This window comes from Nannospalax galili, unplaced genomic scaffold (genome assembly GCF_000622305.1).
Source record: "Nannospalax galili isolate Female #2095 unplaced genomic scaffold, S.galili_v1.0 scaffold1723, whole genome shotgun sequence".
Taxonomy (NCBI): Eukaryota; Metazoa; Chordata; class Mammalia; order Rodentia; family Spalacidae; genus Nannospalax; species Nannospalax galili.
Window position 1 is genome coordinate 765449 of NW_008349072.1, and position 70013 is coordinate 835461.

The window sequence follows — 70013 nt, forward strand, 5'->3', positions numbered from 1 at the left end:
TATCCTCTGTCCAGTCTGTCCTGCAGCTGCCTCTCTGTAAAACAAGCAAATCCAGCCTCAGAGTGATGGAGCCCATCAGCAGCCCCAGGTACTGCCCTGGGCTCACCTGGCAGGCTCATCCCCACATGCAAACAGCCCCAGCCAGGTGAGGCTGCTGTGCTGGGCAGACGAGCTGGGAGGGCACAGAACCAGACACTCAGGAGGGAGTGGAGGTGTATAGAGTCCTACAGAAAGAGACAAATCATTTATAAATCCAAGGACCTCGGAGAGACCCTCAAAAGCCTCCATGAACCTAATTCTTTTTTTTTAATTTTATTTATTTTATGTGTATGCATGTATTGCCTGCATACAGGTAAGTGCACCCATGTCGTGCAATGCCACCGAAGGACAGAAGAGGCTAGAACCGGAGTTACGGACAGTTGTTAGCTGCCATGTGGGTGCTGGGATTTGAACCTGGGTCTTCTGCAAGAACAGTCAGTGTTCTTAACCACTGAGCCATTTCTCCAGTGCCCATGAACCAAATTCTAACACCTCCTTGAATGTTCAGTCCTAAGCCACTAGAAGCATTCATGCAAGCATAGAGCTACACCCATGTCCACCTCCTGTGAGCATTCAGCAGCACTGACCTGTGACTCTTTTCAACTAAGAATACAGTATCAAGGGGCTGGAGAGATGGACCAGGGGCTAAGAGTGTACACTTCTCTTGCAGAGGATGAGAGTTTGATTCCCAACACCCATGTCAGGTGGCTTATAACCTCCTCTAACTCTAGCTCCAGGGGATCCAATGCCCTCTTCTGGCCTCTGTGGGCACCTGCACTCACATGCATACAAACACACACACACACACATACTTAAAACTACTTTTTGGTTGTTAGCTTTAAGCCTTTAACGGCTACGCTATCCCTCCAGCCAGGCGTGGTGGTGCACACCTTTAATCCCAGCACTTGGGAGGCAGAAGCAAGAGAATCTTTGTGAGTTTGAGGCCAGCCTGGTCTACATAGTGAGTTCCAGGACAGCTGGGGCTACAGGGGAGACCCTGTCTCAAAAAGACAAAAAAAATTAATAATAATAATTCTTTGATCCTTTTTCCCACTCACGTCTGAGCATCCACCAGCTATGTAGTACCCAGTGTGTGCTTTATGTATGTACATGTGTGTGCACACAGGGGCGGGTGTACAAGTGATCCACAAGTCCTATAGTGCCAATTCTTGTGTTCCCCGAACTCAGCTCCTCTAGGGGTTTGGCTGCCCCACTCACCTTTTTTGGACACCTGTGAAGGAAGTAGTTCAGCCTCTGTCCCCTTCTGATTGGCATGTGCTCCTGTCTCAGCAGGCAACAAGACCAGGGACAGGGCTATCCCTGCCTGACGCCCTGCAGTCCCCCCGACACCTGTGAGTGAAGACTAGAAACCAAGGACATCCACGTGTTCTGACTCCTACTCTCCCTTCCCAGCAGCCTTCACACCCTGACCAGCCTGTGTACCAAGGCTGTAGCCTTGTGTCAGTGTAGCCAGCCAGGCAATTAGGGACAGCTGGCCCAACTATCCTGTCAGGTATCAGCCATGCCTGGATACAGATCACTGACATTGTGCAGACGCCACACCCTTCCTCCCTTCCCAAAGCTGGGGCAAGGAGGGCATCAGTGGGCATGGCAGGCCATGTGGCGGGGTGGGGGTGGGGTGGCTCTGCTCTGCCATGTCCCCATACAGTGTGCCTAAAACGCTGGTCTCCCTGTACCAGACACACTCCTGGGTCCTTCTTCCTCCTGGGTAAAATCACCAGTAGCATCGACATGGCCTGCCAGATCAGATCATCTGCTATGGCTCCTAGACGTGTGTCATCAGCGCTGGTGGGAGGTTCCTCTCTGGCCTCCTGTATCCCAGGAGCTAGCCACCCCCTGTCCTGACTCAGTCCTCTACAACCTGTGCCTGTGGCCCCAATGTTACCGGTCTATCAGCATAAGGCCCAAACTACCCAGACTGGAAACCGGCCTGCCTTCCCTCAAGCTGTACCCACCCCACCTTTCCCCTGCACGGCTGCCTTGACAAGCATGTACCTACTGCTCCTGTCTTTACTGTCTTCTCCATCTCTGGTTCACACATCTGGGCACAGAACCCACAGGGGCGGGAACCCACACCTGGGCACAGATTGGTCTTCACTGCCCACCCCAACTCTCTAGCCTCTACCATAAGTCACATGGAGATGTCCCCCGAGTACCCTGCAAAGCTCTGCACTATATTGTACATCCCCCACCCAAGAGGCCGGTCCATGTGTGGCCCCTCTGGTCTGCGCTACCACAGGTGGAGAGGTGGCTTTGACACCCCATCTGCCCCTCACCCCAACTGTTCAGCAAGGGCTGGAGAACTTGTTGTAGGGTTTGGTTTTGTTTACTTTTTAGTTTTGTTTTGTTTTTTAATAGTCTTGCTAGGGAACTTTCACTGGGTTAGAACGTAATATCCAGACCAGGCTAGCCTCAAACTTACACCAATTCTCCTGCCTCAGCCTCCCAAGTGCTGCAATCACATGTGTACACCATCATGCCTAGCCTTTGGACTAAAATTCTAAACCAGAGTCACAAGGGACTCCCTGCCCTCTGGGTAAACAGGCTGGCGGCTCCACCCTCAGAAGCAGGTTTGGCCAGGTGACAGAGAAATGCTCCTGGCCCCAGGGAGGCGGGGGTGGGGGTGGGGGGGTGTTTTTGCTAGTATACAGATGCTCTGTGCCCTGTGTCCTCAAACTCAGGCCAAAACCCGCAGGTGGCTGATGTGGTCAGAAGCCCCCGGCTGCCAGGGGGATGTGCAAAAACCTATCTACCACAGCAGCAGTGGAAAACCATCCGTGCGCCATGGGCTGGGATTGTGGTATCTGGTGTCAGCACAGAGCCAGAGTCATTTCTCAGAAGTGGGCGTGGAGGCCTGGGCTCTCTCCACTGCCCCAAAAGCCTGTGCAAATCCCAACTGGCCTGAAGCTCCACAAAGCTCCTTCATGGGACCTGCACAGGTGCCCGTAGCTCCTGGGCCCTGCATGGGAACCTTGGGAAGAAGTGTCCTTCTTAGGTCAGGGCAGCTGCCAGAGAGGGACTTCCCAGGAGGTCTGTGGTGGAGCACTAAGCCCCTTATGTTAATCCGCTCTGGAACACCATGAGGCAGAACAAGAGCCTGAGCTGAAACCCGCCAATCTCACGTGTCAGGCCTGGCGAGCATCCGTCTCCAAGCTAGCAAACCCACCATCCCTACCTGGAGGCACAGGGCCCAGCCTTCACCCACTGCTGGCTGCACTTGGGTCACTCTTTCTGTGTATGCTGGTATGTTCATGTGCACATGTGCAGTGACACCTTGGGTGCAGTTCCTAGGGAATAATGCCCTTTGGTTTTTGAGATAGGGTCTCTCACTGGTCAGAGGTTCACTAATAGGCTAGACTGGCTGACCAGTGCCCTCCAGAGATCTCCCTGTGTCCAATTCTCCAACTCTGGGACTGCAAGTACCACCATGCCCAGCTCTTTACATGGGTGCTGGGCAAAGAACTCAGGTCCTCACACTCACAAGGCAAGCACCTTACTACTGAGCCATCTCCCCAGCCCCTCTGGGGTCATTTCTTTTTTATCACAGTTAGCTAAAATCACCCCTCCCCTCAGGGCCAGGCTCTGGCTAGCAACGGAATCCACGTTCCCAAAGTACAGGAATTCTTCTAAACATGCTTAGCCACCACCCATCTATGCTAGGGCTTCCCCCAAGCTGCTCCCCGAAAGTAAGTTGTAAGCTTCTCAAAGACATAGATCTTGCTTAATTCTCTCAGTCAAATCATGAGCATTGTACAGGCTGCAGCTCATGTAAGGTTGGCAAGGCAGTCTCGTTTTTTTAAAAAAATGTATTAGTGCCACTGGTCATGGTGGCACATGCCTTTAGTCCCAGTACTTGGGAGGCAGAAGTAGGTGGATCTTTGTGAGTTCAAGGCCAGCCTGGTCTACATAGTGAGTTCCAGGACAGCTGGGGCTACAGGGAGACCCTGTCTCAAAAAAGATAAAAAAAAAATTATTAGTGTGTATGTGCATGATGGCCACTCGTTGAACTTAATTTGTGGAGTCAGTTCTCTCTTTCCACCCACAGGTGAGATGCAGGAATCGAACTCAGGTCACCAGGCTTGCATGGCAAGCCCTTTATCCACTGAGCCAAATTGCCTGCCCAAGACTTGTCTACATTTGAATAGTGTGACTGAAGAACTGGCTCTGGGCTTTGTGGCTGAGATGTGCCCATCAAGTTCCCTTTCTCCACAGCCCATCCCTCTGCACCAAAACCCTTTCACCTCCCCTCCCCATCGAGGAGTTCTGGCACTGGCCACACCACCATGCTGCCACCCTGCAAAAGACTTCCCTTCTAGGGTCCAGGTCTCTTAGCATCCCTACCCTCATTGAAGGCCCGCAAGACTGCAGAGTTGAGACAGGCAGCCAGCTGGGAAAGGAGGGGAAAGGTCAGGAGAGGTCCAGTAGACTGTCAGAAATTGAATATGCCAGGGAAAATGGCAATTCGCAAACCACACCCTTCATATAAATCAAACAGTCAGACTCTGGGAGGAATGACCGGCTTACCAGAAAACAGTCTTTAAAGCAACTGAATTATGTAAATAAATTCTGCACTAGAGGAAGTGTTTCAACACAGCCCAGCAGTCACAGATGGGGAGATGGAGAAGAAGTGACAGGAAAACAAGCTGGTAGATGATTGACACACACAGGTACAGATGGCAGACAGGTTCATATTCCATTTAGGTACACAGTGAACAGTGCAGTCCTGTGTGCGCTCATGTTTGTGTGTGCGCAGGCACATGGATGCAGGTCCACAGTGGCATCAGGTGTCTTTATCAATCACCACTTAATTTTTTTTTTTTTTTTGGTCTTTTTGAGACAGGGTCTTCCTGTAGCCCAGCTGTCCAACTCACAGAGATCTGCCTGCCTCTCCCTCCAGAGTGCTGAGATTAAAGGCGTGCGCCACCACACCCGGCCCAATTATCATTATTTTTTTTAAAGAAGGTCTCGGGGCTTGGAGAGATGGCTCAGCGGTTAAGAACACTGAATTCTTGCAGAAGACCCAGGTTCGAATCCCAGCACCCAGCTAACAACTGTCTGTAACTCCAGTTCCAGGGGATCTGACAGCCTCTTCTGTCCGCTATGGGCATTGCATGACATGGGTGCACTGACCTACACTCAGGCAATACACGCATACACGTAAAGTAAAAATAATAAAATATTCAAAAACTAAAAAACTAAAAACTAAAAATAAAAGAGGTTCTCTCAGTGAACCTGGAGCTCACCAATTCTCCTAGCCCCAGGGATCCACCTGTCTTACCCTCCATAGCGCTGGGAATCACAGGTGCACACAGCTGTGCCTGGTTTGTTCCATGCTATGGATCCAACTCCGCACAGCAAGCCTTTTGCTGTTCTTCCTGCTTTAAGGTATTTGACCTGCAGCCATTTATACAGTTCCCACTACTACTCGAAGGGCTGCTGCTGATGTCAGGTGCTTGCTCAAGGTCACAGTCCAACAGCAGAGGGGGAAGTGGGCCCAGCTCCAACGGGAATGTCCTTGCCTACTAAGGCTAGTAAAGGCAAGAGGCCTTAAGATTCCTGCCATTGCAACACAGGTGCCTGAGGTCCTTGCTGTTATCAAAACAATGTGATCCGCAGCCAGCGGGAAAAGGCCGCTTTTTCTGCAAACATGGACTAGTGCTAACTCTAGGATTATTAGTGCTCCCCCGGCTTCTCACCAGAATTGCCTAATTCACCAGCAGGCACAGGCGAGCTCTGCCTGCAGCTCTAAATCCATCCCAAGCAAGCAGTAAACAACTGTGCTGGCAATCCTAGGAGAAAAGGTTAGCCACAGGAAGTAGCAGCTTAGCAGAGTACCAGGCAGGGTATTCAGGAACACAGCAGCTGGCATCCTTTACCAGGGAGACAGCACCAGGCTGATGAGCCCTGGGCCCCAGCCTGGAGAGACTCCCGAGATGCTGCTGGTGGGGCTCTCCTATCACCTGTGACCCGTTCTTCTAGGCTCAGTGACTAAGTCCTATGAGTGCTCTGTTCCTCTGCTAAACAGAGATGGCTCTAGGCTCCAGCCCAGGTTGCAACTTGGGGAGGCCAATGGGTGACTTTCAAAGGGGCATTCCAGGCTGCTCTAATTGCTGCTATTCGAAGGCCTTCAAGGAAAATCCCAGGAAGGTTCTGGAAGAAAAGTACCAGTCCAGTGGTTTCCCTAGAACCAGCAGGAATGGAGCAAGGATCCCAGCCCTTCCACCCACCCCCAGGACAAAATCCTCAGCAGTGGGGAGGGGAACCAAGAAGCAGCCCCTCCCCGAGGCAGGTGAGCGGCAGCAGGCTGCTGCTCCCAGTGTTCAGCAGTGGGTGCGATGCTCTGTGGCCGGGCTTTGTGCTTTTTCCACACTTGAGCACACATGCAAACCTAAATACGATTGGGGCTGGGGAGACGGCTCGGGAGGTCAAGCGCCTGCCATGAGTGAAGCCCTGAGTTTAATCTCCCAGAACTGGCGTTTAAAAAAAGGCAACCAGGCGTGGTGGCCCAGGCCTTTAGTCCCAGCGAGGCAGAGGCTGGTGGTGCTCTGTGAGATCCAGGACAGCCTGGTCTACATAGTGAGTGCCAGGCCAGCTGGGGCCAAAGGGAAACCCTGTTTCAAAAAGGCAAATCAATCAATCAATCTCGATCAATCAATCAATCAACCAATCACACACCAAAAATAAAAATAAATTTCATAAAACATAAATGATTGCCACACACTGATAGAGGTGACTTAGAAACTAGAACGAGATGAGGAACAAGGCACTTGGCAACTCACCCTGTACTTCTGGGTGGGTTCCAGACAAGGACAGTGAAGGACTGTTTGAGCCCATTTTCAGTTGCTAGAACAGAACACCCGAGGGTGGGCCATTTATAAAGAGGTTTGTGTGGCCCACGGTTCCAGAGGCTGAGGAGCTCGCGGTCAGTCCTCCCCCTGGTTGGCGGCCTTTTGCTGCATCTGTAGTCGGCAGAAGGCACTGGGCTGGTGGGAGCTGGGCAAGAGTGGAGACTGGGCACAGGCAGAAGGAGGGCAGGTCTAAAGGAAGTGCGTCTGTGACAATCTGTTCTCTAGGCTCCACAGAAAGTCCTTAACCTTCCATTAAAGACCCTGTTTTAACCCTGTTACACTGGCAACCAAACTTTAATTCGGACTGAGCATTCCCTACATGCATTATACAAATTAGTCACGCCCTGAATTCCCTGCCTTAGGTACGGCATGGTAGGTCATTCACATTGACGGAATGAAGAGGGAGGTCAGGGCAGGTCAGGTTAGAAATTTTCAGGGGGCTAGAGATGGCTCATCGGTTAAGAGCACCAGCTGCTTTTACAGAGGACTCAGGTTCAGTTCCCAGCACCCACATGGCAGCTAACAACTGTCTATAATTCCAGCTCCAGGGAATCTGACACCCTTTTCTGACCCCCACAAACACTGCATGACATTGGTGCACTTACATACATGCAGGCAATACACTCATACACAGAAAAAAAAACTTTTTTTTTTTTTTTTAAAAAACAACTCAAAGGTTTCAGGATGTCTCTAGAAATGACCAGGTTCACTGGCCCCCTCCCTTCCCAAGCAGATATAAGGCATCAGGACTATTTGGACTGGCTTTTGGTGGGGTAGCTCTTTTTGAGACAGGGTCTCTTTTTAAAAAATATTTTTATTATTTTTATTTTATGTGTATGCATGTATTGCCTGCCTGTGTGTAAATGCACCTGTGTCTCGCAATATGCACGGAGGTCAGAAGACAGTGTTGGATTCCCTAGGACTGGAGTAACAGATGGCTGTTAGTGGCCATGTGGGTGCTGGGAATCAAATCTAGGTCCTCTGCAAGAGCAGTTGGTGCTCTTAACTGCTGAGCCATCTCTCCAGCCCCAGCTCTCAGGACTATTGAGAGGCTCCAGACCAGAGCAGCTGCCTGGAAGAGGTCAACACCAGTTGATCGGCCTGTGACAGGTTCAGACTAGTGAGTCCCCTAGAAAGGACACTCTCCAAACTGCAGCTGCCTGCAGGTGGTACAATGCACGCCAGTTTCCAGCTTTCATGACCCATGCTGCGATGGGCACTGGTGAGGCAAATGTCTTTGAGTCATTTCTGCCCCCCTCACCCTGAAAGTAACCCCTACAACTCATGGCTCACCAAGCTGGACTTTGATCTGTTATTTCTGTCTGGGGTGAGTAACATTTATTCACATCTCCCCAGGAATAGTGTCACACAATAGTGGGCACCTGTACACACGTGCACATACCCTCCACCCACACATATAGTGATTAAAAATAATAAAAATAGCCAGGTGTGGCGGCACACTCCTTTAATCCCAGCACTCTGAGGCAGAGGCAGGTGGATCTTTGTGACTTCAAGATCAGCCTGGTCTACATAGTTCTAGGCCAGCTGGGGCTATGGGGAGACCCTATCTCAAAAATACTATAATAATGATGATAATAATAATAGTAATAAAAATCTTTAGGAGCCTGGCATGGTGGCTCTTTCCTTTAATCTCATCACTCATGAAGTGGAGGCAGGCAGATTTCTGAGTTCAAGGCCAGCCTGGGCTACACAGCAAGCTCCAGGCAAGCTGAGGCTACAGGGAGACTGTTTCAAAAACACAAAATAATAAATAATAATAATAATAAAATCTTTAGAGCGGAGACATAACCCAGAGTTTATGAACACTTGCTGCTCTTCCAGAGGACCTCAGTTCAAATCCCAGCACCCACAAAGCATGGCTCACAACCGCCTATAACTCCAGTTCCAGGGGATCTGTCACCCTCTTCTGGCCTTCATGGGTACCCCTGTACACACGGCATACAGACATACATGCATACATAGATTTTAAAAAAACTAATACACATAAAATAAAAATAATAAATAAAATATTTAAAAATTTTTTTGAAAGGCACGGGGTGTGGTAGTGCATGCCTATAATCCCAGGACTCAGGAGGAAGAAGCAGCTGGATCTCTGTGAGTTCAAGGCCAGCCAGGGCTACATAGTAAGACCCTGTCTCAAAATAAATAAATCTTTAAAATATAAAATGGGAGGGGCGCTGGAGAGATGGCTCAGCGATTAAGAGCATTGGCTGCTCTTGAAGAAGACCCAGGTTAGATTCCCAGCACCCACAACCATCTGTAATTCCAGTTCCAGGGGAATCAGACACCCTCATCTCACCTCCACAGGCATTGCTTGACATGGGTGCACTTAGATACATGCAGGGAATACACTTATACACATAAAATAAAAACAACAGATCAACAAATAATATTAAAAAATAAAATGGAGCAAGCCTTTAATCCCATTGCTCATGAGGTGGAAGCAGGCAGATCTCTGTGAGACCAAGGCCAGCCTGCTCTACATAGTGAGATCCTGTCTGGCAAAACACTCATACACATAAAATGAAATACTCATACACATAAAAGTAATAAATATTAAAAAAGAATATATTCTTTTCCTTTGTTTGGGGGGGGGTGAAGTCTAAAGTAGCCCGGGCTAGTCCCAAACTTGGTTATGTAGCCAAGGCTGACCTTGAACTCCTAACTTCCTGCTTCCACTTCCCAAGTGCTGAAATTATAACCATGTGCCACCAAGCCTGGCTTTGAGGTTTTCTTTTGTGTGCGAGTGGTTTGGGGTTTATTTTGTTTTGTTTTCTTTTTTGAAACAAGGTCTTTCCATGCATCCCTAGCTGGTCTGGAACTCATGACAATCCTAGTTTTCTGCATGATAGACAACTTCTTTTCCCTTTGACCTAAAGAGATCTGTGTCTAACGTGTTGATGCTGCTCAGGGTCAAGGTCAGCTGCCACCCTATTCCCCAACCTTCCAAGCAGCAGCTGCCCAGGTGGTGGGGCCCCTTACCTAGCAGGACAACTGCTTTCTTTATTAACTTCTGACAAACATTTCTGATGTCAGAATGGCCACAGGAAAAGGAGGATAGAAGTGGGCATTCCTCAGACCTGGACTGACACATTCGTTACCCAAACAGGGCAAGCTGGCCTCAGCCCAGGGCCTTTGGGAACCCAATGTCCACTCAATATTTGTATGGGGTTCCAGGTGAAGGCTACGAAAGGCAACAGATATGTGAAAACCACAGGCAGACCATATTCTTTGCATTAGGTAAGAGATTAAAAATAAATAAAAGCTTTGCACAGCCTAGATTTGCTTTGATTTGGTTTGAGACAAGGTCTCATGTATCCCAGGCTGACCTTCGACTCACTAAGAAGTAGAGGCTGGACTCGAACCCTGATTCTCCTCTATCTCCCCATGCTAGAATCACAGGCCTGTACCACCACAGAGACCTGAAGAAACTTCCTCGTAGTGGGGTCTGCTCCTGGCTCCAAGCAGGGGGGCCACGGCATGGCGTTCCCATCTGTGTCCCCTTAACTTTGCAGTGTGCTTGGGTTTTTGTCCCCCCTTTGGGATTTACCTGCAGCCCCAGCTGGCCTGGAACTTTGTAGACCTGGCCGGCCTTGATCTCACAGAGATCCCCCAGCCTCTGCCTCCCAAGGCCAGCTGCCTCCTTAAAGGCGAGCTCACCACCACGCCCTACTTTGGTATTGTTTTTTTATTTAACCAAAATGTTTATATTTATTTGGGTAGGTGCACTCCACAGCTCAGGTACAGAAATAGGCGCAGAATTTCTACCATGCCAATCTAGGGCTCGAACTCAGGTCATCGAGTTTAGCAAGTCTGACTTCCAAAACACCAAAAATTCTTGCAAGGAAAGCTCAAGCTTGGGCCAAGTTCAAGTGTGCAGTAATCTTTTTAAAGCCTTGTGTGTGCTAGGCGTGCCTTCAGCTAACTTCTGCCTCTTCCCTTTCTCCTTTCCGTCTCTTTTCCTTGAGCTGGAGGATGGGTCTTGGTACATTCCCAGGCTGGCCAACCCCTGGGCTCAAGCCTTCCTTCCTCCTCGGCCCCTCACCCGATTTAGCTGGACAGGGGGAACTGAGCATCTGCTAAACACACTTGAAAAACGTTCCACCTTGAACCACCATTTTATTGTTTCCGAATTCAACTTCAGGCTCGGACCGACAGGAGTAACAATGCAGGGTGACTAAACATTTTTTTTTTTCCTAACAAAGGGGGAAAAAAAAAAAACCCGCAAAGGGTCAAAGTGCAGAAGCCTTCCCGGTCTCCCACCGCAGCAAGTTCAGTGGTGCAAGGGGGAGAGGGAGAGCGAGTCCCGGGAAGGGCACAGCCAGCAAAGGCGGCTTCCGCGCCCCGCCCCTTCCCCCCACGCTCGGAGGGGTCACGTGACGGCTGAGAAAAAGTAGGGGAAAGGTTACGCGAGCCCCGCCCCCGGCTGGCGCGTCCCGAGCGCGCTCAGATCCTGTTCCACCGGCCGTGCCCACGGAGACCTTCCGGAGCGAGCCGGGCGCAGCGCGCAGTGCGTGGGAAGGCCGGGCCCTGAGGCGCGCTGCCCTGGGGACCGACCTGCCCGCTGGCCCCGGTGACCCCCATCGCCGCCAACAACCCCGCACGGCTCCAAGTCAAAAATTTAAGTATTTTATGAATGGGCCAGAGAGAGCAGAGTTGGGTAAGCGCAGGCCAGTGCCCCAAGACTCCCGGGGGAGCCAGGCGCTGACCACTACTCCCCGCAGTGAGCGCCAGGAGCGGGGCGGATTTCACTCTCGCATCTCATTCAGGTGGCTCTCCTAGTACTAACTGGAAAGGCTGTTTTGGCCTGTGCCTGCCTGAAGCCAATTTGGGCCTCTTTTGTTCTAACCCTGGGCAGTAATTCCAGGAGGGTAAGATGGAGTTCAGAGTCGGGGTGGGGGGTGGGGGTGGGGGGTGTTCACGCCTATAATCACTGCTCCAAGGAGATGGAGGCGAGGGAGGACCAGCCTTAGCTACAGAGCAGGTTGGAGTGACCAGCCTGGGCTACTAGAGACCCTAGTTCAAAAAGAAAAAAGGAACAGTTCCAGAGGAAGGTTAAGTCTAGCCAGGCTTCCTAGGAAAGAAACCAGTAATTTGCATGAGAAAAGCACCCACTGGCTCGTGGTACTGCGCAAACCAGTCCAAGAAACCAACTCTGAATGCGGATGGTGCCCAGACCAACCTGCAGTTGGGCGGCTGCCTGGAGCCAGCTGTGCCCGACGCACCGCGGACCTCACGTTTGCAGGGCTCACTAGCCCAGGGTGACTGGATTGGGAGAGGGTGGGGAGATGCTTGAGGGTTCACCTAAAAGGTATGGTTTTGAGGGCGATTAAACATGCTCAGATATCTGGAAAGACCAGAAACCAGACGCCTGTAAAGAAAATGCTGTAACTAAATACACGGCCCCAAAGGTTTCTGAACTCAACTTTCATTTTATTTAGTAACTTACAAAGTTACCAGTTTCCAACTAAAATCTGTCCTTGGACAAATACTGTAATACACGGAAAAGAAAACAGCCGACAGTCGAGTCGGCCTGGATGGAAAGTACTGTTTGTTCTGTAATTACTTACTTTTTAACTCTTGAAGTTAAAAAAAAAAAAAAAAAAAAAAAGTGAGCGCTCATCTGTATTTCTAGCGGCTTTGAGGAAAGCCAGGCCCCGATTTACAGGAGGATGATGAAGGGACTCCCGGGGGTGGCTGCGCGCTGGGCTCCCCAGGGCCAAGGGGCGGGTGTTGCGCTTGGTTACCTAGGGCCAAGGGGGTGGGGGGTGCTGCGCGCCTCGTTCCCCAGGGCCAGGTTGGCTCAGGACTGGTCACATGACGACGCCCCCCACCTTCCCACCCTCCCGGGGCAGGCGCGACCTTGGGCAGCCCCTGCGCACCCACCTGCCCTTGACCCTCGCGTGGAGCGGGACCATAAGGGGCGCGCATGCCCGAGGTTCCCGCGCCAAGGGCGTGTCGGACGGCTGCAGTACGGGGACTCGTGGGGAGGGGATGAGACGGGCGCCGGCCACCTGCCAAGGCCGAGGCTCAGCATCCCTTCCGTGGACCTACAGGCACAACCCACCCGCGGAGTGGGGAGTCGGATGTGGCAGGGGAAAAGGCTTGGTGTCCCCACTGGCTCCATCCACCCACGGAGTGGAGAAAGGGCCGAGGTGTCCCCCGGTCCCGAGCATCCCTCCTTCTGCAGCGGCAACCCCAGACCCAACCCACACTCAGCGGGAAGGCCCCCGGGTGGACATCCGGAGCCAGCGGCCCCACGCACCCAGGGCGGAGGCGTCCTGCTCAGTCCGGGTCCCGGAGCATCCTTCCTCCCACCCGGGAACCCCAGACCCATCGGGGCCCCGTGGGGACCTGTGCGCCCCTCCCGGGCCGGGCTCGGGGGACACAGTCGGGGTCCCCCCCCGCGCGCTCCCACGGCTGACACGCCCCGGCTCCGCAGGGCTCTCCACGCGAGGCCTTACCGAGTCTGCAGGCGGCGGCGGCGGCGGCGGAATGAGCGAGCGGAGCCGGGGCGGGAGGACCGCGGGCCAGACCGGGTGCGCGGACGCGGAAGGCCGCGGATTGGCTGAGCCGGGCGGGGCTGCGGCGCAGGCGGACCCGGGCGGGGCCTGGACGAGGAGGGGCCACGGGGGCGGGGCTCCCGGGAGAGGTCAACCGAGGAAACTGAGGCTGGCACGCGTGCACGCCATCATAGCCTCTGGCAGGATGGATGCTGGACCACATGCCTCACCTGGCGAGCCTCAGTTTCCTCATCTGCAAAACGGGCCGACTCATTAGGTCATTGTCTATAAAAGCACGTTCGACCGGGCCGGCTTAGGCTCAGTTTATATGCACCTGGGCATAAACTTCCCACCGCACCCCCGAGGGGTTGAAGTTGTTTATAACCCTCCCCACCCTTTTTTTTTTTCTAACCATACCGGAGCTCGGTCGGAAAAAGGATGGCTCAGCTAAGATCACAGAGCTAAGAAGTGAGTCCACACCCCAAGTCTGATCTTATTCCCAAGTGACAGCTGGTTGGGGTAGCGTGGCTATGCGGGCCAAAACACTCAGTGTCCCCTTCATCCATGGGATTAAAAGCATGCTTCGTTTGCAGGGCTTTGAAGAGGTTTATAAAAATAATTAGGGTCGCCAGGCGTGGTAGCATGCCTTTTATTGAAGCACTCGGGAGGCAGAGGCAGGCGGATCTCTGTGAGTTCCAGGCCAGCCTGGTGCTACAGGGAGACAGACCCTGTCTCAAAAAGACCAAAGAAATTAGGGTCTATGGTCAGTGATACAGAGCGTGCTTAGTATGTGTAAAATCCTGGGTTCGAGTCTCAGCAGTAAAAAAAAAAAATAGGCTAGAGTAATTTTGACGTCGAGAGGAGTGCTTGGGGCCTAGGGCAGGGTGGCCTCACTGGAGAGGGGCCCAGTGCTTGGCAGCACCCAGGGATCGAAGGTTGCTGGGTGAGATGGGAGCAGGGTGCAGAGAGGACAGGCCAGACTGGGCAGAATGCCCTTCCTGACAGGTGGAGCTCCCTCCCTTGTCTTTCAGTGCACTGCTTCCTGCATACAGCAGGCTCTCCATACATGCACTTGTGACTGAGCCCTGGCAGCCCAAGGTCAAGCGCTGCTGGCTGTGGGAGAGTGGGGTCTGCCTCCATCTTTCTCTGCCCCCAAGGCAGAAGGGTTCCTAATAGAAAACGAAAGTTCCCCCCTTGATCCCGCCCCCAGCTACAGTTAACTGTTGTTCTGTCGCTCACCCCACCCCCACCCCCTTTGTTTTAAAAGGCCTTGGCGATTTTACTTAGCTGACTCTCAGGGTCTTTCACCAGGCTGTTCGGAATTCCCTTTGACCATCTGTGACTAATTCAACCGGCCCCCCCAAAAGACATTTAGGAACCCCCCTCCCCAACACACACACCACTGGCCGCCTCTGAACACCTGATACTTAGACACGAAGGGCCATGTGGGTGGAACCTGCCGGCATGCCTTCCCGGGAATGCTTCCTAATGTCCACTCCACTCCCGATTGGGTCCCGGCCTGACCTCCTGAAAGGGTAAAGAACCTCTCCTTGATCTGCTTTTCTTTGCTGGTGGTCCAGGCCCCACACAGCTGCCTGTCTCCAGCTGGGTCTGCCCTAACTACTCAAGACGCTCCTCCTGCCTCCCCTATTTAAGGCCTGTCACACTCACCTTAAGTGCCCTTCCTTGCTGTCCCTGGGACCACAGCGCTAACAGGTCTCCAAGGACGTTTCCTGCTTTCGCTGAGCCCTGCCTTGCTTCCTGCTGGGATTGGCTCTGTGCCCAGTCTGTTGGGAAGGGCTCTGCTGCATCCACCCTGCCCTCTCCAAGTGTGCCACCTCCATACCACCTGCAAGCCTGGCTGGGCCAGAGCAGAGCTGGGACCCATCCCTGGGGGTGCCCAGCCACCTTGCTCACCTGTGCCCTGGGGAGGGGCAGTCATGGGCCCTGCCCCTGTGGGGACCTAATTCCCCTCCCTCTGTCCCCTCTGTTCCCAGGGACTGCAGCTCCCTTGGGTGGTTATTAATAAAGAGCCAGAGAACCAGGTCCCTAGGGAGTTCCAGGGCCCTAACCTAAATATCCCAGGAGCTACAATAACTTTTCTCAAGGTCTGTTGGTTATTTTTCAAATTCTTTTTTTTTTTTTTTGGTCTTTTTGAGACAGGGTCTCCCTGTAGCCCCAGCTGCCCTGGAACTCACTATGTAGACCAGGCTGGCCTTGAACTCACAGATATCCGCCTGCCTATGCCTTGTGAGTGCTGGGATTAAAGGCGTGTGCCACCATGCCCAGCTATCAAATTCATTTTTAATTGAGTAGACTGGGCCAGCCACCTACCGTGGGCACTTTTTCTTTGTAAATATTTTATTACTTTTATGTGTATGAGTGTATTGCCTGTATGTATGTAAGTGCACCCGTGTCCTGCAATGCACACGGAAATCAGAAGAAGGCTTCAGATCCCCTGGAACTGGAGTTATAGTTAGTTGTGAGCCACCATGTGGGTGCTGGGAATCAAACCTGAGTCCTCTGAAAGAGCAACCAGCGCTCATAACCCCTGAGCCATCTCTACAGCTCCCCATGGGCACTTTTTCAAAAAGAAGGAAACTTTTATCTTGTATGGTGGCACACACCTTTAATCCCAGCACTCAGAAGGTAGCAGCAGGTGGATCTCTGTGACTCAAGGCAAGCCTGGTCTGCATAGTGAGTTCCAGATCAGCTGGGACTACAGAGAGATCCTGTCTCAAAAAATATATATAAATCAGGGCTGGAGATGTGTCTCAGTGGTTAGAGTGCTTGCCTAGCATGCAGGAAGCCCGGGTCCTGTCCCTATCAATGCATAAATCAAACATGGTGGTACAGTCCTGTATTCCCAGCACAAAATTCAAGATCCTCCTTAGGTACATAGTAAGTTTGAGGACAGCCTGGACTACATGAAACCCTGTCTAAAAAAAAAAAATCTAGCCGGGTGTGGTGGTGCACACTTGTAGTCCCAGCACTTGGGAGGCAGAGGCAGGCAGATCTCTGTGAGTTCAAGGCCTGCCTGGTTTACACAGTGAGTTCCAGGCCAGCTGGGGCTACAGGGAGACCCTGTTTCAAGAAGACAAATATATATATATATATATATAATCTAAAAATAAATTCCAAAAAACCTCAAAACAACAAAAATAAGATAGCTTGGTTAATTGTAGGGCCTGGTGCTAGCTAGGCAGGTGCTCTACCACCGAACTACCACCGCCCTTTATTTATGTATTTTATTTTCTCAGTGCTGGAACTGGAAAGCCAGGGCCTTGCACACAGTAGACTGAGGTACATCCCAACCTTAATTATTCTTTTTGAAATGCCATTGTCCCATCTAATAGAATGTTCTGGGCCCTACTGTTTTGCCAAGAGCACGACGGTCTCCATGGCCTGTCTCCCTGGCCTCCTGTCCCGCCAGCAGGTTCTGATCCAAGTGTTGGAACTCAGTTTTGGACCTAGTTTTGGGGAACAATGTCCCATGGTAAAGACTCTTGAAGTCCCAGAGCCTGGAGGCCTACTGAACTTGAACCTTGAGCTCCTGCACATGTTTAGAGTAAACAGCAGAGGTAATATTTGTTCAGCCAGCATCACCGGGCTCCATGAGGACAGTCAAGGTGTCGCAAGGATAGTGAACCCAAGGCAGCGGGTGGGCAAGCTGGGAAAGGGAACATCTACAACAAACATGTCCTGAATCCAAGAGGCTTGTGCTGTGACCTGGTACTCATCCCAGGGAGTGTGTCTGTGCTGTCCAGGTGCCCTTCCTGGTCCCCTCCAGGGCAGTGACACTGCTCGGCCTCCCAGCATGTACAGCAGGTAACTTTGGCACTGGTTATGTCGCAGAGGTTGTGTGGTGCAGAAGCAGGAGGCAGAGTGGTAGTTCTGGCCTTTCCTTGTCCCTTCTGGGTCTGTTTCATCACTTTAGTAAATGAGGGCAGGGGCTGGAGAAATGACTCGGCAGTTAAGAGCCGTGGCTGCTCATGCAGAGGACCTGGGATTGATTCCCAACACCCACATGGTGACTAATAACCATCCATAACTCCGGTTCCAGGGGACTCAGACACTGGCTTCTGACCTCCACAGGCTCTGCATGACACAGGTGCACTTAGATATATACAGGTATGACACTCATAAAAGTCAAATAAAAATAGTAAATATATTTTTTTAAAACATGAGGGCAGAAGGGCCAGGCCTATGACACTCATAAAAGTCAAATAAAAATAGTAAATATATTTTTTTAAAACATGAGGGCAGAAGGGCCAGGCCTGGTAATATAGGCCTTTAATCCCAGCACTCAGGAGGCAGAGGCAGGAGGCTCTCTGTGCGACTGAGACCAGCCTGGTCTACATAGCAAGTTCCAAATCAGCTGGGGCTACAGAGAGACCCTGTCTCAAAACCAAACAAATGGGGGGTGAAGTGGGGGGGATGGTTCAGTGGTTAAGAGCAGGGGCTACTCTCCCAGAGGACCCTGCAGTACCCACGTGGAGGCTCTCAACTGTCCAACTCCAGTTCCAGGTGATCCAACACCCTCTACTGGCCACCATGGGTTTTGCACAACACAGGGGCACTTATATGCAAGCAAAACACTCAGATGCACAAAAGAAAAATTAAATCATACATACAAACAACACCAATAGAAAGCATTGAGTCCAATTTGTGCTTCCCACGTGCTCTTTTTTTTATTTTTAAATTTTTTTTTTTGGGGTCTTTTTGAGACAGGGTCTCCCTGTAGCCCCAGCTGTCCTGGAACTCACTATGTAGACCAGGCTGGCCTTGAACTCACAGAGATCTGCCTGCTTCTGCCTCCCGAGTGCTGGGATTAAAGGCGTGCGCCACCATGCCTGGCGAAAGTTATATTCTTATAACTAACTGTGTTCTTATAGAATATCCTGGTAAACTTAGGCCATTTATAGTTCCCTTGGTTTTGCTTACTGTGTGGATACCCTGAAATGTAACCCTGAGATGCTCAGAGATTTTTTTTCTTTAATATTTTGTTATTTTTATTTTATATGTGTATATGTACCATCTGCATGTATGCAAGTGCACTCGTGTTGTGCAATACCCGAGGAGGTCAGAAGAGGGTGTCAGATCCCCTGGAATTGGAGTTATGGATAGTTGTTAGCCATATTGGGAATTGAACCCATGTCTTCTACAAAAGCAGCCAGTGCTCTTAACCATTGAACCATCTCTCCAGCCCCCCCCCCTTTTTGAGACAGGGTCTCTCTAACTCCAACTGACCTGGAACTTGCTATGTAGACCAGGCTGGCCTTGACCTCACAGAGATCTCTGTGCCTCTGCCTCCCAAGTACTGGGATTAAAGGCATTATGCCTGGCCAAAGAGGCAAGACCACATTCAAATATGATCACACAGATGGTCTGATGGCTTCAGGCTAGTCTTGAACTACACAGGGGCCCTCCTGCCTCAGCCTCCCAAATTGCCAGGATTACAGGCATGTGCCACCACACCTGGCTTCTAGAGAGGTTTTACTGAGGAAGAAGTATCCTGAATATGGCTGACACTATCCTGTACTGTGTAAAAAGGAGAAAGTGAGGAGCTAAAGAGAGGGCCCAGTGGTTAAGAGCACTGGCTGCTCTTGCAGAGGACCCAGGTTTGAGTCCCAGCACCCACAAGGTGGCTAACAACCATCCATAACTCCAATTCCAGGGGATCCGATGCCCTCTTCTGGCCTCCACGGGCATTGTATTCATGTGGTACACTTACATACATGCAGGCAATACACTCACACATAAAATAAAAATAAACTTTCTGCAGGGCGTGGTGGCACACGCGTTTAATCCCAGCACTCTGGAGGCAGGCAGAGGCAGGCGGGTCTCTGAGAGTTCAAGGCCAGCCTGGTCTCCATAGCGAATCCAGGCCAGCTAGGGCTACAGGGAGACCCTGTCTCAAATAGACCAAAATAATAATAATAATAATAATAATAATAATATAAAATAAAAAAATAAAAAGTTCTCCGAGGGCAGTGCTCTTGTCTGTGGATGCCACCCCAGGAACGACAGTGGACTCATTCCCTCAGCCTTTACTGTTTCACCAACAATGGCTGTGTGAACCCTAAAAAATTAATAATAAAAAACAAATAGAATTTTTTTATAAAGGAGAAAGTGAGCTGAGCATCAGCAGTTACCTCTCTGGGTCCTGACAGCAGGTGCAATGTGACCAGCTGTCTCACCTCGTTCTTAAACCTTAAGGTAGAATAAACCCTCCTTTCTGGAGGTGCTTTTGCCAGGTACTCTGCCACAGAAACAGCAGAATTGTCTGGTCCCCTTCCAGGGCACACACCCAACAGCCTAACTTCCACCTACCAGGACCTGCCAGTTCCCAATAGCTCTACCATGGGAACTAAACTTTTTTTTTTTTTCCGGTCTCTTCGAGACAGGGTCTCCCTGTAGTCCCCGGTTGACCTGGAACTCGCCATGTAGACCAGGCTGGCCTTGAACTCACAGAGATCTGCCTGCCTCTGCCTCCTGAGTGCTGGGATTAAAGGTGTGTGCCACCACACCCAGCATGGGAACTAAACTCCTAATTCACAGGCCTTTGGAGGACATTTAAGATCCAGATCATAATGCCAGGCTTGGTGGTGCACACCTTCAGTCCCAGCACTCAAGAGGCAGAGGCAGGCAGATCTCTGTGAGTTCAAGGCCAGCCTGGTCTACATAGCAAGTTCCAGGCCAGCTGCAGCTTGGCAAACATTTGCTACTCTGACCCCACCCCCACCCCAATCCAACAGGTAAGAAGACCAGGGAGCAGGAGCGGGTCAGACACAGCTGCTCTACACCCTGGTGCCTAAATTCTGCCAGCCCTCCCTTCCCCAGCCATACCCCGGTTAGGGCCTCATGAGCAAGGTTTGTCTTCACAGCAGTGGGAGAAGGAAGAGTTCCAGTCAGACGATCTCCCCTCCCAGAAACATCCAGGTGAGACACAGCTGCCCTTCTAGGGATTTGTTTACATACATCTGGTTTGCACAATCCTTTCCAAGCATGTGGCAGGCCCTCTCTAAGTGTGGCTCGAGCAAGGCTTCACAGGGGCTTTGATGTCACAGCAGATGGCTTCCCTACCGAGAGGTCCTGGGAACTCTGTATAAAAGGTGGTGGTGGTGGTGGTGGTGGCGGTGTGTGTGTGTGTGTGTGTGTACAGATGTTTATTTTATAGAGTTTAGTAGAATTTAATCTCCAGCCCTACCTTTCCCAGAGGCAGGTTCCACCCTCTTAGCCTTGATCCTGGTCCATCCCATCCCATAATAAGTCCCCTCATCATCATGAACTCAGATGTGATCAACAGAGGTGATGCACATGCCTATAATCTCAACTCTGAAAAGGCCTGAGGCCCGAGGACTGCTGTGGGTTTGGTGCTAGGTGGGCCTACAGAATGAGATCCTCTGGCAAAGGAAACAACATGGGGCCAGAGAGAGAGAGCTCTGTGGTTAAGAACCTGTATTGCTCTTGCAGAGGCCCAGAGTTCAGTTCCCAGCACCTGTGTCAAGTGGATCACAACTGCCTGTAACTCCAGTTCCAGGGGATCTGACACTCTCTTCTGGCCTCCTCAGGCACCTGGAGCATTGCACACAGACACAGAAACACAAAATTAAAAATAAACCTTAAAAATAAGAACAGAGATGGGGCTGGAGAGATGGCTCAGCGATTAAGAACACTGACTGTTCTTGCAGAAGACCCGGGTTTGAATCCCAGCACCCACATGGCAGCTAACAACTGTCTGTAACTCCAGTTCCAGGGGATCTGACAGCCTCTTCTGATTTTGGCAGGCATTGCACTACATGGGTGCACTTACCTACATGCAGGCAATACATGCATACACATAAAAATAATAAAATATTTTAAAAAATAATAAATAAATAAAAATTTTTAACTAAAAAAGAGTTTGTGCTGAGCTGGGCGTGGTAGCGCATGCCTTTAATCCCAGCACTCGGGAGGCAGAGGTGGCAGGCAGATCTCTGTGAGTTCAAGGCCAGCCTGATCTACATAGTGTGTTCCAGGACAGCTGGGGCTACAGGCTGCTTATGCAGAGGACCCTGGTTCAGTTCCCAGCACCCACACGGCAGCTGACAACCACCCCTATTATAGTTCCAGGGGAACTCAACACCCTCTTCTGACCTCCACAGGCATTGCACAACATGGATGCACTTACATACATGCTGGCAATACAATCATACACATAAAAAACTAAAAATAATAAAACATTAAAAATGGGCTGGAGAGATGGCTCAGCTCTTAGGTTTCAGAGGACCAGAGTTTGGTTCCTAGCACCCATGTTAGGCAGCTCACAACCACCTGCAACTCCAACTCCTGGGAGGTCCGATGCTGTTTTCTGATCTCTGAATGCACCGGCACAAACATGCCCCCCCATACACCGACACATACACATGAGTACAAATAAATCTCTAATAAACAACCGCAGGCTCATTGCAAATACTGAATTCAAGAAAATCTAAACTCTGAAAATTCTGATAGTTTAGAGGCACTGGGTGAGGAACCCAGATAAACCCCGGTTGTGTTTCATGTTGCACCACTGTTCGTTAACCCTACTCCAGGTTTTAGTGAGCCGTGGGAAGACTTATCTGCAGTGATAAAACAGTGATTGATGGACACATCAGGGGGTTCAGGGAGGGCAGCAGGGGTGAGGTGGGCTGGGGCCTCTGCAGCACTCTGCCCATGAACAGACAGGGACAGCTGTTTGTGCTGCAGCTCAGGGACAGCAGGAAGGGTATCTGGTGGGCTGGCATGTTTGCTGTCTGGCCCCCAGCCTCAGACAAGGAACATGTTCTGCAGAGGTGACCAGGAACCTCAGGAGATGGAGAGAGACGCAGTGCCCAGGGTCTGCTGGCTGTGGCTCCCGAGCCCTGGGCACCGCCCTCCGTGCTCTAGGGCGGCATCTTGTGGGTCTCGTGTTTTCTCTTTGGTGTGCGTGGCAGCCTCCACATGATGGGACTTACTTTGTGATTATTTTGTGGGTGGCATTCAGTGTATGTGTGCTGTGTGTACATGCTCACGTGTGTGCTCATGCATCATGTCAGGTGTCCACTATCATGCTTGACTTTGACCTTATTGTTTTTAAAGTTTGGTGTGTGTGTGTGTGTGTGTGTGTGTGTGTGTGTGTGTGTGTGTGTGCATGCATGTACCATGTGCATACACCTGTGGAGGTCAGGAGATAACTTTGTGGAGTTGGCTCTTTCTACCTTTACATGGGTTCCAGGAATCGAACCCAGGTCTTCAGGCTTGCGCGGCAAATGCTTTACCCACTGAATCATCTCGCCAACCCCTGCACCTTATTTTTTGAGATGTGTCTTTCATTGAACCTGGACCTCACAAATTCAGCTAGACTGGGTGGCCAGTGGGCCCCAGGGGTCCTCCTGCCTCTGCCTCCCCAGCTGAGATTACAGGTATGCACTGCTGGCCTGGCTTTTAAAAAATTATGATGCCTGTTTATCCCGTCTCCATGTCGAGTCGTGTTGGTCCATGTGGTGTGTCATGCCCCCCCACCCCATAGCAAGTCACTTCTCTCCCTCTACCATGTGGGAGGTGGGTCCCAGGGATTGACCTCAGGTCCCCAGGGCCACAAGTGCCTTTACCTGCTGGGCCATCTTGTCGGCTCACACCTGTCTTTTCAAAAAAAGAATATTTTATTTATTATTTTTATTTTATGTGTATGAGTGTATCACCTGCATGTATGTGAGTGCACCTGTGTCGTGCAATGCCGTGGAGGTCAGAAGAGGGCTTCGATTCCCCTGGAACTGGAGTTAAGGATGGTTCGTAGCTGCCATGTGGGTGCTGGGAGTTGAACCCGGGTCCTTTGTAAGGGCAGTCAGTGCTCTTAACCGCTGAGCCATCTCTCTAGCCCCACACTTGTCTTTTTATGTGTGCTGGGGTTTTGAACTCAGGACCTCATGCTTATGTGGCAAGGACTTCGCAGACTTAAGCCATCTCCCCAGCCCTGTGATTTTACTTTAAAACAACGAAACGACCTTTGCTCCAAATTCATTTCCATAGGCGAGGTAGTGAGGTGCTGCCAGCACCCGGTGTTTATGAGCAGCCTAGGAGGGGAGGCCCCAACTTATTGCACAAGTACCGTAGGGGAGAAGTCTGTCTCTGAGGCTGGCGCCAGGAGGAGGAGGAGGAGAGCAGATGGATGTATTGTTAGACCTTGGGCACCGTGCCTGTCTCTGCCCTCCGAGCGGGGGACTTGGCACTGCTGAGCCATGAAGGAACATGGTGGTGTCTGCCCCAGATGTGGTCAAAGGGCGTTTGACCTTTCAAGTGCGCTTCGTTATCTTGGTGAGCAGTGCAGGTGTGGTGGGAACACGCTGGAGGCACAGGCACAGGCACGGCAGCTGTGTCCCGAGCTCCCAGAGCCAGGCGCCCAGGGAGTGAGCTGGGGTCCTGCAGCATCGAGGGCAGCCCCTTCGCTGACCCTGTGTACACCATGAACTCTGCCGATACAGCAGGACAGTCCACCGTGGCGCAGTCGTGAGCCCGCCTGGCTGGGTTCCTGTAGACACAGGTTCAGTCTTTCCCGCCATCTCATCAACATTGCTGACATAACCCTCCTGAGGGTGGCCTGGGACCCCACAGACAGCTGCACTTCCCAGGGGAAGCCCGTCATCCATGGTGGCTAACATCTGGCTTACCAGTGGAGTGGAACTGAGGGTTTTAAAAAATGATTTATAGGCTAGAGAGATGGCTCAGTGGTTAAGAGCACTGAATGCTCTTGCAGAGTACGCAGGTTTGGTTCCCAGCACCCACATGGAGGCTAACAACCGTCTGTAACTCCAGTTCCAGGAGAATCCAATGTCCTCTTCTGACATGCATGACTTGGGTGCACTTACATCCAGGCAATACACTCATACATATAAAATAAAAATAAAAATTTTTTTGGTCTTTTTGAGACAGGGTCTCCCTGTAGCCCCAGCTGTCCTGGAACTCACTATGTAGACCAGGCTGGCCTTGAACTCACAGAGATCTGCCTGCTTCTGCCTCCCGAGTGCTGGGATTAAAGGTGTGCTCAATTTAAATATTTTTAAAAAATTTTAAAGTTATTTTTATTTTATGTGTATGCATGTATTGCCTGCATGTAGGTAAGTGCACCCGTGTTGTGCAATGCTGGCGGAGGTCAGAAGAGGCTGTCGGATCCCCTGGGACTGGAGTTACAGACGGTTGTTAGCTGCCATGTGGGTGCTGGGATTTGAACCCGGATCTTCTGCAAGAACAACCAGTGTTCTTAACTGCTGAGCCATCTTTCCAGCCCCGGAATTAAATATTTTTAAAAAAGATTTTAAAAATATTTTATTTTTTTTTATGTGTATGAGTGTAGTGCCTGCATGTATGTGAGTGCACTCATGTCGTGCAATGCCGTGGAGGGAGGGCTTCGGATTCCCCTGGAACTGGAGTTAAGGACGGTTTGTAGCTGTCGTGTGGGTACTGGGCACTGAACCTGGGTCCTCCGCAAGAGCAACCAGTGCTGGTAACTGCTGAGCCATCTCTCCAGCCCCCCCCTTAAAAAATGATTTTATTTTTACAAGTGTTTTGAAGGATGTATGTTTAGTGGTGTGTGTGTAGTGCCCATGAAGGCCAGAAGAGAGTGACACAGCCCCTGTGTGTGCTGGGAGTCAAACCCGGGTCCTCTGGAAGAGCAGCAAGTACTCTTAACCCAAGACACCTCTCCCAGAATTGTAGATTTTTGTCTTTTTTTTTTTTGAGTCAGGGACACCTGTAGCCCAGGCTGACCTAGAATTCCCTAGGCTGGCCTTGAACTCCTGATCCTCTTGTGTTGGGATTACAAGTGGGCAGACTTGTTTCTTAGATTGCATTTATTTATTTGTATGTGTCTGCATGGGTGTGTCAGATGTGGAAATCCTTTGTCCACCATGTGAGTCTGGCTGGAACGCAGGTCTAGGCTTGGTGGAAAGTGCCTCTCCCTGCTGAGCCATCTCACTGCCCTGCACTTTTTTGTTTTTTGTTTGTTTGTTTGCTTTTTAAAAGTATTTTATTATTTTTATTCTATGGGTGTGAGTGGTTTGCCTGCATGTATGTAAGTGCACCTGTGTCATGAAGGCAAACCATGCCTGTGGAGCTCAGAAGAGGGTGTCGGATCTCCCGGAGCTGGAGTTATGGACGGCTGTTAGCCACCATGTGGGTCCTGGGAACCAAACCCCAGCCCTCTCCAAGAGCAGCCAGTGCCCTTAACTGCTGAGTCATCTCTCCAGCTCCTTGTTTTGTTTTGGAGAGAGGGGTCTCCCTGTAGTCTCAGCTGGCCCGATTTCCTTATGTAGACCAGGCTGGTCTCGATCTCCTAGAGACTTGCCTGCCTCTGCCTCCTAAATGCTGCAATTAAAAGCATGCACCATCACAGCCCCATGTTTCTTTTTAAAATTATTTTTATTTTATGTGTATTAGTGTTTTGCCTGCATACCTGTGTTGTGCAGTGTCCACAGAGGACAGAAGAGGGCACCAGATTCTCTGGAACTGGCGTTATGGACAGTTGTTAGCTGCCATGTGGGTGCTGGGATACAAACCTGGGTCATCTTGAAGAGCAGCCAGTGCTCTTTACCACTAAGTCATCTTTCCAGGCTCCCCCACCAAAGTTGTTTTTTTTTTTTGTCTTTTTGAGACAGTCTCCCTATAGCCCCAGCTGGCCTGGCAGATCTCATAGAGATCCACTTGCCTCTGCCTCCTGAGTGTTGGGATTAAAGGCATGTATCACTGTCTGGCTATGTTTATTTCTTAAGACAGGTTCCCGGGGCTGGAAAGATGGCTCAGCGGCTAAGAGCACTGACTGCTCTTGCAGAGGACCTGGGTTCGATTCCCAGCACCCACATGGCTGCTACGAACTGTCCTTAACTCCAGTTCCAGGGGAATTCGAAGCCCTCTTCTGACCTCCGCGGCATTGCACAACACGGGTGCACTTACACACATGCAGGCAATACACTCATATACATAAAATAAATAAAATATTGAAAAAGAACACAAAGCGACAGGTTCTCACTCTGTAGGTCAGGCTGGCCTCAAATCCACGGCAGTCCTCCTGTCTCAGCCTCACAGGGGTTGGCAATACAGGTGTGTGCTACCTTGTTTTCTTGGATTGGGGGACTGAAGGCTGGTGCCGGGTGGACATCAGCAAACAGAATGGACAGTTGGGGTGTGGCTTTGTAGTAGAGCACTTAGTAGCATGAGCTAAAGTTCTAGCCTCAGCACCCAGAAAACTAAGCAAACGGGTACAAGTCTTTTCCCAGAACCAGCAGCAGAGGCACTGCACCACAGGCAAGCAATGGGGAACCTGCACACATGTGGTGCTGACACTGGATGGGATGGGCAGGGCATAGACCGTGATCTGGAAGGGACCAGTGGCATAGGCTAGTCGAACAGAGGGAGCCAGAGCTCATAAGGCAGGGCTCAGGCAAGGACAGCCAGGGCCTGGGAGCCAGGCAAGGTCAGGATGGGCCAAAGTGCCTGTTGTGGTTTATAGCACCTGGAGTGTATTTCCAGCACAGCAGAAGGCGGTCGCTGTGAGGGGTTCACACCTGTCATACCAGCACTCAAGAGACCAAGGCACAAGGGAGATTGCTGCTAGTCCAAGGTCAGCCCCGGCTACAAAGCTCGAGTTGTCTTAGAAAACAAACATGGGGCTGGCAAGATGACTCTGGGTAAAACCACTTGCCATGCAAAGGTGAAGGCTTTAGTTCAATCTTCAGAACCCATGGTGGGATGAGAGAATTGACCCCTGAATGTTGTCCTCTGACTGCCACATGTACACTGTGCCACACTCACAGACATACATCCATAATGCATACACATACACACATACATACACATCACCTAGACATATATACACATCACACACATATACACATCATACATAATATCAAACAAAATTTAAGAATTTATTTCACATGTATGAGTATTTTGTCTGCATGTATATATGTAATTACATGTGTGTAGTGTCTGAGGAGGCCAGAGAAGATGTCAGATCCTCTGGCACTGGAGTGGTAGTATACATCTTTAATCCCAACGCTCAGAAGGCAGAGAAAGGCAGATCTCTGTGAATTAGAGGTTAACCTGGTCTATGGAGTGAGTTCCAGGCTAGTCAGGGCTATACAGAGAGATTGTCTCCAAAACAACCAAAACTGACCAACCCACAAACAAAAAAAAGGGCTAAGGATGATGCTCAGCTGGCAGAGAGCTTGCCTGGCACTCAGGAAACTCTAGCCTGTCTCCAGCAGGGTGAAGGTGAGGACCAACTCCCAAAAGTTCTCTGACCCCCACACAAGTGCTGTGGCACATGTATGCCTACCTTCTCCCCACAAAAGAAATGTGATAGAAGCCTTGGACGTGGCTGAGGTGAGAGCACTCCACACGGGCAGGCCACCACCTTCTAAGCTGAGAGACTGGTCAGCACAGAGCCTGTGGAAGAGGCCTCCCCAACAGCTTCCTCCCCCTAAGGCAGAGTGGGCCGACGGGGCACAGCCCTCTGCTACACACAGAGGCACTGCACTGCAGGTGAGCCTGGACAGGCTCCGAGCGACAGCTGGTGTGGCAGTGCACAGCTGTGACCCAGCACTGGGAGGGCTGAGACAGGACGAGTGCTTCAAGTTCAAGGAGTGACAGTGACAGAAAAACCAGAAATCTGCCGGTGGTGGTGCACGTCTTTGATCGTAACATTCACAAGGCAGAGATCTCTGTGAGTTTGAGGTCAGCCTGCTTTACATAAAAGTTCCAGTCTAGCCAAGGCTACAGAGTGAGACCCTATATCTCAAAGAAACACAGACCGGGTGATTCCTCAGGGGTGGCTGGGAACGTGAGGAAAACGGTTACCATGGCTGACCACAGGATGATACCACTGCAAGACCCCGGCAGTTCACGAGGGCCTGGAACCTGGGACCACCTGAGCTATTCCCCCCAGCTCCCCAAAGCCTTCCTTCTTCCTGTCTGCTGGGTCCCTCTACCCCTGACCTGCCCAGCACCATCCTCACAGTAGGCCTGACTCACAGGGTAAGAGCCCTGGGCCCCACAGACCCTTCCATATCAAGTTCAGACCTCCTCTCCTCCCAGCCCTCTGCCCTACCCATTACATCCTTTCCCCAGAATGCAATGTGGTCACTCCACATGGTGAGCCGTCCCTGCTGGAGGAGGTGAAAAGGAGCTGGGACTCAGCACAGATTACCAGCCTGGAACTGCAGCCTTTTTTTTTTTTTTTTTTTTTCCGTCTTTTTGAGACAGGGTCTTTGTAGCCCCAGCTGACCTGGTCACTATGTAGACCAGGTTGGCCTTGAACTCACAGGGATCCGCCTACTTCTGCCTCCCAAGTGCTGGGACTACAGGCGTGCGCCACCATGCCTGGCTGGAACTACAGCTTTTTACCCTGGGAGCAGCTTTTTTGAGAAAGGAGTTCTTCAAGTTCAGGGTGGGCCTGGGCTACACAGTGACACATCTCAAAACACTGAAGGCTTGGAGCTGGAGAGATGGCTCAGTGGTTAAGAACACTGGCCATTCTTGCAGAAGACCCAAGCTTGAATCCCAACACCCACATGGCGGCTAACAACTGTAACTCCAGCTCCATCCAGGGGATCCAATGTCCTCTTCTGTCCTCTGAGGGCATTGCACGACACGGGTGCACTTACATACACGCAGGCAATACACACACACACACACACACACACACACACCAAATAAAAACAAACAAGCCACTGGAGAGGTGGCTCAGAAGCTGGGAGCACTGGCTGCCCTTGTAGAAGACCTTGGTGTTCCTAGCACCCACATGGTGTCTAACAACCATCCCGAACTCATTACAGGGGATCCAACACCTTCTGGCCTCCTGGTCTGATGGAGGTCAGCCATCAGCCGTCAGCCCCCAGGCCCAGGTCCCACTTGTGCCCTGCCCCAGCTGCCAAAAATACCATCTATGGTCCTAGCAGCCGGCTTGGACCAGGGGCAGGATGGGGCTTCCCTGTCTAATGTGAAGCTGTTCATAGAGGCTCACTCTTATAAAACACAACTTTATTTCTTATTTTAAAGCGGGGTCCAGCTGTGCAGCCCGACCTGGCCTGGAACTCACGGACATCCTGCCTTGGCTTTGTGGGTGCACGGCCTCAGTGGGCCTGAGTTCTTTAGATGCTTCTTAAACTTAAACATCAGCTCTGGTCACAGCAAATGGGGTGCGATCTCAATGGTGTTTATCCGGAGGATGGTCTGTGGGTTCACGATAACTGAAAGACAGATCCTTGTGTCAGACTGGGCTGGGTCCTGTCCAGAGTCAGCTCTGTCCACGGAGGCTCTGCCTAGGCACCTGATCACCCCATGGTGCGTTCTGCCTCTCCAGCATCTTGGCCCCTGGCTGTCTCTTGCCCTCAAATGTGTTCACCTGATGTGTGCACTGACGGACTCACACGCCCCATGGGTCCATCCACAGCTGCAGAGAAGGCTGGACCCCCACTGGCCTTCTGGTCTAGTGTCTGCTCTGGCCCACAGCCACTCTAGCCTCAGGACCATGAGGGCAGGACGGTCTTGCCCACTCACTTTGAGTGGCAGGGATGGGGGAGGCTCCATTTCAACACAGACTGCAGTGCTCAACTGGGGTATGTCTGACCATGCAGGGGCTGCTTAGCAACTGCCACAGTTTCTGTTTTTTGGTTTTTTTTTTTAAGACAGGGTCTCCCTGTAGCCCCAGGTGGTCTTGAACTTGCTGTGTAGACCAGGCTGACCTCGATCTCACAGGGATCCATCTGCCTGCCTCTGCCTCTCAAGTGCTGGGACTGAAGGTGTCCACACCCACCTTAAGATTTATATTTTAGTGCGTGTATGTGCAGCTGACCACTGAGGCCAGAGGTACTGGATCTGCCTAATGTGGGTGCTGGGAACTGAATTCGGATTCTCTGGTGAGCCATCTCTCTAGCCCACGGGTTTGATTTTTTAGAGGTAAGCAAGGTCTTGCTATGAAGACCAGGCTGGCTGGGAACTTGAGTCAATCCTTCCACCTCAGTTCTGGGATCACAAGGGTGAGCTGCAGTGTCTGGCTGGCATCTGCTGCACGTGACAACTCAGAATGGGCTCTGCAGCCACTCAAGGTCCTTCTTGAACTCCTGGGGCCTTGCAGTGTCCCTGCCTTGGGGAATGGCCCTGTGGCGGCTCCTGCAGACACAGCACTCTCTCTGCTCCTGGAGCATCTGCGGCTCTGGACAATGGTGGACAACGTGAAGATCCGAAGGCCAGGCCCATCAGGTGCTCCTCAGGGAGAAGGGCGGGCAGCACCCCCGGCCCCCAATCAAAAGCATCCCTGACTCCACAAAACCCAGCCAGCTGGCCCCAGCTGTGGCGCTTCTCTGTGACCATATTCAGAGGATACATGGCCTGGCCACTGCACCCCACCATGGCACATGCTCTTAAAAGGCCTTAACGCAGCATTAGCAAGACATTGAGAAGGCTCAGGCCACGTGGCCTGACCAGCTATCATAAAAGCAGCTCCCCTGTGTGCTGCCCTGCTTCCTTCACCCCCCGCTCCTGGTTCCACTAATTTGTCTCCCTTTAAAGCACCTTCTATGCCATCACAGGCACAAACATGCGTGCTGACAGCATAAGGCTCTGCCAGCCATTTTTCTAGCCTGACACTGTCCCGTCGCCTTCTAAGCCCCAGTCCAACACATGGAGTGTCAGCACTCCCTGGCACACGTGTGAATTGCTTCCAGTTTTCCAGAACACATGATGCCACTACTATCCCCAAGTGTCCCGTGGCATAGGGGTAAGAGCTGTCCCAGAGCCTCACCCTGGTCAACCCTGCCGCTTGCTGTTAGGATGATCTCACCCTGGCCTTGCCCAGCTGCCCACAGGGAACAGGCACCACCTGCCTCAACAGGAGGACATGGGTGCTGACCAGTGTGCGGGGACCACAATGTGCGGAGAGCACAGCATGTAGGTATGCGGGGAGCACGGTGTGCGGGGAGCACAGTGTCAGCCCACTCACTTTTTTTCCTCCTGTAGTTTTTCCTCTTCTTAAATTTCATATAGACTTTGGGCCACGATTCTGTCTTTTCAATGACTGTGGCCTCAACTCGAACAAGATCCTTCCTAGAAAGAAGGAAAATAAAGGACGGGCCTTCTTGATACTTTTTTCTTTTTTTTTTTGGTCTTTTTGAAGCAGGGTCTCCCTGTAACCCCAGCTGGCCTGGAACTCACTATGTAGACCAGGCTGGCCTTGAACTCACAGAGATCTGCCTGCCTCTGCTTCCCAAGTGCTGGGATCAAAGGCATGCGCCACCATGACTGGCCCCTAGTTTTATACCTTATACCATAGTAAGGTTTGCAGGATGAACTTTGGCCAGTTATAAAAGTTGCACACTCTCGGGCTGGAGAGATGGCTCAGCAGTAAAGAGCACCTGGGTTCGACTCCCAGCACCCATATGGTGGCCACGAACCATCCTTAACTCCAGTTCCAGGGGAATCCGAAGCCCTCTTCTGACCTCCGTGGTACTGCATGACATGGGTGCACTCACATACATGCGGGCAATACACTCATACACATAAAATAAAAACAAAAATATTTTTAAAAGAAAGTTGCACATTCTTGTAAACATTTCCCTTTTTGAGGTAGGGTCTCAAGTCTCCAGGCTGACCCTGAATTTGTGTGCCCAATTCTCTGAACTTCTGGGCCTCCTCTTGCCTCGGGGATCACATGCATGTATCAGGACATCTGGTCTACTCACTGTAAACTCTGCTTACTCTTTCTCTAAAGCCCCAACCCTGCCACATGGCTGCCAGTCTGCATGTGTCTGACCCCTACATCAGCACAACAGCCTGGCTTTTTCCTTCACCTTTCCTCTGGGCAGCTGCTGAGATTTACAGTTGCCCATCTTAGGGGTGTTCCTTTTTCTTTTTTGGTCTTTTTGAGATAGGGTCTCCTTGTAGCCCCAGCTGTCCTGAAACTCACTATGTAGACCAGGCTGGCCTTGAACTCACAGGGATCTGCCTGCTTCTGCCTCCTGAGTGCTGGGATGAAAGGCGTGTGCCACCATACCCGGCTTTTTTTTGGTCTTTTTGAGACAGGGTCTCCCTGTAGCTCCAGCTGTCCTGGAACTCACTGTGTAGACCAGGCTGGCTTTGAACTCACAGAGATCCGCCTGCCTCTGCCTCCCGAGTGCTGGGATTAAAGGCGCGTGCCACCACGCCTGGCTTGGGGCATTTCTTTTAAACTCTTCATAAAATTGCCTTCAAGCTTCAACAAGAAAACAAAACAAAACGAAACAAAAAAGCCTAACAGAGTATCAAAAAATTTTTTTTTAGCTAGGCATGGTGGCATACACCTGTATTTCCACAGTTGGGAGGCAGAGGCAGGAGGACTGCCACAAGTTCAAGGCCAGTCCCGTCTATATGGTCTGTTCCAGGGCTTCAGTTACGACTCTGTCTCAAAAAGACAACAAAGCCTTTCCTTTATATTTCTTTCTGGTGTTGAGAATCACTCAGGGCCTCAAAAATTACAGGTAGGCGCTCTACCCTTGAGCTGTGCCCCAACCCTCAAGAAGACCTGAAGAGCCACACAGTAATGGATTAGTGACAGACCAGCGGCTGGCTTGTTTCTTCTTGAGACACCAAAAGCCCACAGGATCATGAAAGTCGTGTGATGAGCTTTGACAGCAATGTGCCTATAAACCCCTCAGGTCTGATCACACTGTCCAGTCTGCCACCAGCCCAGGCCCGGGACCAAGGCCAGCATGCAACAGCTCATTACCCGAGGAGTGGCTTGCCGAGGAGTGTGAAGTTGTCTGCTCCGACTAGCAGGACCTGAGGAGAGAGAAAGGGAGTGTTTAGTCACTGGCTCGTTAAGGTTAGAGAACACACTGAGGATTGGTGACATCCACACCCCAAAACACAACGTGACACTGAAAACGCAGTAAGAGGACCAGACTCACACGGTGGACGCAGAGAAACAACCCCTACAAGGTGTCCTCTGACCCCCACACTGACATAAATAAGTAAATGTAACTAAAATTTTAGTCAGCTAACTGGTTTTGCTCAGACCATAGGTTTTGAGACTGCTTAGAAACAGTTTAGTGTTCTTTCTCTGCGGTGTAAACACACACACAAACCCTGTAACCACAAAGGAGGGTGTCGGGGCTCACACCTGTCATCTCAGTATTCAAGAGGCTGAGGCAGGAGGATTGCCATGAATTCCAGCCCAGTTTGGGGTACAGAATAAGACCCTAGCTCAGAACAGCAAAACAAATCTACTCCCTCAATATCTACTACGCCACATTAATAATCAATAGCCAGGGCCAGCCTTGGCTGCACAGAGTTTGAGGCCAGCCTGGAAGATATGAAACCCTGTCTCAGATAAACAAGCCTACTTTCCTCACAGCAGGGGCCAGAAACCTCACTCCAAGATCGGCTGCAGTTTTATACGTGTGGTAGAAAATTTTTCTCTGGGAACACGTCAGTGAGATCGCAAGGCTCAGTGACAAGGCTGTGTCTGCACTCTCCAAGAAACAGGCTGCATCCCAAACAGGTTGGTCCTCTCGGTCAACTGTATTCTGGAGCTGCTTTGCCCTCACCTGGCCCTGCCTCCCGTTTGCACTGCCTGGCCAGACCACCTCAGCTTCCCCAATCTTTGCTAAGGCTGTTCTTCACCTCAGCAGTGAGGAAACGCTCCCAGTAACGTGCGATTGGTGACCGAGTACCCCAGCGCACAAAACAGCTTGAGTCTCACCTTCTCCAATCGAATCCTCTCTCCGCACTTGATGTCCAAGTCGTTCTCAATCAGAATCAGGTCCTCGGAAGTCACCTTCCACTGGTGGCTGGCAAAGTGGACGACAGCAAAGAGCCGGCCGTACTGGCCTGTGGCAATCAGCTCATTCACCTTTCTTACCACCTCTGTGGGACAGTGCTCGGCAGTCACCCACCAGACAGCTGGCATCCCCAGCCCACTGCCCAACCCCCTTGCTGGGAGAGCTCACTGCAGGTGTAGCCCGGCTGGCTCACCCAGCAGGCATGGGTGTAGGGTCAGACTGGAGCTCTGGGAGTACTGACCCCAGGGCTCCACCTCTGCAGTTCTGGGTGGGGAAGAACCCTCACCCCTCACCTTGTTTTTTTTGTCTTTTGAGACAGGGTCTCCCTGTCGCTCCAGCTGGCCTGGAACTCACAGAGATCCACCAGCCTCTGCCTCCCCAGGGCTGGGATGCTGGGATTAAAGGTGTTTGCCACTGCTCTGGGCAACTATTGTTTTTTTTTGTAGTCAATCAAGAGTCAGCAGATGGGTTGGGTATGATGGGTCAGACGTGTAACCCCAGCATTTGGGAGGTGGAGGCAGAAGGATTGCAGCTGAGTTTGAATCTAGCCTAGACTATACTCGGAGTGAGGCGCTTGCCAGTCGGAGAAGGGAAAGGAGAGGTCTGCAGCGGGAGTGCCCAGGACTACAGACCCTGAGCTGAGGGTGTGGGGCACCTGCCCTTTCCTCAGGTTCTTCTGTTCTTTTATCGCTGCCCTGGCTCAAGGCACAGTCCTCTGTCCTCAAACTTGGCCCCGAACAGGCACTCACTGAGCACAGACCCCTAGCTTGGTTGAGGGCTGGGCACATGGGAGGGACAGGACAATTCCTGCCCCAGAGACGTCAAGCCAGAAGCTGTGCTGCCACCTTGGCTAGGACTTGATACTTAACAGGACTTTAGGATCTTTGGGTTCAACATCCACGGAACTGGCCAATCACAGACTGAGAAAAAAACTGACATACTGAACATGTGCACACCTTCTATCAGTTCTGCAGAGTAAACGCTTGCATGGCACTGACATGGGTCAGCTACAAAGATCCAGGGAATGGACCAGGGTGTGCCGGCTACATGCAAACATGGCACCAGGGACTCACATTCACGGCTCTGATGCCTGTGGGAAGTCCTGCAACCAATTCCCACAGACCTGGAGACGGCTCAATCATCCTGTACAGGATCCAAAACAGCATTTGCAACTGTAGAAGATTCTACTCAATAATGTGAACATCAAGCTTCTGGAAGACTCAGACTCTGACTCCCCACTGCCTCTGAGTGCATCACGGCCACACTGTCCTTCCTGACAGAGGCCTGCCAGTAGGGACGTTTCTCTAGCCCCCGGGGCAGCACAGACTTCTGACCATCAGCTCGACTGTGATGCTCATGTTTCTTTTTTCTTTTTGGAGACCGGATCTCACTGTGTAGCCCAGGCTGGACTTGAACTCACGATCCTGCCACTCAGCCTCCCGAGCTCTGGGATTACAGGTGTGAGCCAACCCACAGGGCTCACTTGTTCTGACCTGGGAGGGCTCAATCCTTGAACCCACTGCTCCACTGAGAGCTGGAGGTGCACCAGGCCCTTCCCTCCCACCACCTGAGGACTCCACGGCAGACAGTGGAGGGCTATTTATTAAATGACATGTTTACTAACCAAAGTGAACACAAGGGTTTGTATGTGCTGTGTCTTGGAGCTCCCAGACATCTGGCATCCTGCTTGGTATCAATGATCACTTTCCTGGGTGGGGGTGGGGGGGTGTCAGGTGCCTTTTATTTTACTTTATTTTTGAGATAGTCTCACTCTGTACCTGAGGCTGGCTTTGAACTCTTGGTGACTCAGTTTGCCTCAGTTTCCCAAACACTATGGTTACAAGAGCCAGCCTGCACAGCCTCAGCCAAGTCTCACCTGTGTGGTATCTGGTCTCCTCAGTTGGGTCCGGCAGAACAACTTCTGGCCATGGTGGTGAACTCAGGGAGGTTTTAGGAACGTATCTGCAAAAAATATTTCATAAACCCACATCACACATGCATGAAAGGCAGATTAAAATCCTTGAGCAATGGTTGTGGGATAGGTGTAACAAAGAGCATGTGTGTGTGTGCACATGCAAGCCTGCTATGGAGAACGTACATGGCCCCAAGACACTGCTGCTAGCTCCCGATTGCTAGTGCAGAAGCTCTGGGCACTCTGCCACCAGGGAGTTTGCACACTTAAGATGTACGTCCCATCTGTCTGTGCCATTTACAGGTATACAGGAGGACTCGGCAAGCACCTAAGCAATGAACAGACTCTCCCACCATGCTAGGTCTGGGAATCCCACGGTCTGTGTCTGGACTGTGACCTTGAAGGACCAGAACAGCTAGAAGGGGCTGCTCTTCAGGTCTCTGGCCTGGGTGCCATCCAGTCCCATGACTGGACATGGCAGGGCTGGATGCAGAGTTTAGAAAGAGGGAGCTGGGGACATGGAGACTGGCAGGAGGCTGGGACCCAGCACACGAGAAGGGGAAGACAGGCCACACCTAGTGAAGTGCAGCTTGGGAGTCCTTCTGAGAACCAAAGAGGCTCCTGTTGCTGCCAGTGTCCTCGTAGCAGCCGCTGCCACTCACATTTTATGACCAAAGCGGTACTAGATGCTGTTCTGAGGTGTGCGTGTGTGTGTGTGTGTGTGTACTGGGCATGTATACTTGGGCTAGGTGTAGAACTGTACCTATGTATTTATCTATGTATTGTGTGTGTGTGTGTGTGTGTGTGTGTGTGTGTGTGTGTATTTGGCCTGTGCATCTATCTGTGCTGTGGAGGGAACTGGCTGATGGAACTGTACTTATGTATGTATGTATGTATACATATGTATATTTGCTGGGAATGGAATCCAAGATTTCACGTGTGCTGAGCAAACATGCAATCCACTGAGCCATCGCTCCCCCTGCCCACCCGGCCCAAACAGGTAAGTTTTAACCTGAGAGTGACATTTGCACAGATGAATGAAAAGTCACATTTTGGTACATTACCCTTGTGAACACGAAGCACTCTGTGAACCGAACCTTCCCGAAGCAGAGCAGAAAGAGGCTGCCGAACAAGAGAAGGCAGGTGGTTACTGCACGAAGTGAGAGTTTGCTGCTGGTGTCTCTGGTAGCCCAGGTCACAACCTGCCTTTGAAGAAGTCAGGTGGGGTGGGGTGGCCAAGTGGGTGAGGTGCCTGCTTCTCCCTCAGTCCCCGCTGTGTGACCCTGGACGGGTTCCCTAACCTCCCTGAGCTGGTTGTTTCTCTGTACAGACTCTACACCAAGCTGAAGGCCATCGTCAGTATTAAAGCACTAATCAGGAACCGGGCTGACCCAGGTTCCCCCACTCCAAGCCCCTGCACACGACACAAGTCATCCACACACCAGGCACCGAGGAGGACTCGGACTACACCCGGCGGACACCGGGGAGAAATTCCCACTTCTGCCCTCACCAGGCCGCCCTGGTCTCACCCGCTCCGGGTCCCGAAGGTGCCAGGATGCTGCGGCTGCAGGCGGTCACCAGTCGCCAGAAGGTGCCGGTTAAAGCTGAGGCCGCCATCTTCCCGCAGCCGCGACCGGAAGTTGCAGCGGAAGTTGCACGAACCCTGTGAGACGATGCACCGGCCGGGTGGGGAACACGAGTCCAATGAGAACACAGGTCAGGCAGGATCACGGGCCCGGCAGGGAACACGGGTCCGACGAGGATATGGATCTTACGGGAATCACGGGTCAGACAGGATAACCGGCCCCACAGGGAGCTCAGGTCCGTCAGGATCACGGGTCCGGCAGGGAACATGGGTCCGACAGGAATCGCGGGTCCGTCAGGGAATGTGGGTCCGACGGGAACATGGGTCAACAGGGAGTACCGGTCCGGTGGGATCACGGGTCCGGCGGGATCACGGGCCGGCAGGAACATGGGTCCGGTAGGTTGTCGGGCCGCCAGGGTGTACAGGTCCGTCAGGCTCTCTGGCCCGGCTGGGAACACGGGACGGACGGCAACATTGGTCCGCCAGGAAACACCTGCCCAGCCGGGAGCTTGGTGTCGGGACCCTGGCACGGAGATGGCCTCGCCGACCGTGGAGAGCTTCGTGGCGGAGCAGTTGCAGCTGCTGGAGCTCGAGCGGGACGCGGAGGTGGCGGAGCGCAGGTAGGTCCTGGTGCTTATCCTGCCCGGCTCCCGCCCCGCTGCCCTCGATCGGCCCGGAGCCCGCGTCCTTCTGGTTTACCGGCTCCTGCTGCGCCCAGCCGGGTCGAGACTCGCCCTCGGACCCCGGCGGTGTCGCTGTCTGCGGTGTCTGCAAACCAGGGGAACTGCACTGTCATCCCAGCCTTCGGGAGGCTGAGGCGGGAGGATCCGAGTTCGAGGCCAGCCTGGACTACACCAGACTGTGACTCATCCCCCTCTTCCCCCAAAGAACCCGGTGCCCTTTGAGGTGTTAGGTGTGGGGATGGTGACAAGTTTTCCCCTGGGAAGGGGGTGCCTGGAAGAAAGAGGGATTAAGTTTATGTATGTATGGGCGCTGAGCACTGCTTAAGAGCCCGCTTGGAGAATATCTACTTGCCTGGGACAGGCAGAACGGACACTCAGGTACTCACAGAGTCATGCCAGCAGTGTGTTTCCCTAAGGAAGAAGGGTGTGTGTGTGTGTGATTAGCCCAGGCTAACCCCGGTAGAGGATTCCAGATGCAACCATTGGTTGCTTGGGAGGTCTTTGGTCCTGGTAAGAGATTTTACAGCCAGAGCAGAACCCCAGCTCCTTCCTTTGTGGCTGTGGGATTTTGTGAGATTTTATTTCGGAGGTGTCCTTACTTCCTCTGTAAAGACAGGTGATTTCCAGAACCCTATGCTAGCTCTGAGAATAAAGTGACCTACTCTTAAGTTAAGGACACAGTGTGGTTCCAAGTAGATTAACTACGAACCATGGTGTCTGTTCCTGACCGTGCCAAAACACAGGCATGGGCCAGGCTGACCAGGTTGGGGCTTGGGAGCTTATTGTGTGTGCTTTGGGCACAGGGCAGCCACCAGAGAGGCCAAGCTGTGAGGGGAAGAGGATAGATTGGAACTTTAGGGAGGTCACTTGGTTGCTGGTGCTAGCAGTTGAACAGGGTCCCAGTGGCAGGACACTTAGGAGAGTGTGTTTAGTCCATGAAATAAGTATCGTGGCCTCGAATCATAGCTAGGGCATTGGGAGTCAGAGGCAGAGAGGGAGTCAGGGTATCAGTGGGTGGCCCCTCAGGACTTGGTGACAGATGGTGTAGAGGTGTAGGAACATTCTACCTTGGCTGACCTGGGTCAGATTGGGCAGTACCTGTCCTAAGAGCTGGGGGAGGGGCAGGTGTGGGTTCTGAGTTCCCCTGGGGTGTTTAGTGCCTGTACACAGATCTCCCTTCCCTCCTCCTCCTGAGTGGGCGGAGGTAGAGCTTGTACAGGTACAAGGAGTGACGCGCCCATCCTGGACACCTTCCAGGTCCTGGCAGGAACACAGCTCTCTGAAGGAACTCCAGAGCCGAGGCGTGTGTTTGTTGAAGCTGCAGGTATCCAGCCAGCGCACTGGGCTGTATGGACAGCGGCTGGTCACCTTCGAGCCCAGGAGATGTGGGTCTGCGGTACTGCCCAGCAACAGCTTCACTTCTGGTGTGTGTGGGGGTATGCATGTGTGTATGTCTGTGTGTGTCTGTATGTGTCTCTGTGTGTGTGATGTTCATTGTGGCCACCGCTGTGTTCAGACTAAGGCTTATGCTCTGCCTCAGGTTGCAGGACAGCTCAGGTGGACTGTGAGGCACTGCAATGTAAACATCCTTAGACATTGAACAACTAACATAGCTGGCTTTCCTGGGTCTGTGTAGCTCAGGCTGGCCTCGGGCTCACTCTGTAGTTGAAGATGACCTTGTACCTTGAACTCCTGATCTTCCTGCCTCCACTTCCCCAGTGCTGAAATCATAGCCCGAACCACCACGCCGTACTTTTGTTGACTTTTGGAGATAGGGTCTCTCTGTTTAGCTCTGGTTGTGCTAGAAGGTTCTGTGCAGATGAGGCTGTCCTCAAAGTTGCATTAAACTCTCTGTCTCCTGAGTGCTGGGATTGCAAGCATACTCTACCACATTTGGCTGTCATACATGGCTTTTTGGTTGCCTAGATTGGTACTCGCCAAAGCAAAGCCGTGAGGTACGTGTGGTTATAGAACACTTGATGGCAGCTAGTGTTCATTGGTGACCAAGCCCAGGCTTTGGCAAGCACTGCACCAGCCGAGCTACAGCCCAGTCCCAGCTAAGTGTGCATGCGTGTGTGCAGGCTAGAGGTCACCCGTGGGTGTCATTCCTAGGTCATTCACCTTGTTTCATCCTGCGACAGGGTCTGTCAGTGAGACTTGTGGCTCACCTGTTCATTTAGGCTGGCCAGTGAGCCCCAGACATCTGTCTCCACCTCCCCAGCACTGCCATTCTAAGTGTATGTGGCCACACCTGGCTTTTTAGGGGATTGAACTTAGATCCTCATGCTTGCAAGGCAGGCCCTTTACTAACAGCTGTCTCCCCAGCTCCTGTCAGTTGCTTCTTAAGAACAATGATTTTACTTGTGGCTGGTCGTGGTGGTGTATGCCTTTAATCCCAGCACTTGGGAGGCAGAGGCAGGTGGAGTTCAAGGCCAGCCTGGTCTACATAGCGAGTTTCAGGCCAGCTGTGGCTACAAGGAGACCTTGTCTCAAAAACAAAGAAAAAAGAAAAAAGAAACCATACACACACGCACACACGCATACACGTACGCATGCACGTTTAGGGGCCAGTGAGTTCTAAAGGTAGAGATGCTTGTTTCCAAGCCTGAGGATCTGTGTTTGATCCCTGGGACCCACATGGTGCAAAGAGAGAACCGACTTACTCTGACATCCACACGCTGTGACATGCACAGGCAGTCTCACCCAAGTGCAATAAATAAATGAGCATTAAAAATATAAGCATAATCACATGGATATATGATATTTAGCTGAGTCTGGTTTTGAAGGTGATATCGTGGGTCTGTATGATGCTGCTAATGAAGGTGGTCAGCTGGCTACTGGCGTCCTGACCCGCATCACTCAGAAATCAGTCACAGTGGCCTTTGATGAGTCCCATGATTTCCAGTTGAGCCTTGACCGGGAGAATGCCTACAGATTGCTGAAGCTTGCCAACGACGTCACCTACAAGCGACTGAAAAAGTAAGTGCTCTTGTTCAAGAGTCCGGGCAGGAGGTTTCCTTGAACATGACTTGCCCGCTCCCACACTTTTGCTCAGCGAGGAAGTGGCCCTGTCTGGTCAGGAGTACTGGGTGCCCCCAGGAGAGGCGGTGCCCCTGACCTGCTGCCCCCTGACCGACCTGCTGCTGCCTGCTCCTCACTTTGGCCTTGTCCCCTGCAGAGCTCTGGAGACAGTTAAGAAGCACCGCTGTGGGCCCGCGTCCTCCCTCATAGACGTCCTCCTGGATGGCTCCGCCCCCAGTCCTGCCAGCGAACCATGTGAGAGCACTTGAATTTCTTCTTTAAAGATCTATTTTTATTTATTTTTATCTTTTTGAGATGGTCTCCCTGTAGCTCCAGCTGGCCTGGAGCTCACCATGTAGACCAGGCTGGCCTTGAGCTCCTGGTCCTCCTGCCTCCACCTCCCAAGTGCTGATATTAAGGGTGTGGACCATCACGCTTTGTGTGTGTACACGTTCATGTGGGTGTGCATGTATGTGTGTGCACCTGCTGCTGTGGCCCGAGGTTGCTGTCAGGTGTCTTCCTCGGTTGGTCTCCACCACATTTATTTATCATTATCCTGTGTGTGCGTGCATGCATGTGGTATGCATGCATGCACATGTGTCACAGTGCGCCCGTGGAGGTCAGGAAATAATTGTGGAGTCAGTTTACTGCTTCTCTCTTCACGTGGGTTCTAGGAATTGAACTCAGGTCGGTGGGCTTGTGTGACAGATGCCTTTACTCACCAGGCACCTTGCTGGCTCTGCACTGCTTTGAGACAGGGTCTCACTGAACTTGGAGCTCTCTGGTTTGGCTAGCTTGTTGATAGTGAGCTCCAGGGAGCCACCCTCCCCCAGGGCTGGGTTAGTTAGAGCTGTGTACACTTTGCCTGGCTTAGGTAGGTGTTGGATTAGAACGCAGGGCTTTGTTTTATGTGGCAAGCGCTTCTCAGGTATTCTTTTTATCTTTTTAGTTTTTATTTTTCGAGATAGGCTTCATGTAGTCCAGGCTGCTCTCAAACCTATGATGTGGCCAAGGATGATTTTGAACTCCTGATTGTCCTGCCTCTGCTTCCCGGGTGCTGGGATCACAGGCGTGCGCCCCACCATGCCCACCTCAGTTTATTAGCTGTCTTTTTCTTTTTTTTTGTCCTTTTGAGACAGGGTCTCCCTGTAGCCCCAGCTGTCCTGGAACTCACTATGTAGACCAGGCTGGCCTTGAACTCACAGAGATCCGCCTGCCTCTGCCTCCCGAGTGCTGGGACTACAGGTGTGCACCACTACGCCTGGCTATTAGCTGTCTTTTAAGGACTGCTGTGTGTCCTGATTGTACCTCTCATCCAAGGGCAGGGTGTGTGCTGTAGAAACTTTGGATTGGGCGGTGTGCGCATTGCCCCTCATTTAACAGTTCTACACTTTGGTTTCATCTCTTAAGTCCAGATCAGCACCTTTGATTACCAGCTTGGGGCGTTCATCTATTAAATGTGTCTGGGGGACTCTGGGGACAGAGCTGAGTGCTCTGGCTTGCCGCTGCTGTCTGGAGCAGAGCACAAGGAGCCCATCATTGGGGCTGGAGATGGTGCAGGGGTTAGGCCATTGCCGTGCAAGTGCAAGGACCTGAGTTAGGGTCCCCAAGACCCCCGAGAAGCCAAGTCTGCACCTTCAGCCCATCTGCTGTGAGATGGGAGGCCAAAGCAGAGTCCCAGAGCCTTGTGGGTCGGCTGACCCGGACTCGGCAGGGGTGAACAGCAGACCTTGTTTCAAACAAGGTGGAAGGCAAAGACCAGAATCCGAGGGTGTCTTCCGACCTCCACAAGCATGCCATCACACACATGTAGCATGCCGCCACACACATGTAACATGCTGCCACACACATGTAGCATGCTGTCACACGTGCACACTCACATCATACACAGACAAAGATCTTAAAAAGAAGTGTTTCTTTAGTCATCTGAACCTCCTGTGGTCCAGAATAAAGACAGAATCCTGGAATTGTTGCTCTGTGTTTTTTGTCTCTAAGATGGATAAAGTGATGGAAAAGAATTTGCCAAGAAGCAGTTCTTCCACATCCGATGGAGGGTGGGCGTGGGCGAAACAGAAGAAGCAGGGTGTTAGTTTCTGGACTTTGGGGCCATGAGCTCTCTTAAAACTTTATTTTTATTTCATGTGTATGCGGGTATCACCTGCATGTGTGCAAGTGTACCTGTGTCGTGCAATGTCCTTAGAGGCCAGAAAAAGGCGTCAGATCCCCTGGAAGTGGAATTACAGATGGTTATTGGCTCTATGTGGGTGCTGGGAACTGAACCTGGGTCCTCTGAGAGAGTGGCCAGTGCTCTTAACTGCTGAGCCACCTCTTCAGCCCCCCACATAATCTCCTTTGCAACTCAACCCTGCAGCAGCACCCAGCAGCCTCTGGCTGGTATGTAATGGAATGACATGGTACTTTCTAGTAAAACTTGGGAAATCAGCAGCAGACGGGAGGTTGAGTCCTGTTCCTGGAGAAATCTTGTTTTGAAAATAAAGGCTGGGGCTGTAGTTGAGTTGATAGAGTTGCTTGCCTATCATGCATGAAGCCCTGGGTTCCATTACCAGCACCACATAAACCAGGTGTGATGTCACACATCTGTAATGCCAAGACTCATGAAGTGGAGGCCATCCTCAGCTGCATAGTGAGTTCAAGGCCAGCCTTGGCTACATGAGCCCTTACCTTGGCAAATAAAGCAAAACAGAAAACAGCAGACTGATAACATGTACAGCACACCCTGGGGTCCAGCTTACCCCTCAGTGGGTGGCTCAGCCTAGGGTTCAGCCTGCTGCTCAGTGGGTGGCTCAGCCTGGGGTCCAGCCTGCCCTCTGCAACCTCTTTTTTAGCCTGTGAGGAGGGAGACTGTGTTGGGGTGCTGGGGCCTAACACTGGTTTTGTTCTGTAGGCTCTATCACTTTCTACAACTCCGCCCTGGACCCCTCCCAGAAAGAAGCTGTGTCCTTTGCACTGGCTCAGAAAGAGCTTGCCATCATCCATGGGCCTCCCGGCACTGGAAAAACCACAACTGTAGTAGAGATAATCCTCCAAGAAGTGAAGCGAGGCTCGAAGGTGTGTGGGCTGGACAGTAAGGCCCCTCAGCTGTCACTCTGGGCGGTGCTTGGCAGGTCCCTGGGCAGTCTAGTATGGCTGGGCAGAAACAGCACCGGGCACTTACAGGTTGAGTGTTGGGCTCTTTGGGATTTCTCTCAGCCCCACAAGACATGGACGCATACACAGGAACACCTGTCTGGATGGATGCGGAGGCTTCTGGGGCCCGTAGGACCATGGTGCCTTGGTTGTTGGTCCAGGCCCCAGTCAGGAGCCATCAGTTTACAACAGAGGTTTCCCTCAGCGGGACTCCCAGAATGAGACCTCAGAGGCTGAGAGTCCCCATGGTGGACGGATCGCTCAGCCTCCCAGAATGAGGCTTGACACTGTCCATACGCTGGCTAAAACCCACACAATTACAAGCACCACTGGTGAGAACTTTCCAGAATTGTGTAGTGATAAACCAGGCCCTGCAAACCAGACAGGCGAGGCCCAGGCTCCTCAGTGCTCTCATTTTACTATGTGGTGTGTTTTGTGGGCAGCCAGCTCCACAGAAGGGGAAGCACCCCACAGGGCCGGCTAGCTGCAGGCAGGGTGCCCTCCTTCCAAACAGCTGCAAGCTAATGGGGAGGGGCATCTGAGGCTCTCTCTACTGGTCAAGCCTTGACAAGCTGTAACTGGATCTCAGGGCCACTTTACCACCAGCTAGGAGACAGAACAGGTGACGAGAAATGGGTTTATTGGTCCAAACTGGGGAGAGACTTTCTCAGCTTCTCTTCTCTGCGTAGCTCAGGCTGTGCTGGGACTCTGTGTAGCACAGGCTGACTTGAACCCCATGCTCATCTTCCTGCCTCAGGCTCCTGAGTGCTGGGGTCACAGGTGTGCCCTGACATGCAGGCTGCCTTTTGTATTTTGTGCAGTCCCTGGTCAGCTGACCACTTTCAGTGCTTTGGTGATGAACAGGTTGTGAAGAGCTGGGTTCTAGTTATCCTGACATGGGTGGGTCGAACACCACGCACCCTCCGTACCTTCTGTGTCCTCTATCACCTTACCAGCATGCACTCCGTCCTTTAAGCCTTTCTTTTTGGTCAGTGTATTGGTTGTTTGGTTGGTTTTTTTTTTTTTTGAAACAGGGTCTCCTTATATCCCCAGCTGGCCTGGGTCTCACTGTGTAGACCAGGCTGGCCTTGATCTCACAGAGATCCATCACCTCTGCCTCCTGAGTGCTGGGATCAAAGGCATGCGCCATCACGCCTGCTAGTTGGTGCAGTGGTAAGTGGCTCCACGAGGAAAGCAGCTGCCAGAAGCCTCACTGTACCCCCACCCCCTGCCAGGTTCTCTGCTGTGCTCCCTCCAATACTGCTGTGGACAACCTGGTGGAGCGACTGGCCCGGAGCAAACAGCGGATTCTGCGCCTAGGGCACCCTGCCCGCCTCCTGGAGTCCGTCCAGCAGTACTCCCTGGACGCTGTGCTAGCACGCAGCGACAATGCCCAGATCATCTCGGACATCAGAAGGGATATCGACCAGGTCTTTGTAGGTATTGTGGAGTGTCGTCCTGCCACAAACTCTTCTGATATGAGGACTTTAAGGGGTGAACTCGGCCCAGGCTCCTGCTTTTTCATTCATTTATTTAATAATATAGCTAAGATTCCTTCTGAGAGGCGCAAATGATGTCCACCCCCCTCCTCCCTTGGTTCCTATGACAAACTGAGGTTTAATTTCACCAGTGAGTTTATTGAGCTTGCTTACAGAGCAGTAGGTGAGGGTTTGTTACAGGAGTGTGGGTGCTCTCTGCCAAGGCCACACTGGAAAGTCTTCATCCAAGTGTGGATGGTGACTTCCCCTCAGCCACACAGAACAGCTAGAGAGTCTCCTCACCACTTCTTGGTTTATGTACCCTTAGCCCTCCCCCTGTGCAACTGGCTGGAGGTGTGGCCGACTCACCCCTCCCTCCTTTCTTGGGGAACGTAACAGTCAACAAGCTTAGCTATGATGACCCTAGGTGAGCGGGTGCAACCAAGCTCGGGAAGATGGCATCTGCCCATGGTCTTTCTGTCAGGACAGTCCTATGCAACAAATACTTTGAAAACTTGAGGCTGGGGATTGGCTCTGTTGGCCGAGTGTTTGCCTGGCATTCACAGAGTCCTGTGTGTCTGGGTTCTGTCCCCAGTATTACTCCAGTCCAGCATGATGGCACAAGCCTGTCAATTCAGCACTCTAACAGGTGGATGCAGGAGGATCTGAAGTTCAAGGTCATTCTGGGTTGCAGAGAGAATTCATGGTTAGCCTGGGCTATATGAGACCCTGTCTCAAAAGAAAAAAAAAAACAACAAAAACAAAACCAGTAACTCCTGGACTTCACTTTGTAGCTGGACTGATCACAGTGGAGAACTGTTAGGCATTTAATGGGGTTCAGCTGCTTTGGGGATTTTCAAGGAGGTGAGAATTGTCCAAAGGAAACTTTCCTGGGCTTGGGGTGTGGCTTAGCATCAGAGCACATGCCTGCTGTGTGCAGAGCCCCAGGTTTGAGCTCCAGCACTGGGGAAGGCAGCAGAAGCAAGGAGTCATTTCCCGAATCTCCACAGTGCCCATCAGGTGGCCCGCTGGCAGGACAAGCTGCTCGAAAGTACTGAAAAGCCAAGCCCCCGTGAACTGTCTGTCCATGCCACCCTGCCCTGTGTTAGGGACTCCATGGGCTGCAGAGCAAGGCAAAGGATGGGTTTGAGGGGGGCCAGCCTTGCACCTGTACCCAGTGCTCTCAGCTGGGTCGCTAGTTTACACGCCTGCTTGCCCATCCTGACTTTCCTGGCTGCACTGCGTTCACCTGTCAGCAGTCCCCTGCCTCACATTGGCATCCTGGAGGTTGGCAGCAGCAGAGAGGGCACCAGGGCTGGAGTCCGTGCCTTCAGGTATAACAGAGTGCTCCTGCGCCAGCCTGGTGCAAGTCCCAGCAGCCTGCACTGGTGCTTCCTTTCCCAGAGCAACAGCTGGCTGTCAGGGTGGGCTTGCATCTCTTCATCCTCATCCATGCCCATCTCTGCTCAGTTATGGCATGCCTAACCTTCCCTTCAGCTCCCATGGTAGGGACTCGCCTCCGAAGCTAGTGCTGGGCACTAGGTTGGATGCTGGGCACTAGGTCGGATGCTGGGCACTAGGTTGGACGCTGGGCACTTAGGCAGCTGTGTGCATCCTTTCCAGAGATCCTTGACCGCTTGGTACTGTCTGTGGAGCTCTCAGAGCTGGACTTGCTGACCGTTTGAGGTAAAGAAGTACAAAGTCTTGTTAAGATGCTCACATCTCCTTCTTCTAGGCGAAGAACAAAAAGGCCCAGGATAAGAGAGAGAAAACTAGTTTTTGGAACGAAATAAAGCTGCTAAGAAAGGAGCTGAAGGAGAGGGAGGAGGCAGCCATAGTTCAGAGCCTGGCTACGGCAGACGTGGTCCTGGCCACCAACACAGGTGAGAGTGCCTGCCAGCGTGGCTGTGAAGCAGGAGAGAGTGGAGCCTGCCCTAGCCCTGAACTCACGGAAGCCTCTGCACCAGCCGCACCCCTGCACCAGTGCTGCCTGTGGGGAGGTTAGGACTGCAGAGGCACCTTTAGCAGATACGGCTATTCTTGGTATCTCCCGAAGACATGGTGGGCTTGGTGATGGATGCTCCCGCCTCGGACATCACCCGGTTCCCTTTCTTTCCTGATATGGGCATTAGCTCCTGTTTTTGTGACAGCCCACAGATAGTATAATCTTCTGTTTCATCTTCGCTCATTTCAAAGTGTTAATTTGCTTTTATGTTTCCCTAATCACAAAGTCTTGGTTTTTGGCTCACAGTGATCTAGAGGGGTTTCGTGTGGTCTCTGAATAGTTGGGGTTCCCTGCTCTCCTTTTGACATTGCATTTCATTCCTATGGGTTACAGTTCCGTGTGATCCCTGGATTTGGTTGCTCCCTGAGACCAGGGTCCAGAGCATGCGTGCTCCTCCTGTATGTTCCGTTGTGCATGTTGTAAGATTGTTGAGGTGTTCTGCAAGTGTGTGTGCGATCAGGGTGGCTGGTAGTCTGTTCAGGTGTGCTGTGTCCTTGTCTTTTAAGAAGATTTATTCATCGCTTTTATGTATATGTATGTGTGCCTGTGTGAGTTGTGTACCATGTAACTGCAGAGGCCAGGGTATTTTGGATTCCCAGGATCTGGAGGTACAGGCAGCTGTGAGCCACCTGATGTGGGTGCTGGGAACCAAACCCAGGTGCTCTGCCAGAGGGGCTCTGGGGATTGATCATCAAGCTTGACTGCAAGTTCCTTTAGCTGCTAAGCCATCCCGCTGGCCCTCTATGTAGTTTTAACACAAGATGGATCACAGAGCAGCTGGCTTGTCTGGCATCTGACGTGATGTGCCAGTGAGGCTGTTGACTCCACTCCCTTTCCGTGCAGGTGCGTCTCCTGACGGCCCCTTGAAGCTATTGCCAGAGAGCCACTTTGACGTGGTGGTGGTGGATGAGTGCGCCCAAGCCCTGGAGGCCAGCTGCTGGATCCCACTGCTGAAGGCCCCGAAGTGTGTCCTGGCTGGAGACCACAAGCAGCTGCCACCCACCACCATCTCTCACAAGTAAGAAGCTTCCTGCCTCTGCTGGCCCACCCTGTGCCCCCCGTAGCCTCCATGCCCCGGCTCCTCCTGAGGCCAGGCTATGCCTCCATTCATGGTTCTTGACTACACGTTCCAGTGCTAAACATAGGTGTTCACCCAGCTGACAGTTGAGGCTGTGTGCTCCGTGGTAATGGGGGTTGTGTCACCATCATCTCTGTGGCTTCAGGTTCAAGCACAGAGCTGGCCTGCTCCTGTACTCCCTGGAGGCTTGTTGCTTTGAGTGCCAGGAGAGCCTCTATGGTCTGGGTGTGCTGGCGATTAGCTTCCAGCCTGCTGTGGGCTCTGTGGTTCGCTTAGGAGCTCTCATGGGGACTTTTTGATAGGGAGCCTCTGCTCAGGGGAGATGGGGGCCATGACCTGAGGACATGCGTGCGCACATATACAGAGGTGGAGTGCCTCAGCTTAGCCTCGCCTGGGTGCTGTCTGCCTACAGGCCCATCTCATCACCTTTCCTACCGTCCACTCGCTGCTCTGGCCACACTGGCCTCCTTCGGTATCGCTGTGCCCTCTGCCTGGACCACTGCTCCCCTGGGTGCTGGCAGTCCCACTCTTCATTCAGAGACCTCCCCTCCCCGCAATGTGGTCTCTGTTGCTCACCTCCAGCCCCTTCCAGGACTCATGTTTTCTCAGCATGATCACTCCCTAGCAGGTGTTTTTTGGGACGTCTGCTTGTCTCCCTCTAGAGCCCACTGTGGGCCTGTGGCAGGGCCTGGCATGTGGGTCACTGTGAACAGGCCTACTTCCAGAAGGCAGCCCCTAGAGGCCAGGCCTCTGGAGCCCAATTGCAGCTGGAGCTGAGAGGCCTCATCCTGCGTTCTGTGTTACCTGAAACCTCCTGTTTGCTGTGTGTGTTCAGAGTTCTGAGTGCAGCTGGAGTGAGCTGTTAGGAAGGGTATGGAGTGGAACCTTATAGAGGGAGTGGGTAGCCCTACAGGTGGGATACTGTCTGGGATGCTCCTGAGGAAGAGGCCCCGACAGCAGTCCCTTGAGGCTAGGCATGGGGGTGCTTGGGTGGAGTAGAACCCTGGGTTCTGGGGAACAGGAAGCCTTGGTGGGAAGGGTGGGGTCTGAGTAGCAGTGAGGAGGCTCAGGGCTGTGCGTCTGGCCACTTCTCCAGGATGGTTCTCAAATGACAGAGGGCTCCATCCTCCAGGGATCTGTGAGGGGAATCTGGGTTTCACTGCAGATAGAGGGACCCTAGTGTCCCTGGAAAAAGTTGAGGGGGCACAGATGGGCTGGGCCGGCCATTCCTGGGTTTGGGGGTGTGATGGACATGGTACGTCCTGCCTTTGGCTGCAGTTACTTTGGTAGCAGTGATTGTTAAGAACCAGTTGATTCTTTTTTTAAAAAATAAAGAATTTATTTTATGTGTATGAGTGTCTTTCCTGCATGTATGTAAGTGATCATGTACATGCCTGCTGCCGGCAGAGACCAGAAGAGGGTGTTGGATCCCCTGGAACTGGAGTTACTGATGGTTGTTAGCCACCATGTGGGTTCTGGGAGCCGAACCCTGGTCCTCTGCAAGAGCAGCCAGTGCTCTTAACCAGTTAGCCGTCTCTCCAGCCCCTCAGTTGGACACCTGGTGAGTTCCCAGAGGAGCACTCAGTGCTTTCCCAGGGTCATGGCCATTTCCGGTGTGGAAAGAGGTTCTGTGTGGTGGAGCCTGTGGGTCCTGCCCTGCAGCTGCCTATGTGCAGTGTGTGCGTGTGTGGCGGTAGCCTGGGTCTCACTCTCCTTTGTGCAAGGTGGAAATAGCTCCGCAGCTGCTCGGGGCTGTATGGAGAGTGCTGTCTGCTGACCAGGCGGCCTGGCACAGGCAGGTATATGGAGAGTGGCCATGTGCAGACCAGGCGGCCTGGCACAGGCTCCCAGTGGAGCACATTAAAGTGTAATTTGTTTGTTTTGAGACCGTCTCCTGTAGCTGTTTGGTCTTGAACTCAGTATATAGCTGAAGATGGCCTTGAACTTGTAGCCTCTTGCTTCTTCCCATGTGCTGGAGTCCCAGTGGGCGTCATCATCGCCCGCTTAGAGTTTTTAAAACTTCCTGTCATAACTTCCTGCCAGTGTATGACTTACGATCACGGAGTTACTGCCTTAAACAGCCCAGGTTTGTGGCCTTCTGCTGGTGGCCTCACGAGGACACATCTGCCTCTCCTGCTTTTCCAGGCCACTGTGCTTGCATGGCCTTTGGTCATCTTCTAGGTCAGCAGCACAGAGTCCTCAGATCTGGCTTGGCCCCGCCTTCCTTTTGTGCCTCCCCACCCGCAGACCTCTCTCAGGTCCTGGTGGTGAGGCTCCAGATGCCCAGCCCAGCCATCCTCTGAATGCTGGGGAAGGATTGGGTTCGGGGTTTAAGGATAGCTTTCCCCTCTCTCCCGTGTCACATCTGGACTTGGCCTTCTTCCTTCTCCCCATGAGTGCAGGGCAGCACTGGCCGGGCTGTCGCGCAGCCTGATGGAGCGTCTGGCAGAGAAGCATGGTGCCAGCGTAGTACGGATGCTGACAGTGCAGTACCGAATGCATCAGGCCATCACACGCTGGGCCTCAGAGGCCATGTACCACGGGCAGCTGACTGCTCACCCTTCTGTGGCAGGGCACCTTCTCAGGTAAGGACCTGGCCTCATCTAGCCCTGTGCAGGAGAATGAAGGGAAACATGTCTGTTAGAGGCTAGGGATAGCAATCACAGAGACTGGCCTTCTAGAGAGGGGCCCAGGCCTGACTAGGAGCTGGACCTGGTGGCCCCTCTGTTTTCCTGGTGGAAAGGGACAGTGCTGCTGTGGGGAGGTCAGCATCACACTCTCCCCATCTCCATGCCAGGGACCTCCCGGGTGTGTCTGCCACAGAGGAGACAAGCATCCCGCTGCTGCTAGTGGACACAGCTGGCTGTGGGCTGTTTGAGCTAGAGGAGGAAGACAGCCAGTCCAAAGGAAACCCAGGTGAGCCACCAGCCAGGGTCCCCTGCCCTGCTCAGGTTGCCCTTCACAACAGGACACTCCAGGGGCTGGAGAGATGGCTCAGCATAAGCGCACTAATTGCTCTTGCAAGGGACCCAAGTTCAATTCCCAGCTCCCATGGGTGGCTCACAAACACCTATAACTCTGGTTCTAGAGGAATCCAGCACCTTCTGGCCTCCATGGGCACTTGCACACACATGGCATATATTCACACACACCACACACTACACACCACACCCCCCACACCCCCACATACCCCCCTGCACTTGAATAAGTAAAAATAAAAATAAATCATTAAAAATTAAAAAAACAGGACTGGAAAGATGACTCAGCAGTTAAGAGCACTGGCTGCTCTTACAGAGAACCTGGGTTCCCAGCACCCACATGGCAGCTAACAACTGTCTGTAATCCAGTTCCAGGGAATCTGTTGCCCTATTCTGGCCTTCGCAGGCATTGCATGCATGTGTTACACTTAAATACATGCAGGTAAAATACTCATGCGCATAAAATAATTTATAAAAATTAAAAACTTAGGGGCTGGAAAGATGGCTCAGCAGTTAAGAGCACTGGTTCTTCTTGCAGAAGACCTGGGTTCAAATCCCAGAACCCACATGGCAGCTAACAGCTGTCTGTAACTCCAGTCTCAGGGGGATCCAACAGCCTCTTCTGACCTCCAAGGGCATTACATGACATGGGTGCACTTCCTACACGCAGGCAATACACACATACACATAAAAGAAATAAAAATAATAAAAAGTTATTAAAAAGAAAATTAAAAACTTAGCCAGAGGTGGTGGCACACCCCTTTAATCCTAGCTCTCGGGAGGCAGAGGCAGGCAGATCTCTGTGAGTTCAAGGCCAGCCTGGTCTACATAGTGAGTTCCAGGCCAGCTGGGGCTACAGAGAGACCCTGTCTCAAAAGATTAAAAAAAAATTTTTAAACTTCAAAATAAAACAAATCAGTCCAAGAGCCTGCTTCAGTGAGACACCAGGAGTGAGAGACGAGGGCAGGCACCCAGTGAGCTGCCGGCTTGAGGTGCACACCTCAAGGGCCGGGCGGCGTCTGCTCTGGGGTGCAGCTGATGGCTGGTACCTGGGCTTCACCACGCTTCTTTATTTTTTATTTTCTTTTTTTGGTCTTTTTTTTTTTTTTTTGACACAGGGTCTCCCTGTAGCCCCAGCTGGCCTGGAACTCACTATGTAGTCCAGGCTGGCCTTGAACTCAACAGATATCTGCCTATCTCTACCTCCAGAGTCATGGGATTAAAGGTGTGCGCCATCACGCCCGGCCTACCATGCTCCCTTGAACACTGGTCTGGCTCATCTCAGATTGAGACTCTCAGCCAACAGCACCCAGGTCTCATGACCCTCATGCTAGCCAGCGGTCTACACTCCCATGCTAGGCCTGGTGATCCTCTGCTCAGCTCGTCAGCTCCCAGGACACTCCCTCTCTGAAACCCAGTGTAGGATCTGTTGATGACAGGCAGAAAGTTCCCACAGCTCAGTGGCAGAAGCGGTGCAACGTGGCCCTCACTGAACAGCCCCTCTGCCCCCCAGGAGAAGTCCGCCTCGTCACTCTGCACGTCCAGGCTCTGGTGGATGCTGGCGTTCAAGCAGCTGACATTGCCGTCATAGCACCCTACAACCTTCAGGTGTGGAGGACCCCCTTTTGTCTCTGTCAGTGGACTTGGCTGACCAGAGGTGGCAAGGAAGGGGTGGTTTGTTGGCTTCTGTGACCATGTCAGCTAGAGTGGACCTCACTGTGACTGAGTCCAGGGCCTAGGTGGCGCCCTGCCGGCCTGATGTCAGCCTGTTTCCCACTGTGGTCATTTCAGACCAGCATCCCCAGGCAGACATGGTCCCAGAGGCCATGCGGGTGTGTCAGGCTGGCCCATGTTGTGTCCCTGACCCCATCAGCTTGCTTTCTATGCAGTAAAAGGTCCTTAGAAGCAGTGGTCGCCTCATCCTGGCCCCAGCATCACACACAAAGCTGTCACAGGCCAGGGGTGTCATGACCCTCAGAGAATATTAGGAACCCCAGGGACCGACTCAGTGCTAGAGCTTAGGGCTAGTGAGGGAGCTCCTGGGTTCAGTCCCCACCACCACAGAAGAAGGCTGCAACCCCTGACAGCTTGCTGCTTTCTAGCACTCATGTGGAGAAGGGGGCTGTGGCAGCCCTTCCTGTAGGCAGGGTCCCCAGGCGTGACAGCGTCCCACAGTCACGCTGGCTTGGTGCAGGTCGTGAGCTGGCAACCCTCCCTGCTGTTTCAGGTGGACCTGCTCAGACAGAGCCTCTCACACAAGCACCCCGAGCTCGAGATTAAGTCTGTCGATGGCTTCCAGGGCCGAGAGAAGGAGGCCGTGATCCTGAGCTTTGTGAGGTCCAGCAGGAAAGGTACGGTCTCTCTGGGGCCTGGGGAACAGCCTGGGAGAGCTCTACTGATCCTGAGGGCACTTAATGCAGCCTCTGCCCTCTGAGCGCACGTCAAGCAGAAAACTAGGGAGCAAGGTGGGGCTCTGATAACATCCCAGGTCAGCAGAACCCAGGCAGGCAGGGAGCATCCTGGGACGGCACATGTGAACACACTTCCTAGCCTAGTATTGGGGAGAGGAGCACGTACTTTCCTGACAGAGGGAATGTCAGGCTGGAGGCTCAGAAGCCAAGAGTGCCGTCAGCAAGCAGGTGGCTGCAAGGTGGGCTGCGGTAGGTGGGCCCAAAGTGACCCAGCCGCCCTGTCAGAAAGAAGGAGCCCCTCAAACCCAGAGCCCATCTCTCAGCCTCGAGGCCTTGTTCTTATGAGGCCACACAGTAAGAAAATGGCAGCACAATCCAGCTCTAGCCAGTGGGCTTGCAGAGCAGCCTTGATAGCAGGCCAGGGATGAGTGAGGATGGGGGCAGCCCCCAGTCCCCTGCCCTGTGTCCACAGCAGCTGTCCCTGGGTCCTGAACCGGGGTGTAGGGAGGAGGAGGCCGTACTGGCCAAGGGCAGTCTCAGAGCTCCCACTGACTGTGGAATTGCTCTGGTCAGCAGTGGGGCAGGCACTGGAGCTGGCGTGGCACCCCACCACACCAGTTCAGGCGGGAAGGGTGAGGGGCACTCAGCCTGCTGGAGCTCTGAGGACATAACTGGCCCCATGTCCCTGAACAGGCCTCCTGTCCCTGGCCTTGGGTGTCTGCATCCCTCACCTCTGCTCTTTCTTCAGGTGAAGTTGGTTTTCTGGCTGAGGACCGGCGGATCAACGTTGCTGTGACTCGAGCTCGGCGCCACGTGGCCATCATCTGTGATTCCCACACGGTCAACAACCACGGCTTTCTGAAGACCCTGGTGGGGTATTTCACAGAGCACGGGGAGGTGCGCACAGCCTTTGAGTACCTGGACGACATTGTCCCTGAAAACTATGGCCACGAGGATGCCCAGGGCCACGGCCGCACTGCTGCCAAGCCCTGGGGCCCAGCTGCCTCCACCAAGAAGCCTGCCAGGAGGCAGGAGAGGCACCGACAGGCCACAGCAGCTGCAGCTGGTGAGAAGCCCTCGGGCTCTGAGGCCTGCTCCCAGCCCAGCTCCAGTGAAAGTGGCCCCAGAGTGGGAGAGGACAGTGCAGAGCGCCTCAGAGCCACAATTGCAGAGTTTGTGGCCAGCAAGGAGACACAGTTGGAGTTTCCCACAGCCCTGAACTCCCACGACAGGCTGCGCGTCCACCAGATAGCTGAGGAGTTTGGGCTGCGGCACAGCAGCACCGGGCAGGGGAAGGCGCGGCGCATCACCGTGAGCAAGAGGAGTCCCGGGGCCACCGGTGCTGTGGTCCGCCAGCCTCCCTCACCCCTCAGCCCGGCACAGCCCAAGCCACAGGCAGCAGAGCCAGAGCCACAGGCAGAGCTGGAACCACGGGCAGAGCCCCCCCTCGGGGAGCCAAACAGCCAGGTACAGCTGGACCTGAAGGCACTGCACCTGGAGAGGCTGCAGAGACAGCAGGGTGGCCAGGCCCAGCCAGCCAAGGCACAGCCAGGTGTGGGCTCAGGGCTGCAGAAGGTTCTACAAAAGAAGAAGAAAAAAGAAGTGAAGGGTAAGCTGTGTCTTTACGCGCATGCGTGGCGTGGTATTCCCTCACCCGAAACCTGCCACCCCAGCGGGAGTTGAGACTTCCCATGGGCACACTGTCTCCTGGGTTGTTTTTGCTTTTCCTGTGATCCCCTGGCTCTTGTTTACCTGTTCTGGGCTCCCCTAGGGCAGTCACAGGCAGAGTCCCTGGTGTCCCCACAGGCCCTCAGAGAGAAGTCCTGGCATGGTTAGTGTTGTGGCTCAGTGGGGCAGGGCCTGCTCTTGACACACAGGGATGTGCTCAGTCACAGGGGCTTTGCAGCCACCATTCTCCTATCCCATGTACCAGCCCTACGTGGGCTGTGTGGTTTGCATTCAGCCTGCACTGTGCCCACCACCCCGGTGACCTTGGGGCCCGCACTGTGTGCAGAGCTGCTTGGTCACGGCCTGAGTTCTCTGATACATCAGTGGGTTGCTGCCACGAGACCACAGGTCAGCCACCTTCCATGCATCCAGTTCTGTGACCCCACGGTGTAGCCCCCTGGTGTCCTCACCCCGAGTGACGCTGCCTTTGTCCATTGCCCAGCCCTGGCTCTGCCTGCAGAGGAGGACTTTGATGCCCTGGTGTCAGCTGTAGTTAAAGCCAACAACACCTGCAGCCACACCAGGTGTTCTACGAGCATCGTGACCCTGGGCCAGCTCTGCCAGCTCTGTGGCCACCGCTACTGCCTCAGTCACCACCTGCCTGAGGTATGTGGCCCCTCTGCTGGGCGGTAGCCAAACCGTCCTAAGAGTGCCTCCTGAGGGAGAGCAGATGCTGATGATTATCGGATTGTGAAGAAGTCAAAACTTCCTTTGCTGAGTGGAAGCCCAGTCAGTGGGACCTCTGGGCAGAGGGAGGTGGGGCTCTGACCTACTGGCTGAGTGGCAGCAGCCTTTGGCCTTTTTTTTTTTGGTTCTTTTGAGACAGGGGCTCCCTGTAGCCTCAGCTGGCCTGCAACTCACTATGTAGACCAGGCTAGCCTTGAACTCACAGAGATCCTCCTGCCTCTGCAAAGGAGGGTACCACCACGCCTGGCTGCCTTTGGCCTTTTTTTTTTGGGATCTTTTGAGACAGGGGCTCCCTGTAGCCTCAGCTGGCCTGCAACTCACTATGTAGACCAGGCTAGCCTTGAACTCACAGAGATCCTCCTGCCTCTGCAAAGGTGTGTACCACCACGCCTGGCTGCCTTTGGCCTTTTTGTCTGTTCCTGGAGGGCAGCTTCAGGAGAGCCCTTATGATCAGGTGCAGGACCCATGAGGACTCAGGGCAGAGCAGGCCCTCAGGCCTGGGGGGCATTTGAGAAAGAGACTGGCATGGACTACAGGTACCAGGGCATCCAACCTCATGATGCTGAGCCCCCTCCCCATCCTGGGCAGATGTAGGTGAAGGATGGAATGGGAGGGAGGAAGGCAGGTCCACAGTCTTGCACTGGCCCCCGCTGGTCCTTTGATTGCAGATCTGCAGACTGCCACCTTCCTTATCCGCACAGCCCACCCTGACTCTAGTGTCCTTTCAGATCCACGGCTGTGCTGAGAAGGCTCGCGCCCATGCCCGGCAGAGGATCAGCCGGGAAGGGGTTCTCTATGCTGGCAGCGGGGCTAAGGACAGGACCCTGGACCCAGCCAAGAGGGCCCAGCTGCAAAGAAGGCTGGACAGGAAGCTGAGTGAGCTCAGCAGCCAGAGGACGAGCAGGAGGAAGGAGAAGGAGAGGGGGACGTGAGGGCGCTCCCCTGCAGGCCACGCGGGGTGGAGGGCCAGGGGCTGCGCAGGGCAGAGGCCCGGCCCTGGGACGAGCTTGCTTAGACTGAGCAGGTGAGGATAGTCTTGCATTGGCTGAGCCTCTGCGTGGCCTGGCGTGGCCCTTCTTGCTCCTTCGGAAAATTGCCTTGCAGATCTTAGCAGGGGTTCTGTTGAAAGCCATGCCTGGCCTTGGACAAGTGGAGTGAGCCCCGCTCCAGCCCACCTGGCCAGGCCCCGGTAATGCTGCCCCAAGAGTGTCCCACAAGCCAGTGCTTGGTGTGGCCGGCAGGCCGAGGTCATCTTCCTCCTGTCTTCTCAGCAACCTGGACCCTGCAGAGCAGTGCATGCGGCTGCAGAGGCCTGCAGATGGGAGGGTGGCCTCTCTGCTCCTCCACTCACCGTCCCAGGTGTGGCCCCGGGTGACATGGCTGCTCCCTGGTCGCACCCACGCTGCTCACCCCCACTGTGCAGTGCCCTCTCCAGCTTTCCTTGCTGGCTATCCTGGGAACCTCAGCAGATGAGTTTTACCCTCAGGTTCTTGGTTCCAAAGAATGTGATTGTTTACAAATTAAAGTGTGCACCCTGACTGCCGTTTTCTGTGCCGGAGGCCAGCGCTCTTTACCGCTCAGCTGTCCCCCTGCACCTAGGTGAGCAGACTGATACTGCACCTCCCTAGGGCGTCTAAGGGTAGTAGTGCGTGACACGCAGCCTGGTGGCCTGAACAGACAGGGTTCCTGTGAGACAGACACAGGGAAGGAAAGATGCCGCTCTCGGTTGACTTTTCTACTGAGAAGGCTCAGATTAGGGAACCTTCAGTGTTGTGCAGCCTGATGCTGGAAGGTGCCAGGACCCCAAGAGTCTAGGTGGGTGGGGCACTTCCTCAGAGGCTGTGGCCCATGAGAAAATGACCAGGCCTGGGTCTGACCCCTCCCAATCCCTCTGTCCATGCCCCTTGAGCTTCCACAGAGGGATGCTTCCGTGTAATCCTGTGTTCCCTTGCGGGCACCTAGCCACACACAGCTCTCACTGCATCTTGAGTGGGAGGAACAGCTAATAATGTATGATACCCAGTGTTCCTTTGCTGGCCAGGCACCTGAGGTGCCCCTCCCTCCGGGAGCCTGTCCACGCTGTGGGTAGACCCCTGTCCCCAAGTGGCTACACACCGTGGCTCCTCTGCTCTTGCCAGGGCAGGGCCACCCTCCCACTGTTGTGTGACTGTCCTCCAGGTTGGACATGACCATGGTCACCTTGAATCGGGGCACTGTGATGGGCACACAAGACGTCTCAAGACCAGCCGTGACCCTTGACATCCCCTCCCTAGGGCAGAGGGTGATGACACACTCGGGGCAGCCCAACAGTCCTTGTGTACCCAAGGGGGCTTGGCAGAGGCACAGCTGTCTGGGGACTTCCTGGTTAAGGTGTATCGCCTTTGTCGTCTGTGTTCCCAAAGCCAAGCCCAGTCCTCTCAGCGGCTCCCCAAGCTGCGCAGGATGGCGTCCTTCCTTTGGTCTGTGGGCACTCCCTCCATCTGGGGTGAGTAGACGACCCTCCCCAGGAAAAGTGTGCATCCACCCTTCTGCTGTGTGACGCCCCACTGGGAACCACCAGGGCCTCTCCTGCTCCGCGGACAGCCTCTTTGCGCCCACCAGTGGCTTTGGGCCTGAATTGTTGGGGAAGGGGACGGGGGTCTCACTGCGTTTGTGCCACGTGCCAGTAGGTTGTTTTCAACTGGTCTGAAGTGCTGCCAGCCAGCCACCACAGCAGAGTAGCACACACTGCAGTGAGAGTTGTGTGTGGACGGGTGCCCGCCAAGGAACACAAGATCACACGGAAGCATCACTCTGGGTGTTGGGTGGGCATACAGTGGAAGCTGCTTGGGCTCCCTGACCTGTGGTGTACGCCCTGGGACCCCCAGGGAGGCACACATCCTAAGCTGGTTCATGTGGTTCCTCACTGACTGGCCACAGTGAGAGGCTCAGGGATAATGTCAGACTGCAACAGGGCCTGTCAGAGTTCTGCCTGGAGCTGGCCACGCAACAAGATCCCGCTCCTGTTGCACTGCAGACCTGCCGCTGCTCCATCTGCCCTCTACAGGAAATGGAGGGCAGACAAGACTCCAACAGGGCTGGGGTGGTCTGCTGACAGTGTTGGAGCACCTGGATCCAACCACACCTGACCTCCAGTCATCTATCCCAGTACCCGAACCAGTAATTCCCCCTTGTTTACCTTGGGTTTCTGTCGCTTGCGGCCAAAGAGTCTTTGCTGATCTAGTTGTGCCCATCCCTGTATGTCTTTTTATTATGTATGTGTATAAGTGTGCTTGTCTGTGTGTGTGCCGTGGAGGCCAGAGTTGATGTCAGGTCTCTTCCTTATTTCTAGCTCCATCTTTCTTTTGTGGTCTTTTTGAGACAGGGTCTCCCTGTAGTCCCAGCTGGCCTGGAACTCACTGTGTAGACCAGGCTGGCCTTGAACTCACAGGGATTCGCCTGCCTCTGCCTCCTGAGTGCTGGGACTAAAGACATGTCACCACGCCCGGCTGTATCTCCATCTTTCTAAAAAAATTTTAAGCATTTTGTTTACTTAGGGCGCAGGCCTGCCATGCACATGTGGAGGTGGGGCAGTCCGCAGGAGTTAGTTCCCCTCCCACTGTGTGGGTCCCAGGAATTGAACTCATGCTATCAAGGTTGGTGGCCTGTGCCTTTACCCACTGAACCTAGAGCTTACCGTTTTGGCTAGGCTGCTGGCCAGTGAGCCCTGGGATATGCCTGTCTCCACCCCTCTCCCCCAATGCTGGGGTTTCAGATGTACCCACCTCGTCAGGCTTTTACACAGGTGCTGGGGATCTGAATTCCTTGCATAGAAGCACTTCCCACTGAGCTGTCTTCCCAGACCAATACATCTGTGCTCCTTACAGGGTCTGTGCATTCCAGCATGGAAACCGTGCTGAGCCAGTTGCGTGGGGAAAGAGTGGGACTGGGGTCCAGGCCACCTGCTCCGGTCCTGGGCTCCCATGGCCCACCCTCCAGGAGAAGCTTGGCTTGGGTAAACTTGTGACCAGAACGGCCCGGGCTTTGAGAAGACTCAGAATCAAGCTCAAAGTTTCCACTAATGATCCCGGGCAGCCTTTGTTAAGAAAATGTTTGTGACTGGCTGCTCATGAAATGTCTTACAGCCTGACAGGGCAGGTTAACCCAGGAGAAGGAAAAGGCCAGCCAGGCTAAGCATGTCCCCAGCCACTGAGAATTCCAGGATGGTCCCAGGACCTTCAGTCCTCCCAAGGAGGGAGTGGCTCACATGGGCTCATTAGAGGTGAAGGGTCTCTTGGGAGACCCCTGTCTCCTTGGTGGTGAGGGGCTGTACCCATCAGACTGCTTGTCTGGTCTTATGCCTCAGTTTTCCTCTTGTGTAAAATGGGCTATCACAGAACTCACTTCCTAAGGTGGCTGTGAAGTTTAGAAGAGGCCCTGGTGACAGCATCTGGCCTCTGGCTGGCTGTGGCTACTCTTTTCCAGCAAGGCCACTGCACAGAGGGGCTGAGGTGGCCACAGTAGGCGGCCCACATGCCCAGACAATGGGGGCAGCTGGCGGCCTTGGGTGCTTGAGGCAGAGGTGACGGCACCACCTGCTCCTTTGGAGATACCTGGCTGTGTATCTCCACACAGCTGCTGGAGGATTCCAGCAGGCTGGGCACTGTGACAAGTGTGCCTGAGTACTACCCAGAGGAGTGGCCCCAGTGGGCTGCTGGGCACCTGGCTGCTTTGGGAGGTTCCGGGCCCAAGTGACAACCTTGGCACTTAAAGGGGCTTTCAGTCTGTGCCAGGAGCCTGGCAAGAGCTGCAGCCTTATTTGGTCTGGAAACTTCTTGGAGTGGAGGAAGAGTGGAAGAGGGAAGCTGACCTTGCCGGTGGGCAGGCGGAGCTGTGGCTGGTCCGGCGGGGGCTCGTGTGTTCGGATTATCTCTCAGGTCTCCCATCCGTGTGCACGCCAGGTCCAACGCCGCTTAGCTCTTTACCTCAGACAGGGCTGGACACGTCCAGGGTGGTGTGGCTGCAGACCATCTCTGTTTCTGTTTGGCCACTGCCCTTGCCAATAACAACACCCCCCCCCACTCAGCCTCCTCCCTGATCCCTGATCCCAGGAGTAACTGTCATAAAGCCTCACCAAGTGCAGTTACCACAGCACGCACACGTGTACACACACACACACACACACACACACACGCACATACATGTGCGCGTGCCTAGGGAAGTTGGTAAGTGCAGACCTGTGTACTTCGTCACCCCCAAAGCTCCTGGTGTGACCTGTGGTTAATCCTGTGTCTCCCTTCTGTCCTTCAGAACTGACCTGTTCCTGGAAACTTCTTTCAGTACGTGGTCTTTTGCCTTTGAGTTATTCAAATTATTTGGCACACTGTGTTTGAGGTTCACCCAGGTTGTATGGTGTGTCAGTCATTCCTTTTTATTGCCAAGTAATATTCTATTGTACGGACATACCACGTTGTGTTTATCATTCACCTGGAGGTGGGTAATAGATTGCTTTCACTTTGGGACTGTTGGGAACCACAGAGATGCTGTGAACAATCACTTTTTTTTTTTTTTGAGACAATCTCATATAGATCAGATTGATCTGAAATTCACTAGGTAGCTCTTGATCCTTCCTCCTGCCTCAGCCTCCCACATGCTGTTATAAGTGTGTACCATAATGCCCAGTTTAACAAGCCTGTAGCTGCTTGTAAGAATGAGCCCTGCATTTCAGAACCTAGACAGAACTCAGGCAGCCTGAGTTCTGGAGGCCGTGGACCTCTCAGGATCTGGATGTGGTCACAGCCTGGGTGATAGAGGCTTTTCCCTGTGGGTAATAGGACAGACATGGAGGAGGCCAGCTGGGAGGAGGGATGGAGCCAGGCTCCCGGCATGGAGCCAGATGTGGACAGACTCCATGGTTCATACAGGAGGAGGGCTGCAGAACACATTTTCCCCAGCTCAGCTCCAACCCCAAGCACCTTTTCTCTCTCAGGCATGACAGAGCACAGCCAACTTGAGATTTAAAAGGTGGACAGCCTGCCCCAAAGAGGGAAATGTGTCCCCTGGGGGCTGCCCTGGGATTATGCTCAGTTCTGGCTGAGACCACATCTTTGCCCGGATGTGTCTAGTGCCCTGAGGTTGTGCCCTAGTGAGTCACCTGAGCCCTGTCTGAGGCTCTGGCTGCCAGGTTGGCCTCTAACTCGGAGACCTGCCAGCCTGCCTCCCACGTGCTGGGATTAAAGGCGAGTGCAGCCACACCCGACTGGGCAGATGCTGTATTGCTGTGGTCTTTCCCATCAGCCCTGGCAAAGCTGAGGCGTCAGGTTCTTGAGTTTGCTCTATGGCTCCGTGGGTCCTGAAGACGTACAAGATATCTGGGGAGGCGGCACACGAACAGGCAGACACCTTCATGCACTGTCAGCACACGTGTGTGCTGCTCCCACTGGATTTTAGGTTGTTTGAGGAGCGCCATCTTGGAGACAGAGACATGTGGCCTGGATCACTGCCTGGCCTACCGGGTGTGCTTTCCTCCCTCCCAAGATGCCTGGGGCTTGCGTGCGTCACCCTAGACCTGGGGCAGTGACCATGTCGGAGGTGAAATATGGAGCACATTGGATAGTGACAGATGGACAGGCAAGAGGAGGCGGGGAGAGTGGCCAAGAGTGTTCACGTGCACGTGTGTGTGTGCGCATGAATTTGTGTACACACGTGAAGTGTTATGTGTGCATGCATGTGCTTGTGTCACATTATTTCATGAAAGATGGTCAGAAAATGTCTCACTGAGGAGGTGCCATCTGAGCAGTGAGCTGAAGAAAGAGGAAGGGGGCTGGGCACACGGGGAGGGCACTGGGCAGTGGGAACAGCGAGCGCTCAGGTCCTGAGGCACAGTAGGCAACGGGGAGCAGGGAGTGGAAGGGGTGAGGAAGGGAGACTGTTCAGGTCGCAGGCAGGGTCCTCAGAAGGGGCAGGAAGGGTCTCAAAGGAGACTGAGACAAGTTCACATCATGGGCAGTGAAGACAGGCCCAGCACAGGGAGGCATCATGCCTACATAGTGAAGCACATCTTTTTGAAAAAATATTTTGTTATATTTATTTTGTGTGTACGAGTGTAGTGCCTGCATATATGTGATTGCACCCGTGTCGTGCAGTGCCTCGGTCAGAAGAAGGCTTCAGATGCCCCTGGAACTGGAGTTAAGGACGGTTAGTAACCACCATGTGGGTGCTGGGAATTGAGCCCGGGTCCTCTGCAAGAGCAGTCAGTGCTCTTAACTGCTGAGCCATCTCCAGCCCCAGTGAAGCACATGTTAAAACTGCTGTGTGCATGGTCTGTGCAGGGTGTTGCATATCTATTGGGTTAGGGTGTGTCTCCTGGAGGGCATTGACCGGCCACCCTGTCCCTGGTCTGCAGGCCTCCTGGTGGGCAGGACTGACAGTATGCATAGGTGGAGTGACCCCTTCTTGCCCAGCCACCCCCACACCCTGACTGGTTCTCTAAACTGCTGGACCCCATCCTGCCTCCTTCCACTGCTGTGCAAGGCAGGAGAAGTGGCCAGTGTAGCCTTGTCCACTGCCCACAGCCCCCATTTTCTCTGCAAGTCCCTGCTGTCCCCGGTGCAGGCCATCTGTCCCACCCAGATGGCCACACACCTGCCAGCTCTTGGCTGCTTGCCTGTGCTGCTTCTCAGCTGTGACACAGTCAGGCCCTGGACGTCACTCACATATGGACCTGCGTTAGTTGATAACTAGCCCATTGCCCAAGGACTACTGGGACCTCTCTATGATCCAGGAGCTGAGGGGTCAGCACCTGTGCAGGGCTGGGGGTGTCTGTCCTAGTTGCGTAGCCCATGTTCCTCACCTGCCATCAGGACTCAAATGGAGCCCTTCTTGCTGCTTTTTTTTTTTTTTTTTTTTTTTTTTTTTTTTTTTTTTTTTTTTGTATTTATTTATTTATTTGTGTTTTTTTTGAGACAGGGTCTCCTTGTAGCCCCAGCTGTCCTGGAACTCACTATGTAGACCAGGCTGGCCTCGAACTCACAAAGATCCACCTGCCTCTGCCTCCCAAGTGCTGGGATTAAAGGTGTGTACCACCACGCCCAGCCTGGTCTTTATTTTTTAATTTTTAGCCCCAGCTGTCCTGGAACTCACTATGTAGACCAGGCTGGCCTTGAACTCACAGAGATCTGCCTACCTCTGCCTTCCAAGTGCTGGGATTAAAGGCATGCTACCTTTTAAAAAAATTATTTTTATTTTATGAGTGTTTTGTCTGCATGTATGTAAGTGTGCCATGTGTGTGCAGTGCCTGCAGAGGCCAGAAAAGGTTGTCAGATCCCCTGGAACGGGAGGTAAGGACAGTTGTCAGCCACCATGAGGGTGCAGGGAATGGAACCTGGGTCCTCCGCAAGAGCAACTGGTGCTCTTGACCACTGAGCCACCTCTCCAGCCCCCATCATCTACTTCTCTTGATGCTGTAACAAAAAGCCTGACCAAAGCAATTTAAGGAAGGAAGGGTCTAGCTGGGCATGGTGGTGCATGCCTTTAATCCCAGCACTCGGGAGGCCGAGGCAGGTGGAGCTCTATGGAGATCAAAGGCCAGCCTGGTCTACATATCAAGTTCAATAACAGCTGGAGATCAAAGGCCAGCCTGGTATACATATCAAGTTCTGTAACAGCTGAAGCTACAGGGAGAAAAAGGCAGACAACAACAAAAATTAGAATTAAAGAAAGGAAGGTCTATCTGGCTCACAGTTTGAGGACGCAGCCCATCGTGGTGGGAAGGCAGGAGCGTGAGGCAGATGGTCACGTTGCATCCCCAGTCAGGAAGCAGAGAGCTGTGTGCTGGTGCTCAGCTCGCTTCCTCCTTTCTCTTTTCAATCTGGGGCCCCAGCACACCGGGCAGTGCAAACCCATGTCTGGATGTGTCTTCCTGCCTCAGCTAAGCCTCTCCAGAAACTCTCACAGACAAGCCCAGAGATGATTCCAAACCAGTCAGATTGACAGTGAAGATGGACTGTCACACCCCTCACTGGCTCATAGTTCTTCAGCTCTGGCCTGACATGTGCTTCCTAGCTGTCAGTTAATGAACACATGATGTACAGGATGGGAAGGAGCAGGCAGGCATGTGCCAGAGCCATGATGGCCGGTCACAAGCTTGGGCCTGGGCAGCAGAGGATCAGGGCCAGGTGTCAGGATGCATCTTGCAGACCCCCACCTCACTGGTGCCCATACAGGACATCTCCCTGCCTCTGACTCAGGCTCCTCACACGGCACCAGGCCGGGCACCATCCCCAGGGACTCCTGCAGCCTCTGCCCACCCCAAGTACTAACCTGGAAGCAGGTGATGGCTTCAGCACTGCTGTTCTCGGGCAGGTGAGGTGTCTGAAGACGCCTGGCAGAGTCTGTGTCCATGGGGACAGATCCACTCAGTAGTGGCTGAACCTAGAGACGTTAGAGGTCAGGGTACAGGTAAGGAGCGCGAGGACAGACACCAGGATGACCACGTCCAGGCTCATGGGTCCAGTAACCCATGCTTGGGTGGGAAGGACCACACAAGACAAAGTTGCAGTGCATATGAAGCCCACCCAAGTTCACAGGACAGAGGGACCCCAGCCATGCTGTGACCCAGGTCTCTCCCTCTTTGGAAGTTGGATAGTCACTGGAGACCTGTTCACCAGGCCCAGCTCTGCCCTCAGATGGACACCCAAGCTGGAACATACTTGCAGGCACTGGGGGCGACTAGCCTCCGGTGTCCTTTATGTCTCTGATCTGCTTCAAGAGCTGCGCATGGCTCTGTGGACCCAGCAAACACTGAAAGCCCGGAATGGCTGGGGGTACAGGGTAGGACTCAAGATTGGGGGGTGGGGATTGGGGCAGACAGTTCAGACAGGACTTAGGTCTTGGAGAGCAAAGATCTGTCTCTGGGAGGTGGAAAGGTGGCAGGAGACAGGACTGTATAGGCATAGGGACCAAAGATCCCCAGGACGTGCCCCAGCCACCCAGTGGACTTCACTTAGACACACATTCAAAGGCAAAATTATCAATTTTTATTTTTGGTCTTTTCCTTTTTCATTTTACGTGTATGTGTGTATTGCCTGCTTGTAGGTAAGTGCACCCGTGTCACGCAATGCCTGCAGAGGACAGAAGAGGCTGTCGGATCCCCTGGAACTGGAGTTGTGGACAGTTGTTAGCTGCCATGTGGGTGGTTGGAATTCGAACCCGGGTCTTCTGCAAGAACAGTTGGTGTTCTTGACCGCTGAGCCATCTCTCCAGCCCTCTTTTTGGTCTTTTTGAGACAGGGTCTTCCTGTGGGGATTTAATGTGTGTCCCACCACGCCTGCTCCAAAATTATGAACATTTGTGGGATTGTACCCATAGGACACTAAACCCCAGACACAGCCCTTTGAGCTGGCCACATAGCCTGCCACCATGCCACTCTGATGTAGCATGAAGGCAGCCATGGTCTCAGTGCTCATCTTGGCTGCCGCATCCACATCAGAGGTCTCAGGACCTCACTATGTAGACCAGGCTGGCCTCGAAATCACAGAGCTCTGACTACCTCTGCCTCCCGAGTGCTGGGATTAAAGGCGTGCGCCACCACGCCCGGCTATTATTTTTATTTTATGTGTATGAGTGTATCGCCTGCATGTATGTGAAGGCACCTGTGTCGTGAAATGCTGCAGAGGTCAGAAGAGGGCGTCGGATTCCCCTGGAATTGGAGTTAAGGATGGTTCATAGCTGCCATGTGGGTGCTGGGAATTGAACCCGGGTCCTCTGCAAGAGCAGTCAGAGCTCTTAACCGCTGAGCCATCTCTCCAGCCCCACAAACACATTTTTTTTTAATTCAAAAATAGCAAAAATCACAGGAAATTACTTAATCCCAGGAGATTGGGGTCAGAGAGAGAATCCCAACAGCTTGGGGTCAGAGAGAGAATCAGGGAAGGAATTTCCTTGGAAGAAACTGAGGTTACCCTTCCAGTCCTGGGGAGCGTGAGGGTGGGGCGGGGAGCCAGCTTTGGTCCCAGGCTGTCGAGGGGGTGAGTGACGGGAAAGGAGGTGGGATCAGTCTCACACTGGGCTCCGGAGTGAGATCCAAGTCCCTCAGGCCACTGTGCAAGGGAAAGCAGCCTATGTGGTTCTCTCCTGTTCTGCCCAGCAGGAGGCTGGAGGAAAGGAGTTGGGTGAAGATCCATGTGCTCAGGAGAGCCTTCAGGAGAGAGTCCCTGTTCAGTGCTCTGTAGCCACATCAGGGTGGGACCAGAGATGCAGAGGCAGGTGCAGCCTGAGGCTGGGTGATCCTGGGGCATTGGTGCCATATACCCAGGGCTGCTGTGTCAGCCCATCTCCATTGCTATAATGAAATACAGGATGCCAAATGCTTCATAGACAAGTGAGGTGTATTTAAGCTATTGGTTTTGGAAGATGATAGTTCAAACTGTACAGTCTCTGGGGAGGGCTCCCTAGTGAGATGGAGGTAAGACTCAACCTGGATTCAGTGGGCTGAGGCTGTGGGGAAAGGGTGGATGCTGGGAGAGAGAGAGTGAGAGAGAGAGAGAGAGAGAGGAGAGAGAGAGAAACTTTCACTTTCTCTTCTGCAGATTTGAGGACCTCCCCCACCCCCATTGAGGAGGGGTCTTCTGTGCTCCATCCACAAAGTCAAAGACTCATTTTGTCTGGAAGCCCCTCCCAGACACACCCTCAGAGACAACTGACCAAACTACCTTGGCCTAGGCAGGCTGATACACGGAATTAACTATCACTGTTATAAAAGACACTTTTTCCAAATAAGGTCCTCCACAGGTTCTGGGGGGCATTGCTGAGCTCTGGGGATGACCAGGTGTGTCGAGGGTAGGGCCGTGGCATCTTTCACCTGCTGATCTTTTTGAGACAGTTTCTCTGTAGTTCCAGCCGTCCTGGAACTCATGATGTAGACCAGGCTGGCCTTGAACTCACTGAGATCCATCTACCTCTGCCTCCTGAGTGCTGGGATTAAAGGCGTGCACCACCACACCAGGCACCTGATCTCACAACAAGTCCTGATACCCTACCTCCTCCCCTTCAACCCCCCCTCCCCCGCCTTGGTGTCCCAGCCAGGACCCCACCAGTCCAGACCTCGTACTGCTGTCATCCGTGTCCTTTTCTGTGCCCCTTTGCATCTGACAGGTGACTAATTAACTGAGTTCGTAGGTAACTGACTGTACGACACCCTCATGGTCCCTGAGAGTTGCAGGGGTCGTTTTGGGTTCATCCAGACAGCACAGAGCCTCGGAGTCTTGGGTGAGTTAAAGCAACACAGATTGGGGGGGGGGCTGCCAAAGAGGACCCCTCCCACCCCGAGCCTCATGACTGACTCTGAAGGAATGTTCTCTGCTTCCCCCCCCCCCCCCCCCCGCTGCATGCTGGCTGGGAAGCTGGCTTCATGCTGTCCTGTAGTCTTCCAAGATACACAGTCACCTCGGAAAGCTCGAGGGGCAGAAGCCTTTGTTCCTAACGCAGGGCAACATTAAAAAGGACCAAAATCGCCTAGTATCTATCAGCTTTCGGGGTGTTTCCCAGAAGTCAGGGTTTTTCCATCTATTTTTTTCTATTAATGTCAATAAAACTATTTTTTTCCTTTTTATTCTCCCCCCCCACCTCTCTCTCAGTCAGGGTTTGGCTGCAGCTCCGAATGGCCTCCAACTCTCCATCCTCCTTCGATCCCAGACATGTACCTGGCTCAAACAATGGTGTGTGTGTGCATGTGTGGTGAATGCATGTGTGGTGTGTGTGTGCAGTACATATGTGTGTGCAGAGCATGTGTGTTCACACATGTGCAATATGCATGCATATTCACATGCATGTTCACACATGCAAGATGTTGTATGTGCATGTCCACACATGCATGTTTATGTGTGTTGTACGTGCATGCTCATGTGTGTGGTATGCTAATGTTCATGTGTGCATGATGATGTGTACATGGTGTGCGCATGTTCACATGTGCACAGTATATGTGCCTGCATGTTCACGTGTGTGATGTTTATTTGTGTGTGGTGTGTGTACGTGTTCATGTGTGCACAGTGTTTGCAGTGTGTGTGCATGCTGTTCTCACCATG

General features: G+C 52.9%; 2 protein-coding genes across 5 annotated transcripts in view; one reads left to right on the forward strand and one right to left on the reverse strand.

Moving 5' to 3' along the window:
• Cpt1a (carnitine palmitoyltransferase 1A) overlaps positions 1–15123 on the reverse strand; it is a 71345-nt gene extending 56222 nt beyond the window's left edge. The window contains exon 1 of one of the 2 annotated variants that reach the window (XM_029570007.1): positions 15104–15123. The gene's annotated coding sequence lies outside the window, so the exon portion shown is untranslated. Of the gene's footprint in view, positions 1–13393; positions 13505–15103 lie in introns of those variants that run through there. The other variant, XM_008846323.3, reaches the window with a different exon arrangement.
• Positions 15124–37865: 22742 nt separating this feature from the next.
• Ighmbp2 (immunoglobulin mu DNA binding protein 2) lies at positions 37866–58495 on the forward strand. Of its 3 annotated transcripts, XM_029570001.1 has the most exons (16): positions 37866–38132; positions 38223–38356; positions 39677–39855; positions 41206–41398; positions 41598–41695; positions 44346–44509; positions 45823–46023; positions 47801–47948; positions 48914–49088; positions 51551–51733; positions 51946–52064; positions 53640–53734; positions 54354–54477; positions 55286–56146; positions 56708–56871; positions 57681–58495. In XM_029570001.1, exons 1-16 carry the CDS (start codon positions 38004–38006, stop codon positions 57882–57884), a joined length of 3171 nt encoding a protein of 1056 aa, XP_029425861.1. In that variant the 5' UTR covers positions 37866–38003; the 3' UTR covers positions 57885–58495. The 3 variants fall into 3 exon arrangements, with proteins under 3 accessions (XP_029425861.1, XP_029425860.1, XP_008844548.2); XM_029570000.1 differs by having other exon boundaries at positions 37866–38356; XM_008846326.3 differs by having other exon boundaries at positions 37866–38356; positions 39677–39843.
• The last annotated feature ends 11518 nt before the right edge of the window (positions 58496–70013 follow it).

Bases quoted from the DNA above. Each gene is read 5' to 3' on its own strand.
- Ighmbp2 (XM_029570000.1), top strand. From the start codon at position 38,004: ATGGGTCCGACAGGAATCGCGGGTCCGTCAGGGAATGTGGGTCCGACG. The intron at 38,357-39,676 runs GTAGGTCCTGGT...GACACCTTCCAG, and splicing joins GCGGAGGTGGCGGAGCGCAG to GTCCTGGCAGGAACACAGCT. The intron at 56,147-56,707 runs GTAAGCTGTGTC...TCCATTGCCCAG, and splicing joins GAAGAAAAAAGAAGTGAAGG to CCCTGGCTCTGCCTGCAGAG.